We start from the raw sequence: 72,089 nt of genomic DNA, 5'->3' as shown, positions 1-72,089 counted from the left end.
CCTACCATCCAAACAGTTAGAAAATTCAATTTGTTCCAAATCTCTAGTTTCTTGAAGCCTTTTCAAGCAACCAAACATTCCCTAAAGGTGTGCAGAAGCCCTTGTCACACGGCTTGTAGCTACCAGGTAAAATGTCCAGTCCCCTTGATAGGGTTTCAAGAACTATCTTTCGAAAACAAACAACCATACAGTGCATGTTAGGTATTGATTTCCCTTGGCAGGATCTCAATGAGTACAACAACAACAAAAACACCAGCACCAGCAGCAGAAGCAGCAGCAACAACAAAATGTTTTAACAAAATTTTAATGTTAATATAACTCAATTGTAGGTTCACAACCAAGAATCTGTTCACATCATGCCGAAGTGTCAACACTATTAAAAAAAGCAAATATAAATGCAGCCATCATACCAGGACCACTTGGCAGGGTAGGACTCTTTGTTTCTTTCTATAGAGAGATGGCCTCATGACCACTGGAGTTAAATCTCGCTTGATGACCTCCATTATACTGCTTTCAAAGAGATGCAGGCCAAACCACCAAAATAGAAGCTTGCTTCTTAAACCTGGCAAAATCTATCAAATTGCTTCCCCATCTGCCAACTGTAACAAAAGCAGAAAAGAAAATAAAAAGTATGTGATAAAGAAAACTTGTTCTGCCAAGGATGTGCCATATGATAACCACTGCTTAACTGTTTTTACCACTTTTGTAACACCAAAGTGCAGTACTTACACGGTTAGCATTGAGTTGAATAAAAACTGAAGCTGAAAGCATATATTCAATCAAAAACAAAATGTTTGGGATCTTGAACAATAAGACATTTGCAGGTTTGACATACCTAATTCTGCAACTTGACTGCATATAGCGAAGAAGACAATGTTACATGACAAATATCAGAGAAAGTTCTGATCAAGTACAATCCAGGCAACTGCATTAATTAGTATTAACCTATGATGTTACCAGGATTTCTACGAGAAATCAACTCATCCAGCAAGAGAGCTAAAACCTTTGTTGAGCATGTGTTGGGCCCATATAAGGTGCTCAACCTAGTTCCGCAATTGGTATCACAACTTACACCCCTTGCAAGAAACCAAGGGTTCTTAAAAGTTCATTAAATGACACAACTTTCTCAACTTTCAAGCAACTATTAAAACTGCTTCCTTTTACTTCTAAATATCTTGTGCCTCCTTGAGTAGACATAGAAGAAACCAAAGACAAACACTGCAGCTAGAGAAACGATGCCCATGGGAATGGTGGATCCTTGAAACAAACCAGTGAAGCCTCCAGTTCCTGCGATGCCTCATAAATCAAAGTATGCATGGCATAGAGGTCATGATCTGAAGACCTCAAAAAGTACACAGCCTTCTCGTAATCCAAAAGGGACAAAGCTGAAATCACCTTCTCCAGCTTGTGCTTGAACAAATTCCACCTCTGCACAAACTCCACATGCCTATTCTTCTTCAGAAGCTTCCTATCCCCACCATGAGCCGCCATAGATGCCAATACATCAATGGCACTAGTGATCGAATAATTCAATGTAGTAAGAAGAACATTTCTCCGAGCTGCATCTCTTTGAACAAAAGACAGGGACACAGTTTCCGCAAATGGCCCAAATGGAGTTTGTCCAACACTCCAAGTGTAATCTACCAATGTACTATTATGCTCTGGGCTCCATGACAGATGGGTCGGTGAGATGCCCCACATACTTTGGAGGATTGAACCAATAATTGGGCGATCCAGATTACGGGTCTGTGTTATCACATGTCGGCCATTGCAGCTGTAGTCGCTAACTGTCTGTGAGCTCCTCGTCCTCACGGCGATCACCATGTCCCTGAAAGCAACAGCCTGGTGGTACCGGTCGAGCAAGAGGAGCTTGTCGTAATCTAGATCAAAGACATACACAGGCAAGACCTTGTCGTACCCCTCTTCAGGAGTCTCCACGAACCGGTGTATCTCTTCCACAGAGTCTGATAATATCTGACGAAGGCGTTTTGAATCTAGATACTCACTCACTATCAAAGTGTAGTTCTCAAACAAGAATCGAGATGTGAAGGAGTTTGTCGATCGGGCAATAGCAAAAGAACAGATTGGGCACTCCGAGAACTTCACGTTGTATGATCTGAATGTCAAAGATTGATCCTTGTATGCAAGATCACTTTCCCTCAGCGTCTGCTCAACGGATTTCCAATCCAAACCAGTAGGATCCCGAGCATCAGATCCATGGATGTGGATGAACTGGATCAAGAGTGAGCTCTCGAAGAAGACAGGAATCCTCAGAGATGGAACCAGAAGGGCCTGGTATGCGCTTAGAACTAGAGAGGCAAGGTCGGAAAGGAGAGCCTTTTCCGATCTGGGTCGCCCATGGAGGGCGGCCAGAGGGTGGAACTCACCTCGGGGAAGCAAGCCCTCGCCGGAGAGGGCCGGCCCGTAGTCCACCGGTCCGGCAGCAAGGTCAATCCACATGTAACGCTCCTTCCCGGTCCAGAGAGTCCCCAAGCACTTGGAGAAAGCCGGCGAGGCATCACTAGCATCGTAGGAGTACGCGTAGGGCTTGGACTGGGGTCCGAGATTCAGCAAATAGATGTAGAACCCTGGGGCCACGCTCGAGTCCTCCCGCTGGAAATCCTCCTGGATGATGCGATCGACAATGAAGTAGGGCACGGAGACGAGGGCGGAGCGGTAGAGCGGGGCCGGGGCGGAGTCGAGGTGGGATCGGATGGCGTCCGAGATCTGCGGAGAGAGAGCGGAGTGAGACGGATCGAGGTGGAAGGCGTGGCCGACGGCGAGATGGTGGGGGCGGGCGCCGATGGCGTGGAAGCGGGTGGAGGAGAGGGCGGCGGAGGCGAACGTGCGGAGGAGGGAGGGGGCGGCGGCGGAGAAAGGGCCGACAAGCTTGACGTAGACCGGGACGGAGATCTGGAATGAGAGGAGGTCGGAGACAAGGGTCGCGTGGTCCGGGGAGGGAAGGGAGGCGGCGAGGCCCTTGCGGAGGGCGGCGGGGAGGGCGTGGAAGGAGTCGTTAGCGGCACGAGGATCCCGGCGGGCCTGGTCGGCGAGGAAGGTATCGATGCCGATAGCCGGGAACGAGGACGAGGGGATCGGGAGGGAGGAGAGGTAGAGAAGAGACAGGAGGAGGATTAGGATTTTTGACATCGTCGTATGGAGAAGCAGGAGATGAATTGGGGCTAGGGTTAGGGCTTTTGAGCTTCGAAGGGTCGATAATGGCGGGGAAACGGGGGGTGTTATGATTCGATGGGAGGAACTAGGGTTTTGGGGGTACCGGCACTACCGCGAAGGGACGAAAGAAAAGAAGGAGACCCGAGGACTCCGGGAGGGGGCTGATTTAAGAGAAATAGGATGCTGTGACTCGGACGAGGGACCGAGATGACTCTGCTGAATCGGATGGTATTACTGCGTGACAGTGGGAGACGGTCAGCTTATTCGTTACGCGCATCAGCGTGGCAAAATCTGGCAATATCTACGTATGTTAAGGGCTTGCTTGTCAAAATGCTCAAGCTGTTTTTATTCTTTTGGTAGGAAGGAGCCGTACCTTGATTATTAAACCATAGTACAGAGTCTAATATTTACAGCAAGGAATTCAAAAATAAAACACATGCAGCACACTAAAATGCTAATGCTCTTTGTGGATATGATCTAAACCGAAGATGTTCCTGGCTTTGTATATGAAAATTCAACATTTATGTTTGATAGGATACTCTGTGAAAATTCCAATTAGATAGCTGAGCCTTTCGGAAGAAACGGTTCTATCTTGCGCAGAGGGAAGGATGTCAAACATGGAAGGACTATCATTAGGGATGGTAACAGATCAAATATAGATCAAATAGGTCATTATCTATATCTACTTTATATTTTCTCCGAAATGGATTGAGTTTGATAAAATTATAAAAATTAATTTTTTTTATTTATAAGTATTGCTACCGATCTCTCCATCTAAGGTCAGTTGCCGAGATGGATGTGGTCGAGGTGAAATCGCCGCTGGAGCTTCGTTCGAACATCTACAAAAAGTCTACACTGGGAGGTATTCTTCAGTGTAGACCCTCTGATGCTCAAGTCAGGAGATGAAGAATAGTGAGAAGAGAGAGCGACGAGTCGATTGATTCCATACCTTTAAAGGGTTTCGGAGTCTCAATTTATAGAGGAGTTTGAATTGTATCCGTCTCGAAGTCCTGATGACTTCTGAATTTGTCACACAGATTGATTCGGAGAAGAATTTTTTTTTTTTATGAGAGACTCGATCGCGGAGAAATTCTATTTATATGGTCTTTTCTAGTTTAGAAAAGAGAGATAGATTTTGATGAGAAGGAGTTTAGCTTAGCCATGTGTGAGCTATGATGATAGGTCGGTCATGTATGAGCTATGATAGGTTGTCCAAGGTTGAGGTATTGAAGTCCATGGAGCAAGCTCTTATCCTCTTGCAGACGGATAGGTTGGTTGTGTATGAGCTACTGTAGCTCATCATCGTCCAAAGTTATATAGATTGTAGAGTGTATGTTGCTCTTTAGGTGATCTGAGATAGATCAGTTGAGGACAATCTAAAATAGATCATCCGAGGTTGAGAAGTTCGGAATCACTGCTTATGAAATGTCTGACTTTTTGTCATATCTGCATCCTTGTCAGGAGTCCATTGCCTATATCTCGGCAGGAACGAAAGATGTCTCAGTTGAGGCTAAGGTACAGATCCACAACAAATGCCCTCTACTCTTGAGGTCGAGCTATTCATAGATCGTTCGAAGAGAGTACCAATCCGAGGTTGAGGTTGATCTTGTTGAGCTATCCTCTACTGACACGTGTCGAAGATATGCTTCCTGAGATAAATCATCTTCAAATCTGGACTGTTGATTTATCGAATCCGCAGGAACCACATCTTGACCAATAGTAGGGTGCCACTTGTCGAAAATCGATCATGGGAGGTGAATCGCCAATAGATTGGGGTCGTCCCAGTCTTCTATAAATAGGGTTGTGGTAACTTTATTTTGACTGCTTTTACTATTCGGAGGGGGGAGTTTGGCACTTGGAGATTCTGCCTAGTTGCTTAGGCAAAATCGAGCTACCGTTGTTTGTCGTCCCTCGTTTGCTCAGTCATCTCATCTTTAGGTCAGTCTTTCATTTCTCAATTATGAGTAAGTCTAGCTCGTCGCCTGCCACCTGGAGTTCAGGTGACAAGGTTAAGAGTATAGATCTGGAGTCCAATGTTGCCTATTTTTTGGGTAGGCCCGAAGTTTTGGACTTTAATCCATATAGAGTGGACTCTGTCTTCACCTTCGAGGACTTGAAAATTATTAGATTAAAATATCAAGTTTCAGCCGAATTTAGGCTGGAGGTCACCATTCTCAGGGAATGGATAGCTCTTCCTCCTCAAGATCAAATCGGCCTGTATGAGGAATCTCTAAAGGTCAGTATTCGGCTGCCTTTTCACTTCCTTGTAGTGGAATTCCTTAATTTATATAGAATAGGCTTTTGTAGTATTGCACCAAACTCATGGCATCAGATCTTAGATTTCTTTACCCACTGCCTTCTCCTCTGGATCAAACCGACCTTCCATCTTCTTCGGGCTTGCTTCATACTGAAGGAACATCCTATAGAAGTTGGATGATGGTATGCCTCTCTTCAGAAGGGACTTCATCTCTTCCGAGGTGCTCTTTCCTCACTTTATAATTGGAATGAGTATTTCTTTTTTATCTCATTCGAGCAACTTTGGAACTTCAACACGTCATGAGGTCGACTTCATAGGTCAGCGGTCAAAGCTTCGATTTTATCTGACATCGAGGAGGAGGTGTTGAAGTAGATTTTCAATCATACTCCCCCTCTATTGACCAAATTTTTTATTGAGGAGATTTTGTTCAAGGTCGAGCTAAGTCTGGCCGACCTGAAGTGTAAGTAGTTCTTTTATGCATCGTCTTTAGTTCATCATTTTTTTGCTTTTTGACTAATCTCATCCTTCATGCAGCAATGAATGCCGTAGAGCTAGAGTCCATTCATCGAGCTGTTGTGAAGAGAAAGAAAGCGAGTGTGATCCCTGCTCCAAAATACGGTCGAACTGAGGCTGTGCTCGTCCAGCCCATGGCTGGGGATTCCTCGGGGCCGAGTGGTGCCTCGAGGAAGGAATCTTCGGTGCCGATAAAGATGGTGGTGCCGCTGCAATCTATCATGTCGAGGGAAATTGCCCCCTGACCCTTCACATCCTTGTCTCAGAGAAATTCAGACAGGGCCCGAATTTTGGTGCGGATGTCTTCTCATCCAGTCGATCTATCGATCGACATACCTATCGAGGTGTCCCCTTCAGTGGAGATTTTGTCGGAGGCCGAGGCCCCAGACGTCAGGAAGGCCATTGGTGACTATAGGCACACCCATCTCTGCTCAACTCAGCTTTACTTCCGACCGACATTGATGCCTTCAACTCTGGAGGTGGGGCATTCCGAATCCAAAACTTGTGGGACTCCCTTCTTCAGGTAAGTGCTGATCTATTGAGCTTCCTCATCTACTTGCGATCTTTCTTTCTTAAGTATTTCCTACTGACCTGCTTCTCCCTTCTTCTTCTTCTTTTTCTTCTTCTTTGTGTAGCTCATCCACCACTTCGACCACTTTTCTGAGGAAGTGTATGAAGCTCAACACATCTCGAGGGAGGCTGAGGAAAAGATCACTCAAGCTAACAAAAGGTCGGATGAAGCCAAGCTGTCCAAACTAAAGGCTGAAGAAAAGGCCAAGTCATTGGAGGGAGAAGTGAAGCGACTGGAGTCCGAGCTCTCCAAAGCTCAAGTTGAAACTGAAGCTCGACTGTTCGTCGAGAAAAAGAAGCACGAGAAAGAGCTGCAAGCTGCCAAGGTCACCTCGATCGAGGCTTTCAAGTCTTTAGCCGAGTTGCTGGCCCTTAAGTCGGAGTTCACCGCACTTTCATATGTGCTGGGGGCCGAAGATCTGAAGGAGAAGATCATGAATCACTTTCCTAATGTCGACCTAGGCCTTCTGGAGTTGGATGGCGAGGAAGAGGTCCACGAAGGTGGAGATGAAGGTCTGCACATCGAGGATCTCTTCAGCCCAGAGCGAGAAGATCGGGTAGCCAAAAAGGCGGCTTCAGCTCCTCTTCCGACTGTCATTGTCCTCTCCAACCACGTCGAGGCTGAGGTATCCCCTACCCCCCAAAAGGGGGCCTTAGTTTTTTTTTTCTTTTCTTTTTGTATCCCAGCTCGGGCATGTTTGAGTTTAATGTTTGGTCGGTTCTTTTGTCAATCTCGATGTATGCCAAGGTATTTTGTAAGAAACCGACCACCCTTGTAATTTTTTTTTTTTTTAATGACAAGTCTTTTTCTTCATCACTGTGTCCACATAGCTTGTAGGTCGACTGTTTTATTATGATTGAGTTCAGTATCTGACCTGTATCAAATATCATAGGAGACCATTAGCCTTAGATCATTTTTTTAACAACGAGAAGTAAAAATCGATTATTTCTGAATGACAACTGTCATAGCTCGGTAGAAGAAAGGTCGGGATGTGATAGCTTTATCCTTGACTGTAATTGAGGATCAAGTTTTAAAGAATCAGATGAAACTAGGAGAGTTCATATGGAGACACATACCTATCCTCGACCATAGCCGAAGAGTACATGTAGAGAGTAGCATAGAGACACGCATCGATCCTCGACCGTAGCTGAGGAACATGCATAGAGAGCAGCATGGAGATGCACGGAGATCTGCATGGAGAACACGGAGAGCATGTTCCGCACTTCGCCCTTGGGCGAGGTGTGTATGTCGAAAAAATATAATTCGATAAAAGAAGTACTTTATTATTTAATTCAATTAAATTTACAATTCATGGGTGATAGATATGTAAGTGGTCGATGTTCTATATTCTGGAGATCGGAGCTCCATCTAGTCAGCAGAGTCAATAAACTCCCGATCGAACTATCTCAGCAACATGACATGGACCTTCCCAGTTCGGTGTAAGATTCAATTATTCTATTGGGCGAGAAATTTGGCTCGATGAAGAACCAACTATCCAGCGAAGAATGATTTTTCTTTGACTCAAGAGTTGTTGTACCGAGCTATGCTTTATTGATAATTAACCATTTGAATCTGAGCTCGCTCCCATGTTTCCTCCAACAAGTCTAAGTTTGCTCTTAGCCTAATAAAATTATTGTCTGCCTCGAACTCCTCCACCTATAGTGTGGACACACCAATCTCAAGGGATATGATGGCTTCAGTTTTAAAGGCTAGATTGAAGGGGATCTCTCCTATCAAAACTCGCTAAGTTGTTCGATACGCCCAGAGCACATGATATAGCTCTTCCATCCATAATCCTTTAGCCTCGTCTAGACGAGCTTTTAATCCTTGTAGCAAGCTTCTGTTCGTGATCTCAGCTTCACCGTTGCTTTGAGAATGAGCTACCAAGGTCAACCTATAGGAGATCTCCAATCCATTGCAGAATCCTGTAAATTTCAGATTGTCGAACTGATGCCCATTGTCGGTGATAATGGCCCACAGTAAGGTAAAATGGCAGATGATCGATTTCATAAAAAAATTATGGATTTTAGCCTCGGTGATAGTCACTAGCGTTTCTACCTCCATCCATTTAGTGAAGTAGTCAATCACGACGAGCAAAAATTTTTTTTGCACCACTACGATGGGAAAAAGTCCGAAGATATCCATTCGTCATTGAATAAAGGGACAAGGCATGGTGATCAGAGCTAAAGGGGTTGAAGGTCGACATTGGATATTTGAAGTTCTTTGACATTGATCATATTTGCTCACCAGATCAGTAGCATCTTTCTGTATGGTCGGCCAAAAGTACCCCTGGTATAGGGTTTTAAGAGCAAGGGCCTTACCTCTCAAGTGATTGCTATAGATCCTCTTGTAAACTTTTCATAGTGCATATTCAGCTTCTGAAGGACGAAGGTATCGGAGCAAAGGTAGAGTAAAAGACCTTTGGTACAGTCTCCCATCATATATGAAGTATTGAGATGCACTACTACAAAATAGGGCAACGATAGTGGTTGAAAACTACCATCATAGCTTCAAAAATCACTATCATAGTCTACGGCAGTGGTTATACCAACCGCTGCCACTGTGACCGTTGCTGAAGGCTATGATAATGATTTTTTGAAATACGACAGTAATTGTGTTAACTGCTGCCATAGACATGATATGACAGTAGTTTTGAAATCGCTGCCATAGACATGATATGACAGTAGTTTTGAAACTGCTCCTATAGCAACAACTGCCAAAGAGATATGACAGTGGTTATCTAATTGCTGTCGTAAATCTACAGTAGTGGTTGACAAACCACTGTCCTAGTTAAATCTACGACAGCGATTATACCAACCGCTGCTATAGACTCTATGGCAGCGATTGCTAAACCACTGTCATAGCCTTTGATCTGTCAAAATGATCAATCGATAAAGGACGGTGGCTAACCAATAGAGGGGGGCGGTCGGTGGCACCGAATGGCACGGGCCCACGATGGCGGCCGCAGGTAGCGAGCGGCGAGCAATGACAGTGCTCGAGTAGAAAGAGAGATCGTAAAATACTTAAACCCTTAAGTCATTATATACAAGTCATTCATTTCTTTCACAACCGATGAGGGACTATCACAAACCATATTTTGAATCTATCATAGCAGTTATAAATAACCGCTATCATAGATGGCCAAAGGTAGTAGTAATCGATAACCACTTTTGTAGGTCAATCTATGACAGTGGTTATAACCACTGCTATAGATTAAGATATGGCAGTAGTTAGTAAACCGCTGTCATAGACCTATAGCAACAGTTATTGCGCAACCACTGCTATAGAGGCGAATATAATTTTTTCTTATTTTTTTCTGAATATGATATAATTTTAAATTTAAAATTTATATTTATTATTTATTATCTAAATAATTATCGTTAAAGTATCATCACAAATGATCACCTCGATCCGATAGTCCTAGATATGTCGATCATTAAATTTGATTTCAACGGCTATGAACAACCACTACAAAAAAAGAGAGTTTTTGCGATCAAAATTTTTTATCGTTAATAACGTATTTTCGTCGCTAATTTTTTATCATAAATAATCACGTCGTTGATAATATTTTATGATGAAAAAAATATTTCATCGTTAATAATATTTATTTACAACGAATAATTTTCATCATTAAAAATTTTTTGATAAAAAATTTTAATCATAAAAAAAAATATTTACGATGAATTATAACATCGCTAATAAATAAAAAATTAATAATGATAAAAAAAATTTCATCGCTATTAATTTAATTAAATTTTTTTTGAAATAAAATATTTAAAAATTTTTAGCGATAAAAAAATTATATCGCAAATAACTTTTTTTACAACAAAAATTTTTCATCGCTTTTAATTTAATAGTAAATTTTTTAAAAAAAAATTTAAATAATATTAGCGATGAAAAACTCATGTCATAAATATGATAATTTTTGATAAAATTTTTCATCGTTAATAATTATTTACGATGAATAATTTTTCATCACTTTTAATTATATATAAAATTTTAATAATTTTATATTTATTAAAAAAATTAAATTATCATACTAAATATTTTTGATGACCAATATTTTATTAAAAAAATTTTATCATTAATAATTTAAATATATTTTTTTAAAAAATAATTTATGAATATATGTTTTTAATTTATATCTATAATATTTTTTATAAATTAAAAAAAATTAAAATAAAAAATTTACACAATAAATAGATAAATAAATTTTATTATTTTATTATATTAAATTAAAATTATAAAAAATTTAAAATAAAAATAAAAAAATACATGAAAAAATTGTCAAGTGTCGGCATCTAGAGAATGAGCTGGAGAAGAAGAGCGCTCAAAAGAGCTCAGACCGGCCTGCTACTACCTCATCAGTTGTATCATCTGTTCTATCTACACCATCCGCTCCATCATCTAGATCTGGAGTTATTGATACTCATCGACGCGTGCAGCCAACTTTTGAGTTCACTGCTCAGTCTGTTGTCGATCCACGATAGCCCACTGTCGATTCTCGATAGCCTACCTCTACACCTCTATCAGCTGAGCCTCGCACGCAGAATAAATGTCAGTCCTAGATGAGCATAAGGATGAGAGAGCAGTGATCCCATACTCTAGACCCCTAACATAACAGGATCTCATACCAAACACCTGATCATAGATATCATCATTTATGGGTACGGTCGAGCGCTCAAAGATAGGCTGAGATCTCATATCTGTCATATGATCCTGAAAATTAAAGTTATAGCTATTTTAATTTTGTAATAAAAATCAGATTGTGAATGAAAAAATAATTAAAAAAATTTATAAAGAGCTCCCAACTCCCCGTCATCCACTCCCTTTACCATCGCTGGTGGGTCTGTAGGTAAATATCGATCCTACCAGGAAGCTCGCTACTCTCAGCATCTCTCTGTAATTTGAGAATTAATTAAAAAAATTTAAATAACTAGAGAATTATATGCTAATTAAAACTTAAAAATTATCTACCATGTGCTCCATGTGACGAGCGAACGACCTCAAACCCCCACAATATGGTATGATCTGTCTCGTTCGATATACGATGTTTTAGGCACATCTTCTTTATACAGTTATCAGTCAAATTAGTAGATAATAAATTTAATTTAAGAATAAATGATTCAATCATTAAATTCTAAAAAAAAATTTAGATGTGTAACCTGATATGTCAAATCCTCGTAATGCCGGTATATGACAGTCCAGTCATCTATAGTGATGCTGTCTGATATGATCGCGATGTTGTCGTTAGGACATCGTGATTATCAATCAAATTTTAATTTTAATAAAAATTAAAAATACGTATAAAGTAGTGAGTCGGGTCGAATCCATAAAGAGGACAGGATTTTGATTTGAAATCTTTAATTTTGCAAAAAAAATAAAATTTAGAGAAAGCAATTTAAGTCAGAAAGCAAAAATTAAAAGTATGAAAAATAAATCGGATACTAAAATCTACTAATTAGATCCTAGCATTTACTTACAATAAAAATAAATAATAAAAGTTTAAAAAGTATAAAATAAATTAGATACTAAGATCTACTAACTAGATCCTAGCATCTACTTGCGAAAAATAAAAAATAGAAATTTAAAGTACAAAAAAATAAATTTTATATTAATTAAATTTGAAACTAAGTACAAGGACTTTAAAAAGAATAATAAAATAAAAAAAAAAATTATAACAAAGATCTAAAGTTGATCAGTCCAGCCTCGTCAAGAAGATGGTTGATGACCTCTCTATCTTCCGTCGTACTTCGTAGAGCGAACCAATTTTTTTCCTTCTTTTTCTTGGATCCCTAAATTTATCTAATTTTTTTTTAATTTTTTCTTATCTTTCTACTGATTTTTTCTTCTCTCAAAGCTTATTCCCAGACCTCCTATTTATAGATAAATTTTTCATAATTTTTTGGTAGGAAAAGGAGTCCTAAAACTCTTAGAAATCATTTTAATCTCTTTAGAAATATTTCTGACCGTCGGATGAGGCTTGGACCGCCCAGATCTGATCAAAATCCATAATTTTAATCCTTTTCTCAGTTGGATTCATTCTCAGCCGTCTGATCTGGGTTTTGATGAAGTTTTGACCGTTGGATCGTGCAAAAGATCTCCTATTCAAAGTTAAAAACATCATCGGCCATTCGATCGCTTGATGGATCATTTTTGGGTCGTCGGATCGCTTAAAAACCCCTCTTATAAGCCGGCAATGGATGCTGATCGTCGGATCTAGGTCAGGATGAATGTCAGCCATTGGATCGCACCCAGAATCCTTCTCTCATTGTGAGCCGTGTCTGTGGACCGCGTGAAGTTTCTGATGGACCGCATCCTGATTCTGTGAACCGACTAGCCGGTCCACCGTGCACCGGAGGCTATAAAAATCATTTTTTAGGATAGTTTGGCTCCGTTTTCACTAATTTTCATCTGAAAAATAAGAAAAAATATGTATTAAATTTTTTAAATTTTTTTTATTATTTTGGTGCTTAAATTGCTCAATTGAATTAACATCTATTTTTCATAAACATTCTATAATTTTATTTTTTTTTTAAATTATTTATTTTTGTTAGAAAATTCAATTTGTTCATGAAATTAGATTTTTAAGAAGATGTTAGTACCATAAATTACCAAAAATACTTTCAATAAATATAAAAATATATCACTTATCACACCCCCCAACTTGAACTTTGCTCATCTTCGAATAAAGAAAGAATTTAGAATTAAGTACCGTTTAACTTAAAGTTTCAAATTTTACCAAATAATTTTCAAAAGATTATTGATATTCAGTAGAGCGTGAGTGAGGTATGTCATTGGGGTATTAATACTAATCAATATGGAAGTTAAACTAAGAAACTAATTTTTTTTTGAATTTTTTTAAATTATCCCTACCTTTATCTCCAAATTATTAACCTTCATATGGACAAGTATATTGTTACTTCCGTTCTTTATTTATTAATTTTTTTTTCTCTCTCCTTCTTTTTTTTAATGTTATACTGCTATTGAATGTTTTAACTCCTTAAGCTTTCTGTTTGATCCATGTAGTGAGTTTTCAATCAATGACTCTCAAACCAGACGGTTTTAGGACACTAAGTATAGAATATCCCTCAGATCTACTTACTCGAATCAAACAGACTATGAGTTAAAACTAGCTTTACAACAAAACTTCTTTGTCCTTCATATCTTTTGATACGAAACTCAATGCTTGCTTAGGCAAAGAAGCCTGGTTACTCAGCATGAAGTATTTAAATTTTTTTTAATATATATATATATATATAAATGTATAGTTATCCTGCACAAGTCCATAAGAAGTAAACTATTCTTTGATGCTGGTAGAAATATTTAAAAATATTTAAAAAAATTATTTAAGTTCTAAACTTATCTCTTTATTGAGTTTTCTTAATACTTGATCCCTCAATATCTCACAAACTCTCTGATCTGTCCACCGTGCATAGGAGGCTATAAAAATTATTTTTTAAGATATTTTGGCTCCATTTTGGCTCTAATTTTTATCTAAAAAATAAGAAAAAATATACATTAAAATTTTTAAAATTTTTTATCATTTTGATGCTTAAATTGCTTAATTGAGTTAACATCTATTTTTCATAAATATTTTCTAATTTTATTTTTTTTTTAAATTATTTATTTTTATAAAAAAAATAATTTTTCATGAAATTAGATTTTTAAGAAGATGTTAGCACCATAAATTACCAAAAATATCTTCAATAAATATAAAAATATATCACTTATCACTGTCATAGGGTTGCTGCCATGCTGCCTCCTCCCTATGATCTTGCACCATATGGTACCAATACTGATACATGTGATGACAATAATCTTTGAAACACAACGATAAACAAGTGTCAACGGCTCGCCTCACACGATCCTCCTCAAAATCAATGATGTCGAATATACCCTGTCAATAACAAATATTAGAAGAATACTATACAAATTAAATATTTATAATATAATTTATTTTACCTGTAAATAGGTGTACAAAACTTCTCTCTGAGCTAGTAGAACGTGACGCTAATTGAAGAGCATCACGGGGGCATAGCTGCGGCATGTGATGCCCAGCTCAGTCTGCCACGGCTCGCATCATCTCCTAATGAGCCTAGTGTAGTCGGCTGGTATCTCGATACGGAGATGCTGTCCCGAGTGCTTGCATCTCCAATGCTCTAGAGTGAGGTTCTTCGATGGACCTCGCCCTCGCCTCATTATAGATGAAGACTGGCCTGAAACAACAATAAATAAATTATTAATATAATAGCTATCCAAATAAAAGAATCAAAATTTATTATATAAAAAGTATAATAATACCACTCGGATCCATCTCACTCGGACCCACCTCACTGGGATCCATCTCATTGGGACCTGCCGGTGCAGGACTCTCTAACAATGGAGCCAGTGCGGCAACGGAGATCGATCAAGATGCCTCAACCTCTGGAGTAGACTGTGAACGCGAACATCGTTGTCTGTCTCCTAGTACCATATCTGCAATAACTGACATATAAATAAATATAATATTGAATAATAATAATAATAGAAAATAAATTATATTTTGATGAATATAATTATATCGCATACCATTATTGCAAGAGAAGATTAAACGAAGAATATAGATCTACTCATCAATATTTGTATCTTTCTCGATATGTAGATCCTCCTCTGAATCACAATAATCGATATATATATCGTCTTCTATCTCGTCATCATTTATCAACTGATCATCACCTTCCAACTCATCAAGATTAAATACATGATCAGCTTCAACTTCATTGGGCGCAGATCAGTCCTATTCAAAGATGCCGTTACAAGTTCTTCATCAACAAAAAACTTGGCTAATGTTTGTTCTTCTTGCTGAAAAGCTTCCTCTTCATGTAAATTCAAATTTTCATCTATCTCTAATCGAGTTGGTATGTCATATGCACCTTAGGTATTATTTTTTGTACAACATGCTAATTACCTCAATACTTTAGATCCTTCAAATATATTACTAGTTTCGCTTGAGTTGCTAATATATACGGTTCATTCTGGTATCATGTTCATGCAAAATTTATACTAATAAAGTGTAAATCGATATGAATATCAATCTTTTTATTACTAATATCTCACTATTCATACTGAAACAAGAATACAAAATTATTGAACCCATACTTCAGTTCTATGATATCTACCAGTATATCATAATATTCAATCTCTTCTTCTCCTTCATATTCTATTGTAGCAATCCCACTATTCTGGATCTATCGTTGTATCTCAATCTTCCATGTATAAAATCTCATTCCTCCAATGATACATGATGCGTAGTGATTAACCCTTCGATCGGATCACATGCTAAATCATACAACTCATCAGTCGCACCCACTTCTTTATTGAAATACTTATATTTCATCTACACCATAACATAAAAAATTATATTGGTTCAAATAAAATTATTTATAATTAAATAAATAATTTATTACTAATGCAACTTACAAGATCATCAAATCATTTTGCAAATTTCTTCCTATGTCGATCATCAGCATCCGTATTATTCTCTTTACATAGTATACTCTTGTGCTCACTGCAATAAGTTATGATTTTTAATTTTACATCGATATAAAAAAATTACTTAAAATATTAAATAGTATGCTAAGATGGTACTTAATGAAATCTTCAATTTCTTTATAATTATTTAAAATGAAAAAATGTACCTTGGATAGCTCGTCACATCCATAAATTCATATCTCCTTGCACCAATAGGTCGAATCATTTATTTAAATATGGACAACATCGGTTCATTATCACTCCATTCATAGTTTGCATTACGATCTGTATGATTGAATCTTATTTCGATATCATCAAGATACATCGAGCAGAATGTGACACACTCCGTAGCTATATTTGCTTCCACTATAAATCTTTTAGACTTTGCTTTATTATGCACATATTTTTTTAAGATACACAAGAATCTACAAATAAAAATAAATTTAAATTTTAAAAATATATTTATATTTTATAATTAATATGATAAAGTGCGTATAATTCTTTATCTTTCAATAGGATACATCCATCGATAATGTACCAATCCAATCAAAAGAGCTTCCTTTGGAAGATGAACAGCTAGATGCACCATAACATCAAAAAATGATGATAAAATTTTTTTTTCTAACTTACAAAGAATAAGTACGATATTTTCTCAGATCTCTCAAATAAGTTAATCTTTAATTTTCGACAACACAGCTCTCGGAAGAACACTCTCAGCTCAATCAATGCAGTTGGAACATCACCACCCAAATAGTCACACATGACCACAAGAAGCAAATATTGCATCATCACATGGGAGTCATGATTTTTCATGCTAGAGATATTGTCGTCGTTGTTCCCAATACACCGTGATACGTTAGAAGCGTATGCATCAGAAAACTTTATGATTTTGAACCATCCACAGAATTTTTTTTTTTGTCATCAAACAGTGAATAATATACAAGTGGCATAAAAAATCTCTCACCTCGATGAACTAAATGCAACTCCGATCGGATTTTTATTTTTTGTAAATCAAGATGAGCTTGTGTACCATCTTTTATTTTTTCTGAGATGTTCAATACAGTACCGATGATATTATAATAAATATTTTTTTTAATATACATTACATCCAGATTATGATGAAGTAGTAGTTGCTTCCAATATGGTAGTTCGAAAAAGATGCTTCACTTCATCCAATTCAGCTCAGCTTCAGTACACTTTCACTTGCGAATATTCAATATTTTTTAAATTGAATATTTTCAATAACTTCAAATTGTTCTAAAATTTCTGCTCCACTTAACTTCTTAGGTGGCGGATGCTGGTTGGACTTACCATCAAAATATTGATTATAACGAATCCTTCAAGAATAATTATCAGGGAGAAATCGTCGATGACTCACAAAACATATTTTTCGTTCGTACTTTAAATGTAAGAAAGATGCATCCCTATTGCATATTGGACATGCAAGATATCCTTTGGTGCTCCATCTAGATAAGTTTTCATATGCAAAAAATCATTTATGGTCCATAGCTCCTTCAGATTATCGATTAATTAAAAATCATAGATATACACTAATTTCATTACCTGATGCTTTCGGACTCAGAATCAACAGTGATATAAAAATAAATGATTCTTTCATGTACTTCTAAAGTGACACATTATATACAACTAGCATCATAGGCTATATACTGTAAGAGATACTCAGATTGTCAAAGAGATTAAATCCATCTATCGCTAGACCAAGCCAGATATTACGCAGATCACTCGCAAAGTGCGGATGCTCTGCATCGAAGTTTTTCTATACTAAAGAGTCGGTCGGATGGCTAAGTATGTTTTTCTTAAAAATCCACTGCTCATAATGCCATCTCATTTTTTCAGCTATCTTTGTGGACATATACAATCTTTGAAGTTTTGAAATCAATGAAAAATATTTCAAAATCTTTTGAGATATCATCTTTGCTTTCTTATTATCGATTTTATATCTAGACTCACCATATTTCAGATATTCAGTTGCCTGTTCGTTATCCTTATAAAATAATATACAGTCATTTTTGCAGATATGTATAGGAATATAGCCAAGTCTCAATTTTTACATGTATATTTTTGCCTCAGAATATGATTTCGGAAGTCTCTCTCCATCGAAACAGTTGCTTTAATCAATATCAAAATTTGATCAAATGACTTTTGATTCCATCGGTTCATAATTTTAATATGAAGTAATTTTATCAAAAACTCTAACTTGAAAAATTTTATACAATTTGGATAGAGTGGCTCTCGTATATCCCTTACAAGCTTTGCAAACTGTTCAGAAGTCCCTTCTACCTCAAGTCGGATATTATGTTCATAATCAAAATTGCTTTCAGATATAGTAGTACTCATGCGTATATTTGAACAAGCATCCTGATGTAAATCATCTAATAATTCTTCTATACCACTATGTTCGACAGGTCCAGCAGCATCATTATCATCTTCAGTATCGTCATCGTCGCGCATCACTTCATTTAGATCATCCTCTCCATGCCATATCCAATAAGTATACTTCTTATCCATACCATAATGTAGCAGATGCTCCTCAACAAATATTATGTGATGATATATCATATGACACATCTCTTGCATGGATACTTTATCCGACTAGCACTGTCAGTCTTATGCCGTGCAAACTCAATAAAATCTCAAACTCTTTTTCGATATTCAGAAAAAAAAAAAGCTCTAGCATTTATTCAGTTTTTGTTGATATTCATCTAACAACAAACACAAAATCATTAACAACCAAAAAAAAGTTCAGTGATATTCTAGATCCCGATCCGAATTTTGGACTGAATCGCGATTCGAATTTTGGCCAAAATCCTGATTCGGATCCAGACACGGATCACTTTATATAAAACAATACATATTAAAAAATACAGACTGAACAGTAGCACAGAAAATATATATCCATCAATTTAATGAAGTAAAAATGCATGATTCTATCTATTTCAAATTATTATTAATAGGTGTGGTCCTATCCCTTTCAGAAAAATAATAATCTTATTATTGTTATTAGTGAATATTTTATCTCATTTTTATAAAAATTTCAGTAGTATCTCTCCATCGTTCTCCAAGTATACGATGTGAATATGGTGCCTACGCACCCTATCCACCATATACCCGGAGAATAATGGACAGATAACTACTGAATACCATATAATAAAATAAAATATCAACTATTAACAATAATAAGATTATTATTTTTTTAAAAAATCGAATACAGAACATCTAAGAGTCAATCTCGATGACGTCGACTTTTGAACAAAAATCTACGGCTCAATGCAATTTAACTACCATCTCTGAACATGCGTTCGAAGATGGATTTCTAATTTATCAAGAAAGAGTAACTCCGTATTAAAATTTTTTCATCAAAAATTTTAATAGAGTTTTCTCCAAAATAGAAATACTTTTTATATTTACTTATAATAAATAAAAGCATACAAAACAGCACATAAAATAATTAAATTGTAATAAGTAACAATAATATGTATTATGTTAGTAAAAAAATAATTAATCAAATAATTAAATAATTTCAGCAGTAATACTAAAAAATTTATGCAACAAATATAATTAATTAAATAATTAATCAAATAATTTTTTTGATTCCGTCTTCACCAATCGACACCCTCTCCAGCCCCATTTCCCTCCGATCGCCCCCTCCCCGGCCCCGTCTCCGTCGGCTGACACCCTCCCCGGCCCCATCTCCCTTGTCGCCCTCTCTTCGGCCCCATCTCCCCTGATCGCCGGCCGCCCCCTCCCTGACCCACTCTCCACCGGCCGACACTCTCTCCGACCCCATCTCCCCATCGCCCCCTCCCCGACCCCATCTTCGCCGGCCGACACCCTCTCCAGCCCTATCTCCATCGCCATCGGCCGCCCCCTCCTCGGCCCGATCTTTCTTTTTCTTTTTTTCTTTTTTTTCTTTCTTTTTTTCTTTTTTTCTTTTTTTCTCCTCATTTCTCTCTTCCCTTCCTCCCTCCCCACCGTCGACACACTCCCCGACACCAGACCCCATCCGTGCCGGCTCGGTCATAGTCACCGCCGGCATGGCCCGACCCGACCCCATCCCCACCGACCCAGCCCAGCCCCATCCCTATCGGCCCCTCGATGGCCTGAGAAAACACCAAAAAAAAAAACAAATCCTTACTGCCGGCTGGCCCAATCAGGAGCCATCCCCGTCGGCCCGCCCGACCACATCCCCACTGGCCCGGCCCCATCCTCGCTGGTCCCCCCGATGGCCCGAGAAAACACCCAAAAAAAAAAAAATAAATCCTTACCGCCGGGCCGGTCATAGTCGCTGCCAGCCTGGCCCATCCCCGCTGGCCCCCGGTGGTCCGAGAAAAACCAAAAAAAAAATTCTTACTGCTGGCCCGATCACAGTCACCACCGACCCGGCTCGGCTCCATCCCTGTCGGCCCCCCAGTTGCCCGAGAAAACACCAAAAAAAAAAATCCTTACCTCCGACGACAGACGACGGCGACAAATGGCGGGCGGATGTGGATGGCGGCGGACGCGACGGTGGGGAGCAGGGGGACAGTAGAGAGGGGGAGGGGGGCAGGTTTCATGCGAAATGAGGGGCGGAGGAGGGGAAGAAAATGGATTTCACGATGGGACTTGATGGGATGCAAACTATTAGCAGCGCAATTTTTCGTTGCTAATAATCAATTTTCGTTGCTAATAATTCAAAAAAAAATTTGATAAAAAAAATTTTGATAAAAAAAATTTCACACCAAAAAAATAATTTATGATGAAAAAAATATTTTATCATTAATAAGTCTATTAACGATGAAAAATAATTTTTATCGCTAACAATTTCTGTCAAAAAAAATACACCATTTTCCTCCTAAAAAGGTTTTCCCACCAAAAAAAATTTATTTACAATGAAAAAGTTTGCGTCGTTAATTAGGTTATTAGTGATGAAAAAATAATTTTTGTTGCTAATAATTCTAGTAAAAAAAATACCCTCATTTTTCAAAAAATTATTTACGATGAAAATAAAATATTTTATCATTGATTATCTTATTAGCAATGAAAAATAATTTTCATCACTAATAATTCGACCAAAAAATAAAAAAAATATTTACGATGGAAAAGATTCATCGTCAATAATCTTATTAGCATTGAAAACTAAAATTTCATCGCTAATAATTCTACTAAAAAAATTCTAACTAAAAAATTTTTTCATCTTAAAAAATTTTATAAAAAAATTATTTACGATGAAAATTAAATTTTAATCGTTAATAATCTTATTAATAATGTAAATATAATTTTTATTAAAAATAATTTTTTTAAAAAAATTCTCCAATAATAATTTCATAAAAATTTAATTTTAAATTTTTCTCACTAAGAAAATTTTTTATCCAAAAATTTTAACAACAAAAAATGGTATTAAAAAAATATTCATGATAAAAAATAAAATATTAATAAAAAAGTTTATATAAATAGTTAATTTATAATTTTTTTCTACAAAAATTATGTACATAAAAAAATTACGTATGCAAAAAAATTACGTAATCATGTACCGTCGGATGAGAAGCATTTTCCTACTGATACATTGTGGATATTAACTAACAATCAAACATAATTTATAATTAAAAAATCTAACTAATTAAATTTATTTTTTTTATGACAACACTATTATGAGTTGATCGAAAGGTTTGAATGGACATCCAAATTTAAATTTAATCTGCGAGCAGCTAAGACCCTTGAGATCCGATACAAAAAAAGTATAGTAGAAAGAATAATACCCGCTCAAGGTATGTCAATCTTAGGATAAATCTTGAACTGAATAGCAATAATAAGAATTCAGCTAGTTCGAGAGTATCTATGATAAACAATCATCTTATACCAATTAAGGTCATGAATGCACTCTTGACAAATAATACTGAAGGACCCAATAAAGGTCTTTTGTATATAGTTTAGAAGTATATGACACAATTTAGTCCATCGAACAGTTGACAAAGTTTTGTTCTTTATACAATTGAAAGTTGATAAAATTTTATTCTTTATAAAGATCAAGTATCATGTGAATAATTTTTTTGTAGATCATGTTTTAACGTATAAAGATTCAGTATCATCTCCTTTCTATATTCTTGGGCAGATACAAGGCCTTTGTACTTTGTGATCTTTGGTCAATCTATAGAACCAACAACCTATGCAAAATTGAGCAATGAGACAGATTCAGAGAAACTTAGAGACGAAAAGTATTGTCGCAAATAATGATCAACTTTTAATTTTTTTCATCATAAATAATAGATTATTTACGATGAAAAATATATTTTCATCGTAAACACTAAGTTATTTACGATGTAATATTTTTATTATAAATAATTTATAATTTTATATTTTTTAAAATTTTTTATTTTTTAAAATATTGACAATAAAATATTTTCATCATAAATAATTAACTATTTACGATGGAAATTTTTTTTTTATCTCTAATAATATGTAGTTTTTGAATTTTTAAAATTTTTTAATTTTTCATCTATTAGCGATAAATTTTTTTATCATAAATAATTAGATATTTATGATGAAAATTTATTTTTATCATAAATATTAGATTATTTATGATGTAATATTTTATTATAAATAATCTATAATTTTTATTTTTTTTATTTTTTTAAATATTAATGATAAAAAAATTTATCGTAAATAATGAATTATTTATGATGAAAAATAAATTTTCATCCTAAATACTCTAGTATTTGCGATGTAATATTTTCGTCACTAATAATTTACAGTTTGTGAAGTTTAAAATTTTTTGATATTTTTCATCTATTAGCGATGAAAATTTTTCATTGTAAATATTCAGGTATTTGTGATGAAAAATTATTTTTCATCATCAAAACTCAAGTATTTATGATATAATATTTTAATCACTAATAATGTATAATTTTTAAATTTTGAATATATTTCAATTTTTTCATGTAATAGTGATGAAATATTTTTATCGTAAATAATTTAGTATTTATGATGAAAAGTTTTTTCATCATAAATAATCAAATATTTATGACGTAATATCTTCATCATAAATAATCTGTAATTTTTAAATTTTTAAAATTTTTTATTTTTTTTAAATATTAGTGATAAAATTTTTTATCATAAATAATTTAGTATTTATGATGAAACTTTAGTTTTCATCACTAATACTCATTATTTATGATGTAATATTTTTTTTCATAAATAATATATAATTTTTAAATTTTTAAAATTTTTTATTTTTTTTAAATATTAGTGATGAAAATTTTTCTATCATAAATAACATGTAGTTATGAAAGAAAATATATTTAATCATAAATACTAACATTATTTATGATAAAAATATTTTTATCATGAATATTAGAAAATATAAAATTAAAATAAATATTTTATTATTGATGATGATTATTTTCATCATAAATAATAGGTATTTACGATGAAATTTTTTCTCCATCATTAATATTGAGATATTTATAATAAAAAATAATTTTTATCATAGATATTTTATTATTAGCAATGAAAATAATTTTTATCATAAATATCCTTATTGGTGATGAAAATATTTTTATCATAAATAAATTCATCATAATTTTTTTTTTTTTTATAGTGAACTACGTGATGATCTGATAGATAGAGATCACTGATAGATCTAAAAATTTATAATGATGATCTCGATGATATTTATACTATCAAAATTTTTCTTAAATTGGATATCATTATTTTGATTAATTTAGCATGAGATGATTTCGATCGTTAAATGAAAAATAACTGATCAAAAGGTGAAACGACGTCTGATTAAGATAATTTTTTAGATAAATAATCTTTGGTACTATTTTAATTATTTATATGATAGTGATTATCAAATTCAAATCACACGTATACGAACGATCTAAAATTATATATCATTTGCTATTCATTCTTAAATGCCTTAAATAATTATTCTTATGCTTTTGTAAGATGTGCTCAAATGGATTCCAACATATATGCATGGTTTGAATTTTATGATCATCATTATACAAATGATTAAAGTACTAACAATAATTATTTATCCAAAAAATCATGTCAATCGGACATCAATTGGTCATGTGATTACTCATTTTTTATTTAATGATCAAAATAATTTTATACTAAATTGATCATGCTAATGATGTCCGATTGAAGTAAAATTTTAATAGTATGCTACAAACATCATCGAGATCATCATCATAAATTTTTAGACCTATCAATAGTCTCTATCTATCAGATCATTGTGTGATCATTCATGACCATCAAAATCAAATTTTAAAGATTGATAAAACTAGGACTATCAGATTGAGATATTTTTTTCTGAAGATACTCTAACGATAATTGTTTAGATAATAAACAGTGAAGATGTACTTGAAATTTGATTTTACTATTGCAGGTTCACATAATCATCCAAAATTATTTGTAAGTATCGACTAATTTTTTTTAAACTTTAATTTGACGAGTAAAATGATATTCTTTTATAAAATCATCATCGCAGCCACATAGATCTTGAAAAGTTATATGAAATAAAAAAAATTATTGAAATCTGATTTTTGGATCAAAAAATATGGGACGATAAAGTTTTTACCTATCATAATGGTTACAAATAACCGCTGTGGCAGCGGTTATATGTAACCATTGCAGTAGGTCTGACTTATCGCAGCGGTTCGTAATAACCACTATGTAGGTCAGACATATGATAGTAGTTACTGTAACTACTATCGTAGGTCAGACCTATGGCAGTGGTTATCGACCTACGACAGCAGTTACGATAACCACTGTCATAGGTTGACCTACCGTAGCGGTTATTACAAACCACTGCAGTAGGTTAGATCTACCATAGCGGTTATAAATAATCACTGTCATAGTATCTATAGCAGCAGTTTTGAGTCTATTGCAGTGGTTTTCGAAACCACTATCGTATAACCACTGCCATAGGCCCTTTTTGCAGTAGCGGTGCATGGTGTCTTATCTTCTTGGTTTCATCTCGATCAACAGGTAACACATCGTCTTGTAAGTCATGTAAGATAGGATTTATCCAGCTCAGCTTGGGATCCGTTTGCATTATGGCAAACTCTTCAATGCTTAGTTTCTCAAGAGGTTCAAGATGGGAACTTCTTTTTAGGTCGACCGCACCTACAGTCGCCAATTGTGAAAGTAGGTCGGCCTGCATGTTCTCCGCCCTCAATATTTGTTGGATATTCATAGTAGCGAAGCTGGAGGCGAGATCTTTGACCTTCTATAGGTATTTCACCATGTTTGATTTTCGAACTTCATATTCTCCCGAAACTTAACCGATGATGAGCTGTAAGTCACTGTGTACCCTAAGGTGTCGGACTCTCAAATCCTTTGCTATTCTCAATCCGATCACCAGCACTTCATACTCGACTTCATTGTTGGAGGTAGAAAATTTGAAGTGCAAGGCGTACTCTACAACTATTCCATCTGGACTTGTTAAGATCAACCCAACTTCCAAATCTGTGGTGTTTAATAAACCATCCATATGGAGAATCCAGCATTCATCGGTCGTCGGGGCTGCTTCCTCTGCATTCTGCTCTTCATCTGAGATGGTCGAGGTAGGTATTTAATATCAAACTCTCCTAGCTCAACAGCCCATTAGCTAGTCACCCAGAGGTGTCAGGCCGATAAAGTATTGATATAATGGGCTGGTCGGTGAGGATGGTGATGGCGTGTGCTTAGAAGTACGAGCGCAACTTCTTTGAAGATATCATGAAAGCATAAGCTACTTTCTCAAGCTTCGTATATCCAGTCATAGCATCATGGAGTATCCAGCTAACGTAATAAATTGGCTTCGAACCTTGGCCTCCTGTCGGATGAGGATCGAGCTAATTGCAGAGGGTGAGATGGCAAGGTATAGATACAACACTTCTCCAGGTTCAGACTTGCTAAGGAGAGGAGGTGAGCCGAGGTATCTTTTTAGATCATCAAACACAGCTTGACATTCATCTAACCATTGAAAGTTCTTTACCAGTGTGAGAGCTTTGAAGAAGGGGAGGCTCTTTGCAGCCAACCTTGAGAGAAACCTGTTCAGAGCTGTGATTCTTCCAATTAGATGTTGTATTTCTTTAATCATCCTTGGAGGCTTCATTTCTTGGAAGGCTTGAATTTTTTCTGAATTTGCTTCGATTCTTCGTTGAGACACCATGAAGTCAAAAAATTTGCTAGAGGTAATACCAAATACACACTTGCTGGGGTTAAGTTTCATCTGAAAGCGCTATAGCATCGGGAACGTCTCCTTAAGGTCAGTTATGTGATGCTTGATAGTTTTACTTTGGACAAGCATATTGTCAACATACACTTTCATATTTCTATCGATCTGCTCTTTGAAGATCTTGTTGACAAGCCGTTGATAAGTTGCACCTGCATTCTTTAGGCCTAACAACATAATCCTATAGCAAAAAAGACCCTGGTTAGTGATAAAAGAGGTCTTCTCCTCATCCTCGGGAGCCATCCGTATCTGGTTATATCTGAAAAATGCATCCATGAATGATCATAGTTGATGTCCTGAGGTCGCATCCATCAGCTGATCAATGCGGGACAGAGGATAGCTATCCTTCGGGCACGCCTTATTAAGATCGATGTAGTCAATGCAAGCACGCCACTTTTTATTAGCTTTTTTAATAAGAACGATGTTGGCTAACCATTCTGGATAGTAGACTTCTTGCACAAATTTCATTTTTAAGAGCTTATCCACTTCTTCTTGTTTGACTTTTTGTTGCTCGAGAGCAAAACTGCGCTTCTTTTGTTTGACCGAGCAATGCTTTGGGTCTACATTCAGTTGATAGACTATGACCTCCGGATCAATGCTAGGTATATTCGAAGTCGACCAAGCAAATACGTCAACATTGATGTGTAGAAGGGAGATGAGGTGCTGACGATCCTTTTCACACAGGTTTGAGCCGATCTTCATTACTTTGTTTGGATCTTCATCAATGGGCACTGGGATTAGGTCTTCCACTAGTTGACCTCTTTATTCAATTAGTTCATCCCATATGTCCAGCTCATCCACCGACTATTCTATAGGTGTCCCATGTAAAGTCACCATGTAGCATTCCTTTGCAAGCTGCTAGTTTTCTCGGAGCTCGCCGACCCCATATAGAGTTGGAAATTTCACCATCAGGTGATAAGTCGACACTACAGCTTGGAGAGTGTTCAGACCAGATCAGCCTAAAATGACGTTATATGCAGATGGCTCTCGACTACAAAGTAATTTATGTTTACAATAGCTTGTTTTGGGGCTCATCCATGATCTTCTTAGTGAATGATGGGTCAATGTTGAAACCTAGATCGTCGTCCTATTTCCTCGGTGCTTGGAGTGCATCGATCTGTTGCGGCATTTCTCGAAGCTTCTTTTCTATATCATCTTTTCGAGTTGGTCAGCATTGAGGAGAGGCATGACCTGAGATAGAATCCCTTTTAAAAATCAAGGGAGGAGAATGCCTAAGCCAGTGACAAGGTGAGCTGTTAGGTCAGCTGTGACGATTAGCTCCTGCCCTCAGACTATGGGAAAGCTGGTCTATAGATCTCCCTTTGGCTGGCTACAGATTTTTGGGAGCCAGACGAGATTCACTGTTCTGCTGCATTCCTCTAACTATAGCTGAGAGTATTTGTACCTATTGAATAAGGCTGTTGTACTGATCATGAGAAATTATCGGTGCTACTGGTAGATTCTAAATTGATGGCGGTGGTGCATTGGTCGGCTGAATGTTGTTGGTCTGTCGGTCGTTGGAGCATTGTGATGTGTTTGATATACCCCTATGCATCCTCATGGCAGCTGATAGTAAGCTTTCTCCTCTTGAAATAGAACCTCAAGACTAATCTCGAAATAAGACATCAAAACTAGCCAAAGAGAGCCCTTCCTCTAGTGCCAAAAATTATTATCGATCTCTTCACCTAAGGTCGGTCATCGAGATGGATGTGGCTGAGATGAAATCACCGCTGGAGCTTTGTCCGAACACTTGCAAAAAATCCACACCGGGGGGTATTCTCCGATGTAGATCCTCTGATGCTCAAGTTAGGAGATTGAGAACAGTAAAAGAAGAGAGCGAAAAGTCGATTGATTGCATATGTTTGAAGGGTCCCAGAGCTTTAATTTATAGAGGAGGAGTTTGAGTTGTATCCATCTCGGAGTCCTGATGAATTTCAAATTTATTGCATAGATTGATTTGGAGAATAATTTTTTTTTATGGGATATTCGATCATGGAGAAATTCTACCTTATCTGGTCTTTTTCAGTTGGGAGAAGAGAGACAGATCTTGATGGGAAGGAGTTTAGCTCGGCCATGTATGAACTATGATGATAGGCAGGGCTGGCCCTAGGGCAGGTCGAACTGGACGACCGCCCTAGGCCCCAGGCTCAGGCCCTGTATTGATGTTCTAATGGAATGCAAGGATGATTTTCTACAATATTATAACAAAAAAATAATTAAATAGATTAATGATGGGCTTTATATATTGCTTAACAAATATATCTATAAAAAATTATTACACGTAGATTAATTTTTCAATGATAATTAATGTTTAAAATATGTTAGTTTTTAATAAAGAAGATCCTATTTTTTCATTTAGTCCTAAATCTAAAAAATGTCAGAACCGACCCTGATGATAGGTCGACCATGTATGAGCTATGATAGATCATCCAAGGTCGAGGTACTGGAGTCCGTGGATCAGGCTGTTATCCTCTTGCAGACTGGAGTAGGTCGGTTGTGTACGAGCTACTGTAACTAGTCATCGTTTGAGGTTATGGAGATTGTAGAGTGTATGTTGCACTTTAATTAGGTGATCTGGGATAGGTCGGTCGAGGATAATCTAAAATAGATCACTTGAGGTTGAGAGTTGGGAACTGCTGCTGACGGGGTGTCCGACTTTCTGTCATATCTGCATCCTTATTAGGAGTCCATCGCCTGTAGCTTGGCAAGAATTGAGGATGTTTTAGTCAAGGTCGAGGTACATATCCACAATAACAGGGCTTACAAATCTTTTTTTTCGTAGCTCAGAAAGGAAATTTGGAAATAATTATATATATTTAGGTTAAATTTGGAATGGATTCTATCATTGTCCACACTCATTCTGGATCCACTATAGGTTAGATAAAATCCATTCCATTGAGATTGGGTTGGATATCCAATAGGATGGAGTAAATTTCCACCTCTAGCTGCATTAGCAAGCTTGATGTAAAGAAACAAACTATGAGAACTTCAACTTCACATGACAATTGGGGATATATAGGGTAGTTCAACAATCAATCAAGCAATCCATTGATGGCCTAAGGTTAGGTGCATCCATGGTTGCTATGAGGGGTTGGGGTTGTATCTTTCACATAAAAGAAGGATTCACCTTCCTTCCCACTAGTTGCTTTAAGATCTATGCAAGCAGATGAATAATGGAGTTTAAAGTAATTTGAGATCTATGCAACATGTGTTTTGATGATGGATTCATGTGAAGGAAGCTAAATTTTTTTTTCATATGAAAGATACCATCTCTTTCCTCATAAAAAACCCAACATATTACACTAAAAGAAGTGATTGGAGAAGATCCAACAATCACAATGTTAGAATTTATTCAATTAATTATATTCAGATGTAGTCCATGCTAACACACATCAGAGTCTATTTTACATATTTTGGATTGTTATGGATTTTGACTAAAGATAAATTTTCAATAAAGTGATAGGAATATATTTGATGGTTTGATAAACTTAAACTCTATGTAACCATCATGAATAATGTCTATCTTCTAGTCTTGTGACTGATTCAGATATTGTCTCCGATGGATGAGGTATATTATAAAAGATATCTTCTACAGATTTATCTTCAACTCATCCAAGAGTTAGTGAGGTTCTTTCAATTGGATACACTTGGAGTTGGGATTGAAAAATCAGGATGTTGCTCGATGATTAGCTTAGTTCGAGCATATCAACTCAGTTCTTTTTTGATTGCAGATAGTTATAGATTAATTTAAGAGATCATGAATGGCATCGATAGTTTCACCTTCATATAAATTTTGTTGCCTCACAAAATTTCAATACGGACAACCATATCAACTTTGTCTCATGGATCAGTTCCTTGGCCACCATATGATGGGGTGAGTGTTCTCCATACCTAAACGCTCGTGTGGCAGTCTGATATTACCATACACCAAAGTGCAAATATGCAATAGTCCAGCTATATAACCAAGTGATTGAGGTGGATCGTGAGACTTGGCCACTTTAGCCCCTCTACCTGCCATGAAAGACTAGAGCTGCCCGATCGTTGGAATAAGACCTCCATAGCTAAGCTTTTCAACCGCATGCCTTGGTAGCGAAGTATTGCCACAACTCTGACAAACAGGCGAACCTGCTCATGTCTATGGTGCAATTTAGCCTATGGTCCAATCCTGGTCCCTAAAATAGCTGCTGCTGATCCCTGGAATGGCATACTGGCCTGGTTCGTGGACTCATTTGGGATAATGGTGTTTAGAAAGAGCTTATTAGAAGTGGAGTTTGGCCCTCTCATGTCTTGGAACTTGGATCCGTGACGGCTCCTCGGCTGGAAACGGCGGCTAGTTGGAGTCTGAAACGACGTCGGTGGACGATTTGCCGATGCGGTCTATCATATTCTCGCTCTTTTACGCAGAAATCAGATTTAAACGGCTGGGTATTAACCGACGTCGGTGAGTCGTGTCGCCAGTCTGCTGCGTTAAATCAAAGCGGTGCATCCTCGTGCATCCTATTTTTTCTCATGTGCGCCGCCCAGCACGTCTCAGGTCATCGTCTATAAATATGGGGGGCATAGCAGCCGGAATTTAATTAGAGGCCGTTCCTTCGAGCCGTTGCACGGTCTTCTGGGTTTCTAGGGTTTTGTTTTTTTTGCCCTTTCCCTTCTCCGGGGATCCTCGGGGTTCCATTGTATCTCGTTGCGGTCTGATCGAGAGGATGTACGTTCGAAGCTTTAACGTTCAACATCGATAGTGGGTACCTGGAGGCGGTCGTTCGGCGGCACCGATCACGCCAACTCACCGCCGCGGACTCCACTAACCTCTGCCAGTGGCGAACCGGACCCCTTGACGACGTCAAGATGCACCTCTCCGCCACCGAGTACGGCCCCTATCTACGATGGCGAGTTGATTCCCTTCCCTTCTCGGGGTTTAATATCCAAGATATCCTTTTTCACGTTCAAGATCCGTTCTTGTTGCCCCCTACCAGCATGCGGTAATGCGTTATTATGAGATTTCTGTATGACTCTACAAAATTCCCTATCTTTTGCATAAACGTCGAAATTTGATATGAAATTTGAGGCTTACAAGTCATGAGCTCGATAAAAGTGGGAAAAAGCTTGGGCTTTTACGGGTCATTGCGTAGCATGCCAAAGATATGCCGTTTTAGTGATCGTTTGTTTGGATTGTCATACGGGCTAGATTTTTTCTTTGAATAATCCCCTAAGAAGAAATATATCTTGGCATCTCAAGAGATGAAGTTAATTTTGTAATGCAGGAAGATGAAACCGTCTGAGTCTTATTGATAATCTTGGTATCTTGATAAGGTTGATTTTGTAAGTATATCTCAGCATATTGACGTGCGGGTTTCTGTACCTTTTTGCTGAGATGTTGTTATTGGTTGGATTCTTGCTTGATGACCGCCCGTGAATGAAAGAAGAAAGGCTCATGAAGAGTTGTTCAGAACAAATCTTGGGATTCTGGTATAGCCTAGGTGATAAATCTCAGGTTTGATTCTTCATGGCTAGCAAGGACGATGCTTTTGTTTTGTTTTGTTTGGTTTTTTTTTTTAAAAATATTTCTTGTTGGCAGTTTACATTATTGATCTTGTTTTCAAACTTGGATTGCAGCCATCTATGTATTTTCTTATCACTATAACTCTCTTTTCTTTTGTCCTACGTCTTTGATTGACCGGATTTTTTTTTATGCCTTTCAAATTTATCCCAAGCTTCCTGCTTACTGCATATTTCTTTTGGAACTAATCCTTGCATCTGGAATTTGCTAGTTAAACTGAACTCCCTGTTCCTTTTTGTCCTTCAGTGAGATGAACTTTCACCGGATTAGTTTCTTAAATTTGAGAAAGGTTGTGAAAAATGTGATCTTTTCAGGTTGCTTTGGTTTCTCTTTGGGGGCATTTGGGGATCCAAATCCAACACATTGGAAATGGATCATGCTTTTCAACTCAAATCTAATTCAAATGGCTTTTGGTCAGATTGGAGTAGGTTATTTTCATGTCAGTCCCAGACTGCAAGTGTCCAAATTTCTGGTTCACTTGTGTCCTAGGATTGTGGTGTCCATTCCCTACCGTTTGTTAGAGTGTAATGTTAAATCGTATATTGCTATGCAAGAGTTTCCTGGCATGAATTCAGACAAAAGGGTAAATCTCATGCTCTGATTTATCCAACAGTTAGGACCCTAATTGAATGAGAAAACGGGTTAGTCCTAATCCAGTTAGGTAGGGACCAAGGCTATAGTAATACCCTAAAACAATGTCACAGTATACGGGAACATTGAGTGTCGTTACTCAGGAACATTGGCTTTTAATTCTGTAATGCCAGAACTGCTGATGAGAAATGAATGGTTTGCAAATGTGAAGTTATTAGGTTTCCAAATACAAGGTCAATTCATAAAATATTATAAATATGATTATATATTTTGTTTTCACAATGATTGATTACTAGAGCTCATCATTCTTGTTTTCCATTTTTTATATTTTTATTTGTTTTATTCATTTAATCATTTGCATCGATTAACTTCTCAAGCAGCTCTTCTTAAAATTCATCATTAAGTGTTCTGTAATTCTTTGAATTGCTTGTTTAGTAACATTTGCATATTTCCAATTCTTATCCATTCTTGACCAAAGTCCATGTAGTAAATGTTCTGTGACAGGGTCTTACAATATTACGTAGCTTTGCATATAATAGATTTATGTTATTGAGTTTTAAGTGTCGAGATAAAATTCTATGAGGACCGTGTCCTACCTTGGTCTACCAGCTCAGGTCATTTCTTTTCATTTTGCGTTCAATGGCTTGGATTTCCCCTTCCCTTAGTTATACCTTTTGTTATTTACAAAAGGTATAGGGCAATAAATAATCACATGCTATAGAGGAATAAATGGTATTGAAGTATCAGTTCATCCCAGGTCCTCTGTGCTATAGAGCAATAAATTATCAGATGCTGTGTATCTTCAATTAATCCTGGGTATAGATCACAGTAACCATTTTGAATTGGCATTATTCCCTTACTCACCAATAGACTTAATCACTGGAGTCTATACCAAATCACTTTCCACCAAAACGTTATTACCATTGGAGCAGCCCCCGGCTTCAATTCTTCACAGTTGTGTTTGGGAAGCGGAATTGAGATAACTTGTTAGTCTAAAGAATCAGGAAATATGTCTCTGAACAGAGGCTGATTCCATGGGCCGTTTCTATCCATGAGTTTAGAAACATACCATGCATCCTCGCATGTCTCAGAACTGATAAAAATTAGGAGGTGATTGAAAGGTTCATTGAGCAGCCATGGTTCTCGGAGCACTCTAATGGCTTTTCCATCGCCAACCTGCCAAATGAATTCTCCTGTTATCTATTTCCTCACCGTTCATATTGCTTTCCATACAGAGGTGTATACGTGTGCCCATCTATGAACTGGTGCTTGGCTCCTACAACCTTGCTCAACAGCGGTGTTTCATCCAAAACTGGGTGACCAGCATCTCTGCCTATCAAATGAAGCATATGGAGTTTCCTTTGGTTCACTTCATGGCACCCCAAAAATGCCTTGAAGATTTTCTCTAGCTTGAGCAGACCGAACAGAGTAAAGGACAGCACATTTAGACACGAGGAAGATGGGAATAGAAGCCAATACAGATCGGTGAAGTATCGCTTTTCCGCGCATGGATAAATCCTTCCACTACCACCCTTCAAGATGTGCGTCGATTTTGTCAGAGAGGAATTCGGAGTTCTCCGGTCGGTGGCACTTCAAGGTATGTCCAACTGCCATGTCTCTCCGGAACGCCAAGGATTTAAACAACTTGTCCGTCTAATTTCAGATCAGTGTTACGCCCGAATTGTTCTTGTGATTTTTTAACAATCACCTTTGGACCAAATTGTGTACAGTAGAAGGGTAATTTTCTTTAGATCTTGGGTATTAGTGCATTAAGATTGGTAACCTTTGCCATCAAGATCGAATTATCTACAAATAGTAAGTGCGATGTTGGAGGCCCTTATAAGCTGTGTTACCCTTATCAAACAAAAAAATGATAAATTTGATTGCCCACATTTGTCTCACAAATCATAAATTGTTCATCTACAATAATTAAGATTGCCTACAATTATACTTAAACATAAATACACCATCAAAGTTTATTATGGTCCGATCTTTCTTCCTATGGTTTGCTGCTGAAGGTAATAACATAGTAAGTCATAATGCAACTTGGAAAAATTGTCAAATTTTATATCCATTGCATTATCAGACATAATCATCATTCATCAATAACTATTTTTTTAAAAATTATTTAATTTTAGTACAATAGTGATAATATTTGATTGTCCATATTTATTTTTATAATTGATATACTATCCACCAATCACTAAGACAGTCCACGTACATGCATATTTTGGGCTTTGCCACAATTATACCCTCAACTATCATAATCATACACAAATATATATTGGCTATTAGGGCAAAGGCTTGATATTTCTGATGTAAAATTGGTTGTTATGCATTTAGATATTAAAGAATATTATTTTATTATTTTTTTCAATATCAAAATAGAGAGAATTAAAGTTCAATGTATATTAATCTCTTCGAAAAAATACAAGTTCAATAAAAAAAAAATTTAATAGAGAGATTCATCTTCACTAAATTATTGTTGGCCTTCAAAATAATCTGAATACATCTCTCTTTATACAAATATACTTACGCATATTCATGCATGCGTAACTTGTACATGCATATATATATATATATATATTATATATATATATATATATATATATATATATATTAGTCTCAAAAAATTACTGTAATGGCCAAATTTTCTTAAATAGTAGTAAATAATGGCCATCTTTTGACCAAATCACTATTAATTAAATAAAAAATATTTTTAACTTCTGACTGAATAAATAACTAATTTTTCAGCTGATTTTATTTCTAAAAATTATTTACTTATCAGATAAAATATTCACATATCAAATTAAGTATAACAGTCATTGGCCTCGTTTATAACGGCGGTTGCGGAGGGATGGAAAAAACGCTCAGACGAGGACCGCCATGCGGTACCCGTTATAATGGACTGACGCCTCCCTAAACCGTTATAAGGGCCATTAATTTTAACCAGGCATTTGGTGTCGGTGGGTCACGTGCCCAACATCCGCCTGCACGGAACTCAGCAACCGCCGTGTATGCCGCACCCTTATGAGGACATGGCTGTAGCAATCAAGAGCGTCCCCTTCCTTTCTTTCCTGCTAGTTCTCTCTTCTAGGGTTTTCCCACCGACGTTCCATGGCCGGTTGAGGAGCTCCGGTGATGGCAGAACGACCGACTTCTCTCGCCCCGGACGTTCGCGCGAGAACCCTAACGGACCTCGACGCCGACGTCCTTGCCCACTGCGCCAGCTTCTTGGGCCTGCGGGAGGTCACCAACCTCGCGATGACCTGCAAGCCCCTCCGTCGTGTCGCCTACTCCGACTCCATCTGGAGTCGTCTCCTAACGTAGCTTCCTTTATCTCGCTTTCTTTTTTCCGCTTAATTTCCGTTTCCTTTTGCACTTCTTTCCCCAAATTCGCCTGAAATTTCGATTCTTGAGAGCGTTTTGATGGGTTTCTTGCTGTTCTTTTATTGTAATCTGGATTTTAGACTAGAATAATGAATAACAATGATAAATAGAACTGAAAGAAGGATTTTTTCCCTCCTTTAATTTTCTTTTATTTATTTCGGGGGTCATCTTACGTTAGGTGATGGGAGGACCGGGAGCCTGATCAGGGCATTCGCTCTGTGTTTGTTAATTTCCTTGAATAGCTGAAAATTGGGTATTTGGATCTTTCTGGTGAAGGGAATGGTGGTTTTAGTATCAGAGCCTGGTTTAACTCTGTTGGGTCGTTTTTTGTTCCAAAAGGACAATCAGCCTCCATGGTTTATTCTTTTATATTTTTTAGGATACGCACTGTTCTAATTTTGCAAATTTGCTTAAATCTTATATGTTGATGGATAGTATATTAACACACCAAGCTTGATGCAGGCTTGGATTAGGGCTTAGGGCTATTAAGACCGAGCAATAGGTAACCTTTTCTTACGTTCCGAGGACAAACTGTCTTGTAGGGTTTAAGGTTGACAATGATGAGGTTTTGGGATCGCGGATGCAAATTTTAGGAAAGTTTGACTACTGGAAAATAGAGCCTTAATGGATGGGAAATGAGTTAGAGGTCAAAAAAGGATTGTTACATGAATAAATAGCTCGATGAAGATTTTTAAAGGGAAAACTACAGGAATTTCAGTAGAAAAGGCAATACAATTAATTGTCTGATCAGCAGATTTTGAAATGAAAGCGATGCATTGAGTTGTCTCCTAGGGTTTGAAGGGATCTTTACGATAAATATTGCATCTCTCAAACGAAGTGCAGGATGCTGTCTAGACTTTTGACACTTTGGACTGCTGACCTTTACAATGAGAAAGTTTGGCTGTAGAAGAACCATCTAAATGACTGGTTTCATACAAATATCTGTTCTGCCGACAGGGATCTGATCTCTTAAAAGTAACTTTAGCTTAAAAAAACAAAGATTGGTGGCTAATCACATAAAAGTGGATCCTTGCACTCCACATAAACCAAAAATATATCGGTTAATGTTGGTTGATTCATGATTATGAGAGGAATCTGTTGTAAGATAAGCCAAACTTTTGTGCTCTGAATAAATTCATTGTCTTGGCCAATTTCCTTTGGGATTTTGGTGATTTTTTAAAGTTCTTGAATCAATTCATTGTTTTTCCCTAGAAAATATGAGGACTCTGATTATAGTTTATGCTTCATCGAGGGGCTTCTTGGGAAATTTTCTTTCCTTTTTACTAGTGCTTTGGAGTAAACACGCTAAGAGTGTGTTTCATTAAACATATACTCTTACTTTCGGGGTAGATTGCATGAAAACAGTGAGGCATGATCCACCATGAACCCATGCAGCAAGGATTATTATTTTAACAAGAACTTAGTTACCTTATGAATCATTACTTGCTAAATGATCAATTCGTGCTTGTGCTCTAAAGTGTTTGGACTTTGGACTCTAGGATATCTAATTATTTGAGGATTTTCATAAGTTATCCACCATCTGTCCTTGCTCGGGCAAGGAGAGCTTTTGAAGGTTATTTTGAAGACAATCTGTATGCTTTGTAACAAGAAGATATGAATCATATGGGTGTTTTCTCTGAATTACAGGGAGAGGTGGCCAGGTCAATGCATATCTTCTGGATATCCAGGTGTTAAAGAACAATATTTGGCTCGGCACACTGCACTGCATCAAATGAAATTTGAAGACCCACTGAAAATTTGGTTCACTACGTACACGATGCCTCATAGTCACATAATGCTGGACAGAAATTATATCCTTCTTGCTCAGGTATCTTAATCAATAATCATGCTTGTGTCGGTTAAGTTCTTGAAGTTACTGATAATTAACATGATATTAATGGGTTAGTGTTACATAGATGATAACTGAGCAAGCATATATTCAATATAATGTCTTTAAATTTTCAAATGTTTGTAATCAGCAATGAGTTTTAATGATGTCTGAGAATAGTGATATGGAGCCCAATGAGTTGCCACCCACCAATATCTTAATTTGATATATGGGGTGTATATGGCAAATATCTAATAACCAGCTGAAAACTCTTCATTGCCTTGTAATATCTTGAAGTTACTCTATGATTATTAATGATAAAAAGAAAGTTAGTTTTTATTATCTTTATGTTGTCATAATATCATAAGTTGCAAAAGCACAGTAGTTGAGGTTGGGTTTGCATGCGGTTTAATCACAAAATTTTATGTTTGAAATCCGACCTTTGTTTGATCATGTTACTGTAAGTTGCAGATTTTGATCATTCTATCTCCCTCATTTGCAAAAAATTGATATATGTGCGCATAAGGACTTAGACCTAGTGAAGATTCAACCACAAAATGCTCGCTAGATTTCAGAAAAATGTATGCACAATGGAACAGCAATATTACATGTATATGCTGAAAGAATATTAAATAGAGCTGGCTACTAAATATTCTTCTTTAGCGCTGGGATATTTGCTATCAATTGTTAGTTTATTTCTCCCAAATCTTATCTGCAACAAGAAGCTACTTAAGAGATTAATAAGAAATTTAATCATTTTGTATTTAGGGCTCAATCTTGCAAAGGTTGAGATTTGAACCTTCAGAAGCTGAAGTTGCAGCCTATGAAACACTGAGAGGTCATGGCTCAAGAATTACCTGTATGAGGTTAGTTCCTAATATAATCTCAGTAAGCTATATTTTTCTTTTATCTATACAACTGTAAGACTTAATGAGTTGTTTCCTTATTGTCCCCACCCTTCAAATAACTATATTTTACATGATAGAAATTCTCTGTTGTATAGAAGTCTTATATATCTTCTGCATGGCAATATTTAGTATGCTACGCATGATTTGGAATTTTTTTTTTCGAGTCCTGCAGTGAGGGTGAGCCTGGCACAATGGCACATTGTGACTTGGGGTAATGGGTTTGAAAAATGGAAACAGCCTACCTATGGGGATAAGGCTTCATGTATCTGACCCTCTCTATTCCCCACAGTGGCCGGAGCCTTGTGAATGGGACTGCCCTTTCTTATCTATGAGTTGTGGCTTTGTTCATCTACTGAACTTGTAGTGCACAAGAAAGGACATGGTCTTGCATTTGCTCTTTGTTATTTATCCATTCAAATCTATCACTCAGGAAATCCAGAAGAGCTTGAGTTGCTTATGTTACATTCATCTTTTGCATATTGTGGTGCTCAATATGTCTTCTTTACACCTATCATTCAAATTTGTGAAATTTAGTAATCAACATGACCATGATTTTGGATTGTTCTGAAATATCTTATTTTAAGATTTTGGTGTTGTTAATAGGGATGAGTCTTTCATGGTTTGGGATTCTTAGAAGTCTATATTTTGATTTGAACAACGATATTTGCCTTAAAGTAATATCTTCAGCTTGATCTGGCAATACTTGCCTCATGTACTATCTTCTTTTAAATAAATAAATAAATAAATAAATGATCTGCATGTGGTGTGTATGATGTGCACATGATAGACTTTTTGTACAACTACTGTATGTGGATGACAATGATGTTTTAACTCTATGTTTGGTACTTGACTGTAGTAACACTTATTGCTGCTTTCAACATGTAGTAGGCCCATCTTTTTACGCTTTTTCTCCCTACTATTCCTTTTTGTAAACTTTCAAATGGACTAAAATTATAGAACTGACTTATGCGATGTTTTTCTAGTCTAAGTGAGCTATTCCTGATTTAAAAGCAAGTTAGCACCACAAACTTTAATTACTGTCATTATTTTAATGAAACTGTGCACTTAGTTTATTACCTGTGTTATATTTTCCTTGTTATTTATAATTCTTGTGATAAGGGTTGCTCTGCACTATTCCTCCCTTGATGCATTGCTTGATATATGACCGTTGATTGTTCTCTTTTTTGGGTTTCTACAGATTGTTTCCCATTGTTGATACATCTTTGTTTCGAAGTGAGATGCAAAATGAGGCAAATGTTATCATTACTTCAAGCTCTGATCGAACCATTCGTCTTTGGTGGAAGGTTTTATACATTTACACTGAACAGATTTTCTGTTGTGAACCTCTAATCCATTTATATGAAATGGTTTATCTTCTCAGTTTTCTACTGTTTATTCTTAGTTTGTCTGATCAAATGATGCCTGGCATTCCCTGCATGCTTATATTTAATTACAATGTGAGATTTTTTTTTCCCCTTCTTTGTTTTCCATCTAATTGCAAGCTTTAATTATCTGAACTATTGAAATAAGTTCTAAGACAAGACAAATAAGTTGTTACTATTCCTCAACTGTATCATGTTTCCCTTATGGAAGTCTTGAATACCATCCAGGAATGTGCTGTGTTTTATTTGTTGGTTTCATCATTTTCATGCTGTACTTTCATTTCCCACGTTCTATTTGCTCAGCTTTTTCTCCTAAACGTGTTGATTTTGTTGGTTTGGCACATGTTGGATACATCACCACAAGTGCCTTGTCTGATTGTTAAACATGTCATATGCATTTTTCATTTCATTCAGGGTGTCCATAATGAATATTTATTAATGCAGGGTCGTTCACAGCGCTGTTTTAAAGGTCATAATGGGCCAGTCACTACCCTTGCTGATAAATTGCTTGGACATGGGGGTCGTAAAGTACTTGCTAGCGGAGGAGAAGATTGCACTGTTCGCCTTTGGTCTGTTAGCTGCAGTGGAAAACACAATCCTCTAACACTGACATATTATGGACATGAGAAGCCTCTGTCTTGTTTGTCAGTTGCTAAGTATGAACTCCTCTTTCCATAGCAAATCTTCAGATATTCTTTTTGACAGTAAAAAATGTTGAAGTCGATCTTATTGTTCTTATTTTTTATTTGAATTGAATGTGTTGATGAATTCCTACATCTTACCCCCACCCCCCCACAAACCAAAAAAAAAAAAAAAGGAGCATCTATAGTTTAATTTCAGTTCATATCCTTCTCAATGGACTAAGCGGACAAATGACCTTATATTCATGCAAGTGTGAGTAGATATGTACATACACACATACATGTGCATGTGCTTGCATATTGCATCTTTGCTTCAGTTGCATGCGCAATGACGACCCTTGGACAGATTTTGGATTTAAATGTCGTGTATAATGTTTGGTGTGGACTTCCAGGCATCTAGCTTGTCATCCAAGTGAATTAGACCTTGCCAGAGAGATCACTCAGCACAAAATCCATCTTTAAACTGGCAGTTGCCCTATACTTTGCTTCCTGTCATTCTTGATATCTTACTGAAAGACATTGCATTGTTCTCTCTGTCTTGATGACCGAACCCTAAAATCCAAAAAGTTTCTTTTGGATTTCCGAAAAGAAGAAATTAATGGTTAGCTGGGATAAAAGAGTTTCATTTAGTCATTATTGTGTTGCCACCAACCTTGCCAGAACATGTAGACTGATAAAAGACACTATTGATGTCATACATTAATTTGATTGTTGACTTTCTAGCACCTGAGCATTAGCTCAGTGGTTCACCATCTTGCTTCAAAGTGATAGGTGAGAGGTTCAAGCCTTCAAGTAGTGTTATCCCTTTAGACATTGTTCCTGCCTCCAGAGAGAGAGAGAGAGAGAGAGAGAGAGAATTTCTATACATTAATCAAGACTTATGGACATTGGAAGTGATCATTGATGAAAATGCCACATCAATAAAAGCTTTCCGCTTTATATTTAAAAGTTTTACTGCACCATTTATATAACTTTGCATCTTTCACTAATAAGGTACATAATTAGTCAGTCACCATTAGACTGGAAGTATTTACAAGTCTATGTGAAGTATATGGAGGCTACTGCTGTGGTAGCTGTCAAAAGAGAAAAAGAGTTTTCCATCTATCATTTTGATATTATAATTAGTTACTTATTCAGATGGTAATGACAATGTGGTGTACATGAGAATATGGTCGCTTATGGTCATGTCCTCTCCTGTATTTTTAATTTCCTAGGAATGTAACTTCTTCTTGTTTCATCTTTCAGGCACAAAGATTCTCTTTTAGTCAGCATCTCTAAAGACTCAAGGGTAAGTGGTGCAATTATATATTGTCTTTGTGTTGGATGTTTTATTCTTGAAGTATCTATTCCTGAATATAATAAAGTATGATCATATTTATCAGTCCAAGCCTAACTTATTGCTTAAATATAAGGAAACCACCTGTGGAACTTTTTATTCTTTGTGGTGCATCAAAGCCTTTCGATATATTTGTCACTTTTGTTGGATCCCAGGATGTGACAGCCATGTATCCTTGATTATTAATGGTGATTTTTTATCCTATGAGTGTATGAACATGATATTTCTCATGTATGGACCAGAGAATCAATTTTCATATCTATTCTTATGTTGGTTGATGCCCCACTTCCTGTATCTCCAGTGCACCGCCCTCCCCCCACCGATTATGTGTTAGCAGATGAGTTTTTAGTGCTTTATAGTTAAGAAGCTTCAATAGAATGTGATATATAGGGCATTGAATACTGCTCTTGAGGTCTGGACACTTGCAGAAGAACAAATTTGTCTTGATTCTCAGTAGATAGTCTTAACATTGCTTTTGGGAATTGAGTTGCTGATGTTATTCTCCATCTATGGGGCATGGAATTCTTATGCTACATGTACATTTTTTTGGAAGGTGATGTTACCATTGTATCCCAAAGTCATAATTCTAGAACTATTTTCATGAAAGTGTTTCTTGAATTAATAAATGTTCAAATGTTTGATTGTATTATAGATTTCTAATTGTAAAATTTCATCCAAGCCAATTGAAAGCAAAGGAAAGATGGTGCCAGCTTAGAGCACTTGCCACTTGATGTACTAATGTGAGAGTTTAGTTAATTACGACTTAAATTAACAACTGGATGTAGGAAAGGGAAGTGACAAATTTGTATGGTCTAGGAGTTATGGTTGCCAAAACTAACAAATGCAAGTCCATTTATTTGGGATTTGCTTTGATGATTATTTTCCTTCAAAGTTCTTAAAGTTCAGGTACACTAAGATTACTTTTTTAAAATCTGTTCAATTCTTTCTTACTAAATCAGATTTTCTGTCATGTATTCCTATGTATTGTCTCTGCTTCTTTTCTTATTCTCAGAGTTCAACAATATCAAAAATTCCTTTTCTATAGAAGTCTAGCATGTTTTAGACTTTTTGGAGGCGAAGTCTAATTACAGTTAATATTAGTAATCTTGTAAATATTAAACCGAGTAATCTGACTGTTATTTTGAGAATTTAAAATTTGGAAATTGAGCTGCTTTTATACATTCATTATATCTCACTTTCATTTTTTGGTTTAGAAGTATCTTCTTACCCTTTCTTTGAAAGTTCTCAGACTCCAGGTATACTCTCTCTCTCTCTCTCTCTCTCTCTCTCTCATTCTATTTCTCTCTAGATTAGGAGGGGCTAGCCTCCACCTGCTACCTTAAGCCAACCCATCCCCTTAGGGTTGATGCCATCTGGAAATACCTGTCCACTTGCTCAGGTGGCAAGGGGTTGATACCATCTAATCAAGCGCATGGTGGTAAGTCCATGTATACCAGCGTATCTTTTTTAAAATTTGTGCTGTTATTTCTTTCTCGCTGAATCAGATTTTCTGTCACATGTTCCTACATACTGTCTCTACTCCAATTCTTATTCTCAAAGTCCAATACCATTGAAAAATACCTATCAGAGTCTAGCATGTTTTAGATTTTTAGGGGCGAAATCTTATTATAGCAGGAATCTTTAAAATATCTAGATGAGTAATCTGGGTTATTTTTGGACTTAAAAATTTAAGAAATTAAGCCACTTTTGTATAGTTCAAGGATTATTTGTATTAATGGGGTTCTTGGTCGAGCAAGAATTCCTAACTTGTAATGTGTTCCCTGTATTATTTTAATGTGCCACTTGAAATATGAGCAACATACATTGTGCTTTTTCCCTTGCATATGAGGCATGTTCCAGGAATCTATGCCCATTCAGTAGAAGCATATCTAATTTTTCTGTTTACTTGCATCTAGATCTTTTGCACACCTTGCATATAAAGCAACATCTTTCTCTTTAACGGGCTTCTTCTTTTTTTTTTTTTTTTAGGTTTTATTCCATTATCTATGCTATACTTTGCACTTTGACATCATTCTTTATTGGTTCAACTTCAAAGTTCATGTGTTGTATCCATGTCTAGCTTTTTGTTTGGTATACGAGGAAGTGTAACAATTTTCCCATCTGCAGTTCTGGGTTGATACCCTGCCAATGTAAGTTAAACTCAAGAATTTGTTGAAGCATCAATTATGTGATTTAAAGATTCTGTAAGATCTTTAACCAACAGTGATCCTTGGTTGTTGTTCTGAACCCATTAATTAAATTGTATATCCAATTGGACAATCATTTCTCTTAGCATTTTTGGCTAATTGTGGAACCAGGACTTGCTACCAGTTGTACATGAGAGGAAACTGACACCATGGACCACACACAAAAATTTGATGTCTTATGTGAATGGTTGGTTATACAGAAGATAAACATATATCACTAGTATCATAATTGTCGAGATTATGCTGTTGGATTTTAGGGTTTGATGCATACATATGTGTTTCAAAAATTTTATTTTCTAAATATCGCAGCAGAGAATAAGATTAAAATAATTTTAATATTAATTTTGCATGCATAAAAACATAAAACCACATGATCTATTTCGTATGCTGAAATTGATATATGCTGAAATTCAGATTGTGATCAAATCACATACCTGTTTTGTAATCCTTTTCTTCAAAATTGGATCTGGAAGAGAAGAGGTTCTCTCTTAACCGCACAAATATCCGCTCTCTACGAGTATCCACTTGGAATCAGCCTGGAACAGTCCTCTTTAATCTGAATTTTGGTTCTGTAAAATTCAGCCTGCTGAATCTGAACGAAGTCTGGATTGCGATCAATACTTGATCTTTCTCCTTGATCTTCTTCTTTTCCTCTTCTCTAAAGTTTCTCCTTTCTATGTGCTGCTACTAGATGTTAGAAATCAGTAAAGAAGAGGCACCCAAACTTCTTTGGGCATAGAACTTCTTGGGACGCGCGTCCCAAGGAAGGGGTGTATAGAACACCCAAGAGGAGAGAAAGGGAGAGGAAAAGGGCGTGGGGAGAGTCTTTGGGTGTGAGGGGCTGCTGGTTTTGATCCTCTAGGGATCTTAGGGGAGGTCTCTTTTAAATAGGCATAAGGATTGAATCCTATTTAATCTCATAATACAAGTCTTACTTGCATTAGGATTTCTATTAACTTAAGTTATCCAACTTACACTAGGAAGTCCATTAGGCGCCAACTATTGGAGCCCTTGCATCCATAATTAGACACCCTCTTTTGCACCTAGGAGACACCCTATATCAAAACTAAAAGCCCTCTAATCAATGAACATGCCCAAATTGATCAAATCAAAGTGGCGCCCCATAATAACTATCAAAGAGATTCATAAAGGACTTGCACCCTTAATTTATGTGATCCATAATCTTAGACATCCAATAATTGGAGTCTCATGAATCTTATGTATGTAGGTTATTAGCAGGTAATTAAGATAAAATTATCTTGTCAAATAAGTAATCCTAACGGAAAGAGGAATTGAATCCAACCATATGCTAGCAAGGTTATCATGAACCCAAAGGATTTCTCTAAACCCAATTGACACTTCATAAGTTCAATTTCTTATTTCAGGTCTAATCTCTTTGTTGTGTGACTTCATAGGTTCAATTCTATCTGGTAGTGAGACATACAATGATCTCTATCATCGTATCATTGAAACTCTTTTCAATGGATCGAAATAATTTCATTCTAATTCAATAAGGATTATCGATCCAGAACAATCTTAGTGAGCTCTCACAATCTACTAGTGACACCTAGCAGTATGTAGTGGCAACCCAATAGAACTGAAATGAACCTCTAGGTGTAGTTAATGTGTGATTCAGTCTCTCTATCGTGAGTCCCGACTAGATGGCAGATCATGGATAAAATCATCAAACCTCAACATCGGTCATAGATAGATTCAATCAGCTTAAGTCCATATGTGATTTTATGAAAATTCTTTTCCATCAATTACATTGCTATGGTCATAGACTTAAGGACTCAGTCTCTTAAATCTCATAGGACTACCTCCTTCTACTAGGATCGATAGATTTCATCTTGATGCACACCCCTCCTACAGTGGACCAACTGTCGCTAATATCCACTACAAGGGCTCCTTGAGACCCATATTAATGTTAGTCAAACTCCAGTAGCCTCACTGTGAGTAGTAGTGTCATCTCAGATCAAAGGATCAGTCATACAACTGCAGCATCGAGAAAGTCACTAACGAGTGAGTAGACATTCATGTGATTTCTCGTGTTGGTCACGCTCAGTACTAGTTTTCTAACAACCATCTGCACTCTCGCTTCAGTGTTTCTACATTGCAGACTAGAGATCCATCTGTCCGAAGGAAGCGATCCGTGCACTGGTCTATCCGGATCAATCACCATCTCCATGATGATCCTATGATCAGGAGCAATTTAGAAATCAACCATTAATGACATATGCCTCAAATTCTCAATTCTTTGAGAATGTGTCATCTTGTTAATCCCTTGGATGATTCATGGACACAGACATGAATGGTAATATAACTGCCCAATAAGTACAAAATCATGTTCTAGAGATATGAAATGTGTCAGTCAAGATTGGCTTCTAGAGCATACATCCAACAATCTCTTACTTGCACTAAAGTCAATCTGCCATGTACCAAGCCCTATCTTCACAAGATAGGCTATAGTCTTAGGCTAGTTAAGTGACTTACCAGTGGGTCATCTACATCACATGTAGAGTTTGCTCTCTGCATTTCTATATATTTCTACTCGAGGTAGTCGCGTGTTCTGCTGTTCTATGTGCTTGGATATCTGGTGAGACCTAGGTTCCTTAGCAAGGACTATGGTGCCATTATCTTTGCAGTATAGTGTCACGGCATTTGATGGTATGACAACTAATTCTGCAACTAACATTACAACCAGAATGCATCCTACACATCTACAGTGTACTCAGCTTTCATTGATCGATTATTGAAAATTTTTTCAAGATATCAACATAAGAACGCATCCATGATGCAGATATTTTACCATCAAAATCAGACATAAAGTTTGAATTAGTGTATCCTCCTACTAGTTTTGATCCTTCTCCGAACATGTCCTCAGTTATTTTTAAGAGCTTAAGGATGTTTTCACAGCAATCCAGCGCTCACAGTTTGGATACAACTGATATCTACTTGTGACAATCACGGTATAATCAGTTCAAATACTTTATGGCATACGATTATGCCCGAGAGGGTAGCAGATCTCTTTTCGAGATTTCTATGCTGAACGCTTTCAGTATCCGGTCTCTGTATTTTATCTGTGAAAACACAAGCATCCAATTGCATCTATCTTTATAGATCTTTAGGATGATCACTTTATGTCTTTCATGGAGAAATCTATATTCAACTATATTTTAACCGATGTCAGTATTGGACACTCTCACTGGCCTTTTTGAAATCCATAATTCCTCATATCTGATTAAACAATTTGATCATATCATTGAAATGAATGTTTCAACTCCAAGGACATTGTGGTCTTTGTGATCACTTATCACAAGAAATGAAATCCATAGGCTATTTCATATAGAAATCTTCAAAAGATCTCTACTTAAGAAAGCTATTTCATATCCTTTCTTGGAGTCGATGTCTCACATCGTTTCGTTGTAGATTCTGGGATCATCTCTATGTTTCCTATCTCCCATGAGAAACGATTTTCTCTATATCCTCTGTTAAGCATACTCAAGTACCTTTCGAGAGGATTGGAGATTCTACTATGTGTACGAGATGGAGGAGGAATACACGTCTACTGGCTCATGATTAATATGTTCTTAAGGTCCCAAGGCTCCCTACTTTTCAGAGACACTCTCTTAGAGTTTAACTATCCTCCCACTACTTCATCTTGGTTAAACAGTTTTTCAAAAAGATAGCATTGAGTCACAATTACATTATAATCCCATCAGAAAGTAATATCCCAAACTATTTTAGGAAGAGCTTTATAGATCTATTCTCTAACATATCCACCTGCTGTTCTAGACACAGGCTGGACATCTTTGAATTTCAAAATAATCAAGATTCAGTTCTCACCATGTCATATCTTATATGGTGTGGTAGGAACAGGCTTAGAGATAACCCAATTTCATAGAAATAAAGCATGTCCCTAAAAAAATATAAAAAAATCAGTGAATTTCATTATGGACCAAGTCATATTTCATATGGTCCCATGATTCTTCTTATCTTATTGAGTTGAGATTTATTAAGAGGGGTCCAATATGAAACAATATCATTTTATGAGATAATCGAGAAATTTCTTTCAATGGTATTGCATTCTCAATCTGATCGAAGTATCTTCAGAAATTTTTCGATTTGTTTCTCTACTTACATCTGAATTCTTTGAATCTTTTAAAAATTTCAGATTTGTATCTCATATACAAAGTAGAGATAACTCCTTGGTTAGCACATCACATGGGCTACACACATCAAATGTGTACAAGGATAAGTATCTCAGTGGTCCTTTTCCTCTTGTCTCACAAGAGTAGCTTGGTCATATTTTTTCAAAGAGATGATACACAAACTAGATTTGACTCAACAGTCAATGAGCCCAAAGGCTCATAATTCTTCAATTTGTTAATCATTTCTTCTCCAATATGATTTAGCCTAAGGGTCCACATATACTTTAAGTTTTATCTCAATTTTGGATCTCTCAGATCTAATGACATTCATTGATTGCTCAATTAAGTTCACATATGCATCAACATGCAAATGATAGAGACTGTCTCTAAGAACTAAATCCAAACGATGATCGCAAAGGACAGATACCCATGGCCGCAGCAACAACTGTTGTCCTATAGCCAATTCAAAGGTTACTTGCTCAGCCCTCTACCTTTCCATCGACTCTACACTAGAGTCTGTAGCTCAACTAGGAGAAGAGAAAATTGTAAGGACAGTATTGAGCAATTTCGATATACCTACTCTAGATGTGTTTTTGTTTCTTTAGGCTCTTCAAGTATTTATCTCTGAACTCTTTCAAGGTTCCTTTGTTATCAACACTTTGACCAATTCAGATAAAGTACTATGATGGTCTTTCATATGGTAGTTTACCATAAACTATCCATATAAACTAATCAGGGATTGCAGGATCAAATCTATAAGCAATTTTTTATGCATAGTCATGTCGAGCTTTTTAAGCTCTTTAATGTCCTCGATCATTATCAAATAACGATCATAGACTGACTGTCCATCATGCATCACATGCGCTGTGCGACTCTGATCACTTTACAACACTTGTGGATGAATCATCATGTCGTTGGCAGTGTACATGTACTCATGTATAGCACGTATCTTTATTGTCATTGTCCATCCACTCGTCAAATATAGCTCGTTGACTATGGGTTGGACGGGTTGTTAATATTAGAATAATCTGGTAGAGAACATTGCTTAATTTTTTAATATTAAGAATAATTTTTAAGTTTGTAAGCTAGTCTATGTACTCGATTTCGGTTAATCGGTTGATATCTAGGATTCAAGTTAGAGGATTGGAAGTTGACACAATGAACAACAGAGAGTAAAGATTCTAATTGGATGTTTGTATTTATTTTATAATTTTGTTCTAGGGATTTTTAGATACAAAAAGAGATTCCCACTAATTTATCAGAACTCCCACACTCCGGATGGAGAAACGAAAACTTTAACGTAACAATTGGGTTTCTAGTAGGTGCTGCGGTCCTACCGATATCATGTACCTCACCTAACAGTTATTGGTAACACGAATAAACATCGATACGTGGACAACTCTTTGTCCAGATGCTTCTCTAAGCATATTGCAGTCACTTGGTCTCTAAGTCATGTGAGCTTACCTAATAGTTATTGCTCGCACTTTTTAGTTAAGTTAAACCTACTGTTCACAAACAGGTATAAAGCCGTCATTGGGTTCCTCACCTAACAGTTATTGGGTCCAATCCAATCTTTATCCCGTAGCAACTCTTTGCTAATAGAGTGGTTGCGTGTTTCCGATGCAACTGAACCACTGTGATCAATCGAGAATAATCAACGCCGGTAGCACGCCCGCACATCTACAACGGTGGAAGATCTTGGACTTAATATTTTGTGGAGAGATTTGGGTTTAGGTCTCATCTAATCAGTCATGTGATGACTGATGTAATTGGCATGAGCTAAATCAAACTACCAAGCAACCATATTTGTGACTCAATCTTTCAACTTGACCAGATAAGTGAAGATTAGTGGGGGTCTTCCCGTTGCTTTCTTTAGACACCAATAAATTGGTCAGGTAAGCGAACGGAACCAATTAAGTAACCACCTTTCAATTACTTGTCTTAGACATCAATTGGACAATTGATCAGAATTGGTTAGCTCAAGTGAATCGGGCTCAAATCAACAAGCCAAATTAGGTCTACATATGGGACTTAATCGATTTGATCAATAACAATTGTATGATCATTAACTTAATTCGATTTAACCAATTACTTAATCGAATTAGACCCATATGTTTCAAATCAAAAATCTTAGATGTAATCCTATTACATGATCTAATTTTTGATTTTTTCATGACCAAAATCCTCGTACACAAACACAAATTTCAGATTCTAAAATCATATTTCAGATCTAAATACTTTTGCATGAAAGTAAATATTAAAACATGAAAATAATTTTCAAGTTCTAACACATAAACATATATCACATATATGCATGTAAAATCAGATCTTAAACAAAATTTCAGATTTAAATATGATATCATATATCTCATATATTAATTATAGATCAGATTAAGATCAAATTTATGATCTAAATATGCAATCATATATCATACATATGAATTAAAATTCAGATCACAAAAAAATTCAGGTTTCATGCATATATCTATTTCACATGAACTAGAACTCTTTCTAAATCAATTTTCAGATCTATGCATGCATCAACATATCAACTATATATTCTAGAATTAAATCTAAAATTAAATTTCAGATTTGAAGATCCATCCATACATCTCATGTATCAAGAAAAGATTGATTTTGAAATTTTTTCAAAAAATATGTATATTAAAATTCAGCATATGAAAATCCGTAGCTCTGATACCATTGTTGGATTTTGGGATTTGATGTATGCATATGAGTTTTAAAAATTTTATTTTTTAAATACTGCAGCGGAGAATAAGATTAAAATAATTTTAATCTTAATTTTGCATGCATAAAAACATAAAATCACATGATCTATTTCATATGTTGAAATTGATATATGCTGAAATTCAGATTGTGATCAAATCACATACCTGTTTCGCAATCCCTTTCTTCAAAACTGGATTTGGAAGAGAAGAGGCTCTCTTTTAGCCGCACAAATATCCGGCCTCTACGAGTATCCACTCGGGATCAGTCTGGAACAGTTCTTTTTAATCTGAATTTTGGTTCTCCAAAATTCAGCCTACTGAATCTGAACGAAGTCTGGATCACGATCAATATTTGATCTTTCTCCTGATCTTTTTCTTCTTTTCTTCTCTAGAGTTTATTTTTGCTATGTGCTGCTACCAGATGTTAGAAACTAGTAAGGAAGAGGCCAAACTTCTTTGGGCATGGAACTCCTTGGAACGCGCATCCCAAGGAAGGGGTGTATAGAACACCCAAGAGAGAAAGGGAGAGGAAGAGAGGGCGTGGGGAGAGCCTTTGGGTGTGAGGGGCTGCTGGTTTTGATCCTCTAGGGACCTTAGGGGAGGTCCTTTTAAATAGGCATAAGGATTGAATCCTATTCAATCTCATAATACAAGTTCTACTTGCATTAGGATTCTTATTAATTTAAGTTATCCAACTTATATTAAGAAGCCCATTAGGCACCAACTATTGGAGCCCTTGCACCCATAATTAGACACCCTCTTTTGCACCCAAGAGACACCCCATATGAAAATCAAAAGTCCTCTAATCAATAGACACGCCTAAATTGATCAAATCAAGGTGGCGTCCCATAATAACTATCAAGGAGATTCATAAGGGACTTGCATCTTTAATTTATGTGATCCATAACCTTAGACACCCAACAATTGGAGTCTCATGAATTTTATTCATGTAGGTTATTAGCAGGTAATTAAGTTAGAATTATCTTATCAAATAAGTAATCCTAACGGAAAGAAGAATTGGGTCCAACCATATACTAACAATGTTATCATGAACCCAATGGGTTTCTCTAAATCCAATTGATACTTCATAAGTTTAATTTCTTATTTCAGACCTAATCTCTTTGTTGTGTGATCTCATAGGTTCAATTCTATCTGGTAGTGAGACATACAATGATCTCTATCATCGTATCATTAAAATTTTTTTCAATGGATCGGAATAATTTCACTCTAACTAAATAAGGATTGTCGATCTAGAATAATCCTAATGAGCTCTCACAATCCACTAGTGATACCTAGCAGTATGTAGTGGCAATCCAGTAGAACTGAAATGAACCTCTAGGTGTAGTTAACGTGTGATTCAATTCTTCTATTGAGTCCCGACTAGATGGCAGGTCATGGATAAATCGTCAAACCTCAACATCGGTCATATGATAGATTCAATCAGCTTAAGTCCATATGTGATTTTATGGAAATTTTTTTCCATCAATCACACTGCTATGGCCATAGACTTAAGGACTCAGCCAGCCTCTTAAATCCCATATGATTACTCCCTTCTGTTAGGATTGATAGATCCCATCTTGATGCACACTCCACTTCTACGGTGGATCAACTGTCGCCAACATCTACTACAAAGGCTCCTTGAGATCCATGTTGATGTGTCAGTCAAACTCCAGCAGTCTCACTGCGAGCAGTAGTGTCATCTCAGGTCAAAGGGACCAGTCATACAACTGTAGCATCGAGAAAATCACTAACGAGTGAGCAGACATCCATGTGACTTCTCGTGTTGGTCACGCTCAGTGCTAGTTGTTCTCTAACAATCACCTGTACTCTCGCTCCAGTGTCTCTACACTACAAATTCGAGATCCATATGTCCGAAGGAAGCGATCCGTGCACTGTCTATCCAGATCAATCACCATCTCCATGATGATCCTATGATTAGGAGCAATTTAGGAATCAACCATCAATGACATATGCCTCAAATTCTCAACTCTTTGAGAATATGTGTCATCATCTTGTTAATTGCTTGGATGATTTATGGACACATCAACATGAATGGTAATATAATTGCCGAATAAGTACAAAATCATATTCTAGAGATATGAAATATGTCAGCCAAAATTGACTTCTAGAGCATACATCTAACATATGCAAGTCTGGAAAATTAGCTGAAAGGTCCATACATAAAGAAGTATGGGATTTGTTCCTTAGAACATCATGAACTCCTGTACTACGGCCTTCTTTGCATTTCTTTTCATCTCCCTCCTTGCACCGGACAGGATATATTTTTCTGTATCCATTTTTCCCCCTGAAATGTCTTCGGTTGCGACATTAATTGTTTGAAATTCTGTTCATTGTCATAAAGCTTTCATTATTGCTAATTGCTTGTAACTGTACCTAGGAGCTCATATATTATTAGGTGCTAGGGATGCATATCTGGAATGCATTCCAAATGGGTGCAATCCTTTTTTTCCTTGACTTCTATTGGGATGTTTTCTGGGACTTAAAATTTTTATTTTGCTGTTAATTGAAGTCTGAAAAACCTGGTTTGTCTCTATCTCATGTAAATTCTTTACACAGCATTTTCCATCAGAGATAGACTTGGTATATGATACTTGTTGACAGGAATCTTGAAAAGACGTTCTGAAGTATCGTTTGCATTTCCATTCAGGTCCGAGTTTGGGACACAAGTGCATCATCATCTTCTAGCTCATCAGCATGTGTAGGGATGACATGTGTTTCTGGGCCACCTGTTGCTATGAAATGCCATGATGCTCTTTGCTATATTGCTGCTGGTTCACTAGTTACAGCAATCGACCTAAGAACAATGAGAAAAGCTTTCACTGCTGCAATTCATGCCCCAAAGTTATACTCTTTTGAGATGCTGCCTGCTAAATGGTTACTATGTACCGGTGGAGAAGACAGGTAATTATAACCTTTCTGTCATTTGGGTTTCATTGGCATTCCTGTTATCTCAGTAACATGACTAATGCAACAGTGAATGTCAAAGCTTTGCTGACTATTGGAGTTTATTAAGTTGATGAATTGGCAAAAAATCTCACTATGTTGGTTTGCTGTTGTGTCATTTATCATTTTTAGCCATTTTTGTGTGTTAATATGTTCTGTCTTTATGTACCGAACATTAATCTGAAGTAGTGATTGTTTTTATTAACGAGTTGTCCTTGCCGTGCAATCTCATGTGGAAGCTAGGATGATCCAAGCTTTTGAAATTTGAATGCTAACCTATTATGAGATAGATCTTGATTCATAGTTTAGTTAACTCTTTTTAAGCTTGTGAATCTATTAACATGTGTTAAATAGAACATATTATACTTGGAATTTGCAAGGCTTTATATTTTTATATATAGATTTAATGCAAGATAATTTCTGTTTTCCCAAAAAGTCCTTGATCAATATGTGCATGATCCATGATGACACAACGTATGGACTTTTATTACAAAAGGCTTGTGCACTCGCTTTTCATTGACCCTAAAGCTTATGGTCTCCACGTTAGTGAAGTATTTCATTTAGTTGGAAGCTATGTGAAAATTAACTTTCTTTCCAGGTGAAGCTCTGTTCTTCATGGTTTCTTAATTTTGACCCTGCCTCAATGCTACTACTTGTGGTAGGTATTCAAACATTAAAAGTTACAAATGCATGTTGTGTGATCCTGGATAACTTGCTTTTTATTCTTGTAGCTGGAAAATTTATGACAATCCTGTTAATGGTAAAATTTCCCACCTTAAAGGGGAATTTGGCAAATGGCCTTTTTTGCTTCCGTTTTTATAGGTTCAGGTCATAATTTTTCTCAAAAATGACCTAGTTTTGAATTTTTAGACATCTTTACCCCTGGTGCTGAGATATACTCCAATAAACCATCTCAAAACTGGGCTATTCTTAAAGAAGGGGAAAAAATAGTGGTTCTGAGTCGATATGCATACCTTAAATGTAATCAAACTGTATTGTCAGTTAACACTAAGTTTGCTTTGGGTTATTTATGTTCAGCTTGATACATGCCTATGTAGATATCAGATTGTGATAGGTGTGCTGAGGTTAGAGTACCATTACCAGAAAGTGTTGTGGGATGGATTGATGCGTTCTCAAGAATCTCGTTTTGTTTGAAGGCAAGCACAAGGCAATAATTTTATGGCTTTCCATATGCATAAAGCAAAGCTATATGAGTTTTAAACGTGGTAGCATCCAACTAATGTTTACGAAGCATGGTGACTTATCAGTTGTCACCAGTGTTTTCTTCCTCTTCCTTTTCGAATATGCTGTATTCATGCATAAAGTCGAATGGTTCTGTATTGCAAGGTCTCGGTGCTCGATTGGCATCTGAAATGCGCTCATATTGCAATGACTATTTTGGTGCTTTAGCAATGGTTTGAATGTTTTAATACAATTACAAAGTCAATCTTTTCTTGGGCAAAACAAGCGGACATGTTTCTGCTGGAAGGACGGCTATATGTGGCTTGTGTGTATTTTTTCCCTTTCTAAATCTGTGGCACCACGCCATGCATTTTGCACGTCATTTTGTCAGTAATTTATCAAAATAAATATTCTTGATTGTTTTTGTCAAAATAAATATTCTTGATTGTTTATCATTTACCAGGGCTATATTGTGGGACATTCGGAAAAGCCAAGAATATCCAGAACCCATGGCTGATTTGGATTCAAACAGCAGCCGTGTTACGTTGCTTCACATGGATCCCTACAAAGTAGTCACTGGAGGCCCATTTGATTATCGAGTTAATGTTTGGGAAACTGATACAGGGTTCCTGGCAAATTCGTTGGACTGTCGTGTACCTGGTGAAACTGAAAACATTGTTGGCCTGTCAGCTATCGCAGTGGATGGTTGTCGAATTGTTACCGGGGGTTGTGCTGAAGAGCCAGGAGCCATGTACTATAGGGACTTCTCAAATTGTTCGATCCCTGTATCTTTAGGCAGCTGCAGTTCTGCTTCAAAGTTTTGGGAGCAGGGAGACTCATCATGTCTCTAGTGAAGTGTAGAAGCATGGTAGGATGATAGTTGTTGTAAAGTTCTTGCTAAGTGCAGATGCAAAGATTTACGTGCGGATGGGTTCTGGAAATTTTTTGATACATTGCTCGGTGGTGAAATAATGGTTATTATGAGTTAGCTGTAAGTATTTAGACTGGCACTCGGGCTCAGTTTTGTAAATGATCAGTGTTCCTTGGAAATTAAGTCAAGACGGGCAGCTTTTGGCAAGGAGTTGAACGAGAAGAAGTGAAATTGGTTATTGTTCCAAATGCAATGTCTTGACTCCCTGTTTTTGATGGTGTATAAGCATCGCTTTTGTGGAAAACATTTTTTTTTTTATAGGCATCGCTTTTTCCACCCTCGATGTATTATAGCTTCATCAAGAATATTTTTGTATGGAATAGAGAACCAACTGCTGAATGTTATCGAGCATTCAAGGTTTTTCTTGTTGAAAGAAGAGCAATTCTCCTTTTTTTTTTTTTTTTTTTTTTTTTGTGTGTGTGAGAAAATCACTATTTTTTATTTTCATTCATTTTTAAGAAATTTGATACTCTGGTCCGATCTAGAAGGTCCGCAAGTCCGACCGTGACAGAGTCTATATCTTTAGGAGTTTTAGCAAGATCCAAGTCATGCAAGAAAGACTTAATCTCTTTTTCCCTCTTCCATCTTTCTGCTGCTGCTTCTTTTTCTTTTGTTTTTTTTAATTGGTGGGGCGGAGGGTGGGGTTGTGGGCTTGGCGGGAAGAGGAGGGGGAAGAAAATAGAATACTATTAAAATTTCTATTAGAATTTCTCATGCATCATGGATCATATGTGCATGGAAATGGGCTGGGTATTGGTTGGGCCGTTACTCATACCTGTTTCGTAGTTGGAAGCCACGCACCCCTACTCGCCCTCTCTTCCTGTCTCGGGGTAGGGCAGGGTGGGTAGAGTGGGTTGAGCGGATTGGGATGGTAAAATTGGATTTTTTTCTATATAAATCAAATAAATAAAAAATATATAAAAATAGATCTCAAAATTTCACATAGCATTCAATACAATAAAAATTTAAGACATAGAATATAATAAATCAAATTTCAATAATAATAAAAATGAGAAATAAAAATATTATTCTTCAAAAATTTAAATGTTGAATAATTAAGCATATATCTTATAGCCTTTCACATGATCGATCACAATAATTTTTTTGCTTTGTTATCATCATAATCTTCATACATCAAGGCTTAGATATAATCAAGTTAGATTAGGGATAGACATTGCGATTATTTGCACCTTCCTTAGACCTATGTGGGATTTCAAATGAAGATCTCTCTCCATCACCAATTTTTAATGGGTTGAGTAAAACCTACCTTATTGGGACTGGTTGTTGGGTATTTGGAGCGAAATTAATCATTGCCCCTGTATACAGAAGCATTGGTGTATTGCATATGAAAATACATATAAATATATTTTTAAGATAATTTTATTTCATATATATCTTATTCTTATGAGAAATATTTGCTCTAATCTTTCATATAAGTTTACAAAATAAAAAATTAAAAAAAATAAATTTTAAAATTTTAAAATAATAGAGTTTAGATTCTTTACGGTGTAATTTTTTTGCATTACAGAGTCTTGTACTATCATGAATAATTGCAACGCTATCTATCTTAAACCGATGGCTTTTATTTATTCCAACAATATAATGAAGTACCATTAATCTGGTATGCGGTGCGCATTGATAATAGATAAAAATTATCAAGTTTTGAGATAGATGATGTGATGGCTATAGATGAAGATTATAAATCCTATAATACAAAAATCACAACACAATTATAAGAATTTCCCACATCTACTTTAAATTATTCCTTCACACCCACGTGCGGAGGCTTCTGCGTTTTTTTTCTCTTTTGGTGAGGCGGCGGCTTCTGCTTTAATATAATATTGACCATTTGAAACCATCCTCTCTTTATCATTGATTAGAGGACCAGGATCGGTCGACAAGATCTTGGCTCCCTATGAGCCAAAGTGGAGACCACAAGGTTTAGCTCTTAAACTAGATATAGTTCCCAAAGCTACAGATTCTTCTCCACCCAAAGAAGGAAAAGTTTTTATATGTTTGATTATAAAGTAAAAAAGAAGAACTTTCACACAGTAAAATTAGAAAGGAAGAATTCCATATAATCCATGTTTGAAGCAATTCCAGTAAATTTCTTCTATCTTGGTCTTCTATCTGGGTCATTAGCCTCTGTCTTGGTGATGACAAGCCTGACTACAGTCCCCAATTGTTTGTTAAAAACTGGCTTATTTACAGGAATATTTTATGTGTATGAAATGTGAACATCTAGTTAATGTAGCCAGATATACATAATGTGAACATCTAAGTAGGTACATACCCATATTGCTACAGTGATAAAAACTTAGGACCTAAAATTTGTCAACTCTCATCGATCGAGCCAAGCTTGTTTATAAAATGGAAGCCTATAGATCTCCATCTAATTGCTATCTCGATTAACACTTATTTAATGGATGGAATACTTTTTTCCACCCATTGTTTAGGAGTCCACCCATGGTATCGCGCGGTACTGCACTGCCTTATGGCAGAAGACCAGCGTGCTGGGTTGGACGCGACTCAACCGCAAGTTGCCTCTTTGACTGCTAATATAGCTGGCATGAGTCATCTACCAGGGAAGGAAAAGCCAAAAGTTAGGACACATTGAAAACTACTAAGTTGTCATGATACCATGCTTATTATCATAAGTAACTCAAAAATGTCGCCCAACTAGTTTGGTGAATTGACATTGGTCTCCTTGAAGTGGCATCGCGAAGAGCCATCAATTAAACGAAGCAAGGTGATTGATGCAAAGCACCTGAATGACTTTTGGAGTGATTTTTTGTGAGTTTTCCTAGAATTTTTGCTCATAAAACAATGAAGGCCCTTTTTATCCTACTTTTCCTTTTAATTCCCAGGTCTCCTCTCCCAATACCTTCAACAAGGTAGTCTCCATTTTTTTTTTTCCTCCATATTTCTTTTTTGTCCATCTTTAAGTGTATTCCTTTTCACAGATAGCCTTGTGGCATGCATTTATTGGATGTCTCATGCACGTCCTCAAAAACCAATGTATGCATTAACTTTGATGCATTGAACCGGTAAAACAATGAGAGAGCAAGATTTCAAGTTATCTTTCACCAAAACAACACGTATTTGAATATTCCAAACAGATCAAATTCAATGGATATTGTTTGCGGAATCCGGTCTTCCAAAGATGATATCTGAAGAAATGCTGCCTCCCAGAAAACGGTTGAGAAGTCCTTGTTAAAACGGTCAAAGCATCCGGCATCCCGGTACACACACAAAATAGGACTAGTTTAAACGCTCAACCAGCTTATCCATGTGTAGAAGAACGAAAATGTTTCAAAGATTGGGCGGTTCCGTAAATCTTACCCAATCTAAATTTATTGGGTATCAAAATGGCCTTGCTTTAATAAATTTGTATAACATTCAACTTATAGTAGCCTGGTAAGAATCGAGCTATTTGTAGTGTTCTTAACTACAGAGGATTAGTGTATCTTTCGAAGAGTGGAAAAATGGTGTAACCCATTCTTTGACAAATGAGAAGTATACATAGAAAAAAACTTCAGACTCCATTCTTTTGTAGATAAAAAATTTATCTGAAAATCTATATATTTCTAGATAAATATTTCGTAAGTAATATTTAGATATAAAAATAATTTATTCATATTTTTTTACACATAAAAAAATAGTTTCGAAATTTGTTACCATATTCTTTTGTATTACTGCTTTACTGGATAAGTTACTAAAATTTATTTATATTTTTCACAATACCTTTTATGTTTTTTAGGTTTGGAGATGTTGGTGTATTAAACCAACATTGAAACACGTGGCATCATCATACGAGATCATGGAGGTATTGATCTTAAAGTGCTAGATCCTAGCATATCAATCTATCTGTAAGTAAATTTGGATTGGTATTATATCGATTTGAATAAGAGATCCTCGTACTGGATCTCTACTGACAGAAGTGCTCAGGTCGGGTGTTTACCGATCTGAACCCCGATACTTTTATTTAGGAATCTTATGAAGCCTCTAGTTCATTCCGGTTATCTACCGAGGTGAACTATTATTGTGACGGACTTAGCTATTTTGCAAACACCCATAGTGCTTTCTTCTATCAGGTCGAAGTCGAACGCGATTCCACATCTATCTCACATGCACAGTTGTACACCAGTTCATTTACAGATGGCTTTCTCACCGTCCAACAAACTCCTCTAACGATCTAATAAACTCTGAAACGGCTTCCTCAACTCCTCTATAAATAAAGAGTCAGGGATCCTCCATCGATAAGTCCAATTCTCTGAAACTAGAAGGAAACTTTGCTAGTAAAAAATTAAGCCAGACTCTTGGCTCCTACTAAATTCTTCTCCAGTTCCATTCAATTTCTCTTGCTTTTTCATTAGTGCCAATCTGTTGCCTTAGAACTCGAAATCTGAAGTAAAATAAATTGACTTAGATGTAATTGCTCTAACGAGCTCTTTCCTGTACATCATCCTCCCATGTATTGAAGTCCACTCCTTAAATCGATAAAAGCCCCGAAAGGCACGATATCCCAATCCGATAAAATCTCGAAGGGCACAATATCTTAATTTGGATTTTAGTCCGATAAAGCTCCATAGGATGCGATATCCTAATCTGGATTCCAATCCGATAAAGCCCCATAGGGTGCGATATCCTAATCCGAATTTTAGTCCGATAAAGTCCCGAAAGGTACGATATCTTGATTCAGATTCTAGTCCGATAAAGCCCTGTAGGGTGTGATATCTTAATCTAGATTTCAGTATGATAAAGCTCCGTAGGGCACGATATCCTAATCCAGATTCTCGTCTGGTAAAGCCCTGAAGGGCACAATATCTTGATTCAGATTCTAGTCCGGTAAAGCTCCATAGGGCACGATATCCTAATCCAAATTTTAGTCCGGTAAAGTCCCATAGGGCACGATATCCTAATCCAAATTTCAGTCTGGTAAAGCCTCGAAAGGCACGATATCTTAATCCAGATTTCAATTCAGTAAAGCTCCAAAGGGCACGATATCCTAATCCTGATTTCAGTCTAGTAAAGCCCCATAGGGCATGATACCCCAATCCGAATTTCAGTCCAGTGGAACCTCGAAGGGCATAAATATTTTTTTTGATTTCAATCCTAAAGCCTCAGAGGATTTGATCACATTATTGATCGATGAGTCCGATATCAGATACAAGACCAAAGGTGTTTTACATCAGTTATTTATCAACAATGTTACATTGATATCTAGAGCGAGATTATCTTTGGGTATTCTTGAAATTATTGACTTTTGGGTCAAATTTTAAGGCTTGATCTATCTACAGTCATGCAAATAAAGGTACACCCAGTCCATTTTTAATTATTCGACATTGGCTAAATTTAAAGCTATCAATTTTTGATTCTATTGAATTAGTTATCGATTTTCAATTTTGCTGATTTACAAAGATACGTATAATTATTTCATCTTAGCAAGTGATGAGATTTACTAGACTATATGGTTCAAATACATTTGAGAAAATATCCTTTACATTAATATTTGAAAAAATTACAAAAATAAGAACCCATATCAGGTTTACACGTTTCAAAAAAGAAAAAGAGAAAAAACAAAAAAAAAAGATCTGTATCAAGTCGATATATCTCGAGACAAAAAGAAAACTTCCAGCAAATGATCATCGGTCCACTGGAGCTCTCCTTAGTCGATACTTTCTTGGGTTGCTCTGACTTCTCGGTATCGGTAATGGCAGGTTTTGTGACTGGGGCAGGCTCCGATTTCTTACTGACCTTGAGATTTTCAGTCTCCATCGGGGGTACCACGGATATGGGTTCCGCAGTGATGGCTTCTTTTGTATTCATCTCAGTGGTTGGCCGATCTAATTCTTTTGCTGGCTCCTCTGTCACTTCGGGGGGTGTTTCAAGATCTTCCTTCATGCCCATCTCGATGTTCATCTTTGGAGTGACCTTGGAGATGTCTTCTTTGAAATATAGCTTCTTGATCAGGTTGTGGCACTGGCGGATACTTCATCCTCAAACTCTTTGGAGGTTTTGTACAGTTACACCATCTTTACTATCTTATCTTGCTCCTTTATTTATCTTTTCAAGGCCTCGATGGCCTCCTCATGAGCTTCATTAGCTTTTTCCACCTCTTTAAGCTTCGGTTCCAGTTCTTTATTTTTCTCGATGACAGTGTGCATGTCAAAGATCTTCTTTTCCTGCTCGTTTATTTTTCGCTGAAGGTCGAATAAATTCTGATTCTTCTCCTTCAAGGGCTTCAGCTTTTCCTCGAGTTGGTGTTTGAGCCTGACGATGAGTTCAGACTCCTTCTTCTCCTCCTGGAGAATGATTAAATTGGTGTCCATGGCCTCTTTATTTTTCAGTAGATAGACCATGTTATCATACATGACTTTAAAATCTATGGCAACCTACAGAACAAGAGATTCATATTAGTCATATACCAAAGTAAAAAGAAAGAGAGAGAAAAAAGAAAAGAAAGAATTACTTACAGGTATGAGTTGTTCAAATCCATGGTTGGCGATCTCCTTGGGCTTATTTTTCCAACGCGCCTCCAAATAGACGGTCAGCATGACAGATTTGAGAAGATCTCGCCCCAGTTGGGGTCGCTCTAGGAGTGACATTCTTGTGATAGCATCCCCTTCAGCCAAACTAGATGGTGCCCCAAAGAGTGTGGTCGATTTGTGCCTGGGCTCTTTGGAGGATGGTGTAGATTGAGCACTATTATTCTTGATCCTCACCATGGTGGGTTGGTGAGGCAGCTCCAAAGATAATGCTGGGGGAGAGTTCTGTGGTCCTCGGGAAGCTTAAGTTCTCCCCAAGGTGATCGGAGAGAGAGTCGCTGATGAGGACCGGGATGGCATCGAGGCAGGAAGAGGGTCTGCACCTTTAACTCTTTTTGGCGCAGGAACAGTAGCAGACGTTTTCGATTGGTCATTTCTCTTCCTCTCCTCCTCCTTTGCTAGATTGAACCTCATCTCTACATTAGATATACGTTTTAGAATATTGAAGACAAAAAAAGGAAAGTTAAAAATAAAATAGTCCGATCTTATCCTGAGGAGAGTACAGACTGATTCCGACGTCATACATCTACTACAAGAAAAAAATATTTTTACGATGAAATTATTTACGATAAAAATATTTTCATCGTCATTAATGCTATTTACGATGATAAAAATATTCATCATAAATAATTTAATATTTATGATAAAAATAATTTTTCATCGTAAATAGTCTTGTAGTAGCGACGAAAAAATTTTTTCATCAAAAAAATGACTTATTGGCAACGAATATTTTTATCATAAATAACATCTCATTTATTTTAATTTTAAATTTTTAAACATTAGAGATAAAAATATTTTCATCTTAAATAATTTAAGTATTTACGATGAAAAACTAATTTTCATCATTAATAAGCTTATTTCCAATGAAAATATTATCATCATCAATATTTTAAAAAAAATAAAAAATTTAAAAATTTAAAAATTATAAATTATTAGTGACAAAAATATTACATCATAAATAATTAATTATTTGAGATAAAAAAATAATTTTATCATAAATACTTGATTATTTATGATGAAACTATTTTTATTGTCAATAGTTAAAAAAATTAAAAAATTAAAAAAATTAAAAATTACTTATTATTTGTGATAAAAATTTTTCATCATAAATAACTAAGTATTTACGGTGAAAAAAATTTGTATCATAAATATTTAATTATTTACAATGAAAATATTTTCATCGTTAATATTTAAAAAAATTAAAAATTTAATAAAATTAAAAATTATTTATTATTTATGATAAAATTTTTTTATCATAAATAATTTAGTATTTATGATGAAAAGTAAATTTTTATCATAAATATTTAATTATGTATGATGAAAATATTTTCTCATCAATATATAAAATAAATAAAAATTTAAAAAAATTATAAAATTTAAATTTCTGATTTTATGTAAGACAACTGCATCTATTTTTTATAGCAGCTGTATACATCTTTTATCCTTTTACATGGTAAAAAAGCAAATATGAGTTATGATTTAGACCGAACTTTTTATATGAAAAAATTATATGAAAATAGATGATATTCATGGATTAGAATGAATAGATCCTTTTAAATGAAGTAAGCTATATGTTTATTTGTGATATAAAATTTATCTGTTCATCACTGTCACTGTTACTAGTAATATCAATGAATCTTTCTGATGGAATGTCTGTCTTAAACTGTATGAAAGGAGCCTCCTTTCATGCAAAAACTATATATAGTTAAGCAGCATATTCTAGTATGGCTTCTATAATCTCGAAAGATACCATACTTTCTGCATCGATCGACGCTCAAATATATCTCTATAGGAGTTTCAATCATGAGAAGACAAACAATATGAGCACTCATTTTTCTAGCAATGCAAAGCATAAATATGAGTTTATGCTTTATAACATAACTTGCACTACCTGCAGGTCTGCTTTGATTCTAATTAATTGCTAGATCTTTGATACTCACACAATTTCTTTTAAATTTCTCAAGCTTGATCCTCACATGCATGCAATATACGAGCTTCTGGACCTCTAACTTTCTGTTCCTATCCTATCTTTCAAATCTCAATCTTGATGAATTTTTCTTATGATCTTAGAATTATCGTGATATTCTAGTACTCTGACTTTCAGAATGAGGACTCCAAGAAAAAGATGAATTTCTTGAAGATCGAAGATCACAAAACTATCGATCTCTTATAGTACCTATTTCATTGCGGAAGCCAAAAAGTTATTATTATAATAATTATTAGTGACGTAAATTAAACTTTTTATCGTAATTATATTTTTTTATATACATAATTTTTTTGAAGAAAAAATTTATTTTGAAGGAAAGTCATAAATTAACTATTTATATAAATTTTTTTATTAATAAAAAATTAATTTTTTTGATGAAATTATTTTAAAAAATTTTTTTAGATCAAAAATTTTTTAGATTAAAAAAATTAATTTTATTTTTCATAATGAATATTTTTTAATATCATTTTTTTTAATTTTTTGGATGAAAAATTTTTTTGATGGAAAAAAAATTAAAATTTATTTTTTATGAAATTATTATTGGAAAGATTTTTTTTTAAACTAAAAAAATTTGAGTGAAATTTTTTTTAATTATTAGCGACGTAAATCAAGTTTTTATCGCAAATAGTCTTTAATTTTTTTTAAATTTCTTTTAAAAAAATGTATTTAGGACATAAATTTATTTTTCATCAGCAACCAAATTTTAAAAATATTATTTTTAATCAATTTTTATGAAAAAAATTTTCTAATGAAAAACTTTTTTTATTAGCAGTGAAAAGGGATTTTCGTTGGAAAAATTATTTTAAAAATATTTTTTTATTTTTTTGAAGAAAAAATTGTTAGAGGGAAAAAAATTTTTTGGACGGTATTTATTAGTGATGGAAACTATATTTCTGTCACTAATAGACTTATTAATGATTTTCGTCGCTAATAATTATATTAGTGATGAAAATTTTCATCGCTAATAGTTCTGCATTTATTAGACATCAACTCAACGTCCCTTCGCATCGCACGAAACCCACTTCCTCCCCCCTTCGAGCTCTCCCCTCTCCCCTCTCCAACCGAGCTCTCTCTCTCCCCTCTCCCTCTCTGAGCTCTCTCCCCCTCTCTTCCCACCAGCGATCGCATCTCCACCATCACCACCATCGTTGCCATCTGCGTCGTTGTTGTGGGCTTCTCCATTGCCGTCGTTGCTGTCTGCCGGAGGTAAAGGTTCTTCCCATCCTTTTTTTTGATTGATCGGGCCAGTGGGGGGCAGAGAGAGTTGCGGGGGTGGGGGACTGGGGGTGACACCGGGGCCAGGGGTTCGTGGGGCGGAGGGGGTTGCAAGGGTGGGGGTGGGCGGTCGAGGGTGACACGGGGGCGGGGAGGGGGTTGGGGGGCAGAGGGGGTTGTAGGGGTGGGGTTGGGCGGTCGGGGGCGACACGGGGGCAGGGAGGGGGTCGGGGGCGACACGGGGACGGGGAGGGGGTCTAGGGGCGAAGGGGGTTACAGGGGTGGGGGTGGGCGACCAGGGGCGACATGAGGGTGGGGATGGGGTCGGGGATGACACGAAGGCGGGGAGGGGCCGTGAGTGGTCGGGAGTGACACGAGGGCAGGGAGGGGGGTGGTCGGAGAGGGAGGAAGGGAACTGAAAAATGAGGGAAAAAAAATAAAAAATAAAATATTAATTAAATATTTTATTATTTGATTAATAAAAATAAAATTTGGATCACGATTTGAATTGGATCGAGGTCAGGATCCAGGTCGACATCTCAATCCAGGTTAGGATCCAAATCGGGATCTGATCAGGATCCGAGTCGAGCGGGTTGGAGAGGGCGGCGGCACCGTGGGGGGTGGGTGACGGCGGTGGTGCCGTGGGAGCAGGGGTCGTGGGGGCCGAGTCCGGAGCTCGTTTAGGAGAAAAATATTAAAAAAATATTTTTAAATAAAAAATATTTTTAAAAAATAAAAAATTATTTATTATATATATAAAAGTTAAAACACGGATTGGGTCAGGGTCAGGGGAGAGGAGGGTTAATCGACCCGAACCCAATTGGGTTGGCCTGAATGGTTTGGGGTCGAGTCTGAAGCCCGATCCGATGGGCCTCCTAGCGGTCCGACCCACTTTCAGCCCTATCTGCGGGACTGCTTCCACGGTACTGCTTTTGGTGAATTTGGAAGATGCGGGAGAAGGAGCGGAGGATATTCGACATGCGATTGGATTTTATTTTATTATTTTACATTAATATTATTTTGCATGATCAACTATTTATAGTTTATTTTATATTTATTGTATGAATTTTTTAAAGTTATTATAAAAATTTATAAATTTTTTATTATTCCACTAGCACAATGCATATTGCTTTTGCTTATTGTAATTTAATTATTTTGTATGCTATTTTGTATGCTTTTGTTTATTATAATTAAATATAAAAAATATTTTTATTTTAGAGAAAACTCTACTAAAATTTTTGATAATTTTTTTTAATGTAGAGTTACTTTTTTTTGATAAATTAGAAATTTATCTTTGAATGTATATTCAGAGATGGTAATTAAATTGCATTGAGCCGTAGATTCTCATTTAAGAGTCGATTTTGATCGAGATCGACTCTTGGATGTCCCATATTCAGATTTTTAAAAAAAAAATAATCTTATTATTGTTAATAGTTGATATTTTATTTCATTATGTAGTACTCAGTAGTTATCTGTCCACTGTTCTTCAGGTATATGGTGGATAGTGTGCGTAGGCACCATATTTACGTCGTATACTTGGAGAACTATGGAGAAATACTGTTAAAATTTTTATAATAATAAAATAAAATATCGATTAATAATAATAATAAGATTATTACTTTTTTGAAAGGGATAGGGCCACACTTGTTAGTAATTATTTGAAATGGATAGGATCATACATTTTTGCTTCATAAAATTGGTGGAAGGAGATTTTCTATATTACTATTCAGTTTGTATTCTTTAATATGTACTGTTTTGTATAAAATGATCCATTTCTAGATTCGAATCAGGATTTGATCTAGAATTCGGATCGAAATTCGATCCAAAATCCGAATCGGGATCTGATTTGGATGAATACCATTGATTTTTTTTTGTAGTTAATGATTTTCATGTTTGTTGTTAGATGGATATCAACAAAAAATTGATGAATGCTAGAGATATTTTTTTACCTAAATATCGAAAAGATGTTCGAGATTTTATTGAGTTTGCACAGCATAAGGCTGACAGTGCTAGTCGGATAAAGTATCCATGTAAGAGAAGTGTCAATATGGTATATCATCACATAACATTTGTTGAGGAGTATCTGCTACGTTATGGTATGGATAAGAAGTATACTTGCTGGATATAGCATGGGAAGCGTGATCCGAATGAACTTGTGCACGACGACGATGATACTGAAGATGATAGTGATGCTGCTGAACCTATCAAACATGATGGTATAGGAGAACTATTAGATGATTTACATCAAAATATTTATTCAAATATACGTATGAGTACTAGTGCATCTGAAGGCAATTCTGATCATGAACATAATATCTGACTTGAGGTAGAAGAGACTTCTGAGCAGTTTGCAAAGCTTGTAAGAGATGTACAAGAGTTGAGAGTGCTCTTTCGAGAATTTTGTTGTCAAAAATTAAAGATTAACTTACTTAAGAAGTTTGAAAAGGATATCATGCTCATTCTTTATAAGTTAGAAAAAAAATTTTCACTATCATTTTTTGATGTTATGGTGCACCTGGCTATTCATCTTCCAAAAAAAGATCTTTTAGCTGGACCGGTATATTATCGGTAGATGTATCCTATTGAAAGGTAAAAAAATTGTATGCACTTTGTCATATCAGTTATCAGATATAAATATATTTTTAAAAATTTATTTTTATTTATAGATTCTTGTACATCCTAAAAAAATATGTGCGTAATGAAGTACGGCCTGAAGGGTCTATAGTGGAAGCATATATAGCTACGGAGTGTGTCACATTCTGCTTGATATATCTCAACGATATCGAAATAAGATTCAATCGTACAGATCGTAATGCAGATCATGAATGAGATGATAATAAATCGATACTGTCTATATTTAAACAAATGGTTTGACCCATTGATGGAAGGAGATATAAATTTATGGACGTGAATGAGCTATCCAAGGCATACTTCTGCGTTCTAAATAATTATGAAGAAATTGAAGATTTCATTGAGTAAGTACCATCTTAGCATACTGTTTAATATTCTAAGTAATTTTTTCATATCAATGTAAAATTAAAAATCATGACTTGTTGCAGTGAACACAAGAGTATACTATCCAGAGAGAATAATACGGATGTTGATGATCGATATAGAAGAAAATTTATAAAATGGTTTGGAGACCTTGTAAGTTACACTAGTAATATGTTATTTTTAATAATTATAAAAATAATTATTTGAATCAATATATTTTTTTATATTATAGTGTAGATGAAATATAAGTATTTCAATAAAGAATAAGGTGCGACTGATGAGTTGTATGATTTAGCATGTAGTCCCGATCGAAGGGTTAACCACTACGCATCTTGTATCATTGGAGGAATGAGATTTCACACAAGGAAGCTTGAGATGCAACAATAGATCCAGAATAGTGGGATTGTTACGATAGGATATAAAATAGAAGAAGAGATTGAATATTATGGTATACTGATAGATATCATAGAACTAAAGTATGGGTCCAGTAATTCTGTATTTTTATTTCAGTGTGAATGGTAGGATATTAGCAATAAAAAGATTGGTATTCATATCAATCCATACTTTATCAGTGTAAACTTTGCATGAATATGGTACCAAAATGAGCCGTATATATTAGCAACTTAAGCGAAACAAGTAATATATTTGAAGGATCTAAAATATCGAGAAAATTGGTATGTCGTACAAAGAATAACACTTAGAGACGTATATGACATACCAACCCGACTAGAGATGGGTGAAAATTTAAATTTATATAAAAAGAAAGCTTTTCAAGAGGAAAAAAAAAATGAGCCGAGCTTCTTATTGATAAAAAACTTGTAACAGCTCCTTTGAATAGGGCTGATCTGCCACCCAATGAAGTTGAAACTAATTTTGTATTTAATCTTGATGAGTCAGAGGGTGACGATCAGTTCATAAATGATGATGAGATAGAAGACGATACATTAGTCGATTATTGTGATTCGGAGGAGGATCTATATATTGAGGAAGATACGAATATTGATGGATAGATCTATATTTTTTGTTGAATCTTCTCTTACTATAATGGCATGCGATATAATTCTATTCATTAGAATGTAATTTATTTTTTTCTATTATTGTTCAATATTATATTCATTTATATATCAAAAATTACAGGTATAGCACCAGGAGATAGACAACGACGTTCGCATTTGCAGCTTACCCCTGAGACTGAGATGCCTTCATCCATTTTCACTGCCATACTAGCAGAGTCGCCAGAGGGTTCTGCACTGGCAGGTCCCAGTGAGGTAGATCTGAGTGAGGTGGGTTCGAATGAGGCGGGTCTGAGTGATGTTATTATACTTTTTATATAATAAAATTTATTTTTTTAATTTAGATAGCTATCATACTAATGATTTATTTATTATTATTTCAGATCAGTCTCCACCAGTGGTGAGGTGAGGACAAGGTCCATCGAAGAACCTCACTCTAGATCATTGGAGATGCGAGCATTTGGGATAGTATCTCTGTATTGAGATACCATCCGATTACATTAGGCCCATTAAGAGATGGTACGAGTCATGGCAGATCGAGCTGGACATCATATGCCGTAGCTATACTTCCATGATATTTTTTGATTGATGTCACGTTCTATGAACTTAGAGAGAGATTTTTTATATTTAGTTACAGATAAAATAAATTATACTGTAAATATTTAATTAATATGATATTTTTTTAATATTTGTTATTGGCAGGATGTATTTGATATTATTGATTTTGAGGAGGATCGCATGCGGCGAGCTGTAGACGCTCATTTATGTTTGCATTTCAAAGAGTATCACCATCGCATCCATCAGCATTGGTACCATATGATGCAGGACCATGGGGTGGAGGTAGTACGATAGCGGCCCTATGACAACATCACTATGGATGATTGGACTCTCGTATGCCGACATTACGAGGATTCGGCATATCAGGTTACACATCCAAACATCTTTTTTTTTAGAGTTTAACGATTGAATCATTTATTCTTAAATTCAGTTTGTTACCTACTAATTTGATTGCTAATTGTACAGAGATGATGTACCTAGAACACCGTGAATCGGACGAGACAGATCATGACGCATTGTGGGGGTTCGAGGTCATTCGCTCGTCATATAGAGCAGATGGTAAGTAATTTCTAATTAGCATATTTTAACTTTTTAACTATTTAATTTTTTTTAATTAATTATTCTCAAATTACAGAGAGATGCAAAGAGTGGTGAGCTTCTTGATAGGATCGATATCTACCAGCGGACCCACCAGCGACGGTCAGGAGAGTGGACGACGGGAAGGTAGGAGTTTTTTGTAAGTTTTTCTAATTATTTTTTTATCACAGTTTGATTTTTAGTATGTAATTAAAATAGCTATAACTTTAATTTTCAGGATCGTATGATAGGCATCAGATCTCAGTCTACCCCTGATGGCTCGACCGCACCCACAAATGATAAGATCTGTGATCAGGTGCTTGGTACGAGATCCTATTATGTTAGGAGTCTAAGACATGGGATCAATGCTTCCTTATCCTCACGCTCATCCAGAGCTGACATCCATGCTGCCTGCGATGCTCGACTGGTGGAGGTGCAGAGGCAGACTATTGAGGATCGACAGCGAGCTAAGCAGCAAGCTGATGAGTTGGTTGTATGCATCGACGAGTACCAGCTGCTCCAGACCTAGATGATGGAGTGGATAATACAGATGGAGCGGATGATGCAGTTGATGAGGTAGTAGAAGGCCGGTCCGAGCTCTTTCGAGCGCTCTTCTTTCCCAATCCATTCTCCTTCTGCAGATGTCGATACTTGACGGTCTGTTTATGTAGCTTTTTATTTTTATTTCAAATATCTTATAATTTTAATTTAATATAATAAAATGATAAAATTTATTTATGAGTTTATTGTGTAAATTTTTTATTTTTATTTTTTATTTTAATTTATAAAAATATTATAAATATAAATTAAAAATATATATTCATAAATTATTTTTCAAAAAACATGTATACATTTTTAGCAATGAAATTATTTTTGATGAAATATTAATCATCACAAAAAATTAGCAATGAAAAAATTGATCGTAAATAATTTTTTTAATTAATTTAAAAATATTAAAATTTTATATTAAATTAATAATGATGAAAATAATTTTATCATAAATAATTAATAATTTAGTAGCGATAAAAATTTACATAAAAATTATCATATTTGTGATGAAATATTTATGTCGCTAATATTTTTTTTAAATCTAAATTTTATAAAAAAATTTAATTATATTAATAGCGACGAAAGTTATTCATCACAAATAA

General features: G+C 36.0%; 2 protein-coding genes across 5 annotated transcripts in view; one reads left to right on the top strand and one right to left on the bottom strand.

Annotated features, from left to right (window-relative positions):
• The window catches only part of LOC105040362 (uncharacterized), a 5,686-nt gene extending 2,285 nt beyond the window's left edge, over nucleotides 1-3,401 (bottom strand). Inside the window, 2 exon segments of the mRNA XM_010916849.4 lie at nucleotides 411-1,236; nucleotides 1,239-3,401. Coding sequence (XP_010915151.2) covers nucleotides 1,145-1,236; nucleotides 1,239-3,150 — 2,004 coding nt within the window. The 5' untranslated portion in view covers nucleotides 3,151-3,401 and the 3' untranslated portion in view covers nucleotides 411-1,144.
• Nucleotides 3,402-30,830: 27,429 nt separating this feature from the next.
• On the top strand, nucleotides 30,831-56,423 carry LOC105040363 (uncharacterized). Of its 4 annotated transcripts, none has more exons than XM_073254817.1 (9): nucleotides 30,831-31,136; nucleotides 33,634-33,995; nucleotides 37,436-37,616; nucleotides 38,385-38,482; nucleotides 39,723-39,828; nucleotides 40,351-40,562; nucleotides 41,793-41,835; nucleotides 53,639-53,892; nucleotides 55,580-56,423. In XM_073254817.1, exons 3-9 carry the CDS (start codon nucleotides 37,521-37,523, stop codon nucleotides 55,965-55,967), a joined length of 1,197 nt encoding a protein of 398 aa, XP_073110918.1. In that variant the 5' UTR covers nucleotides 30,831-31,136; nucleotides 33,634-33,995; nucleotides 37,436-37,520; the 3' UTR covers nucleotides 55,968-56,423. The 4 variants fall into 4 exon arrangements, with proteins under 4 accessions (XP_073110918.1, XP_073110917.1, XP_073110916.1 ...); XM_073254816.1 differs by having other exon boundaries at nucleotides 30,831-31,229; XM_073254815.1 differs by lacking the exon at nucleotides 30,831-31,136 and having other exon boundaries at nucleotides 32,888-33,995.
• Nucleotides 56,424-72,089: the final 15,666 nt, after the last annotated feature.

Source organism: Elaeis guineensis, chromosome 3, assembly GCF_000442705.2.
Source record: "Elaeis guineensis isolate ETL-2024a chromosome 3, EG11, whole genome shotgun sequence".
Lineage (NCBI taxonomy): Eukaryota > Viridiplantae > Streptophyta > Magnoliopsida > Arecales > Arecaceae > Elaeis > Elaeis guineensis.
Note: the sequence above shows the minus strand (reverse complement) of the source record. Positions and strands in the feature narration are given on the sequence as shown.

Bases quoted from the DNA above. Each gene is read 5' to 3' on its own strand.
- LOC105040363 (XM_073254814.1), top strand. From the start codon at position 35,540: ATGGCAGAACGACCGACTTCTCTCGCCCCGGACGTTCGCGCGAGAACC. The intron at 40,563-41,792 runs GTATGAACTCCT...TTCATCTTTCAG, and splicing joins TCTTGTTTGTCAGTTGCTAA to GCACAAAGATTCTCTTTTAG. The intron at 53,893-55,579 runs GTAATTATAACC...ATCATTTACCAG, and splicing joins TGTACCGGTGGAGAAGACAG to GGCTATATTGTGGGACATTC.